Raw genomic sequence first — 56277 nt, 5'->3', positions numbered from 1 at the left:
TATTACTAGATGGGTTTGAATGAAAACTTCTTCACTGTCAATTATTTTTTATGAATGTCGCCACTCTACCATTTGCTGTACTTGCTGCTGTTCGGCCTTTTCGAAGGTGTGTATTAGAATATAAATATCATAGATTAATTACGAGTAATGTCTATGTAAACAATTTAATACATAATATTAATTGGAAATAGAAAATATAAGCAGAACTTAAGCTATAAGCCATAAAGATACTTAAATATAGATTCTTAGGCTATATTTAAATCTTATATTCATATCCAAGATTAAAATATCATTATAAATATTTTTATTTTATACTAATGCTGATTTACACACAAAAATCAAATGGTCACTAAAATTTAATAAACCAACCATGAGCTACTAAATAATGTTCAAAGGACATAAATCACTATTGATTCATAAATTGCTTAGGGAGTGTTAATGTAACCTAGCATAAGGTTTTTAATGCATTTTAAACATGCCTATATAATTATGTAGTATGCGTGTTGCTTTGTTTAGAATAAAAATCAGTTTATTCATATTTATCACAATCTTCAGAGTCCATAAGTGTAACTAATCATTTAAGTTAGGAGGGCTAAATTCCTGAAAATGTTTTATAGCAATTTCGTTTAATTTGATTATTATTGGTGTTTACAACTGATTTGAACCACGAATGATTATTCGATTATATGAAACATTATATTTTGTTATATTGTAGGCAAAAATAAAATTGATACTAATAATATATTTATATGCATATGTATTACACACAAATTTACCCAAAAATGCTGATGGGGCTGAAGCCCACCTTCTAGTCACGTCTAAGAGAAAGTCAATGGTTTTAAAGTTTTTAATGAAACATATTAATAATACATACAGAGTGATTCTTTTACCATAAAACACTTAGTATTTCAAAAAGTATTCATGTTGTTGAAAATATTATTTTACATAGTTTCAAGTTGTTAATAAAACGTTTTTATTAAAAAATTATATTTTTTTAAAGTTTTTTACTTTATTGAATGACAACAGAGTTTTAATTTCATATTCCAAAGCCGAATAATTTCCTGAGTATTTTGATAATAAAATTCGAATTTAGGGCGAGTAGTATTTGAGTTATATTTATTTAAAGTATAGATAAGCGGAGTGGAAAAAACATTTTGCGGGAAAACTCCATACCACTCCACTCCGCACATCTAAACTTTAAATATTTATCTCATAAACTATTCGCTCTAAATTTGATTTTTAAGTATCAAAATAATCAGAAAATTATTCTGCTTTGGAATATGAAATTAAAACTCTATGCTGTCATTCAATAAAGTAAAAAACTTTAAAAAAATATTTAAAAATATAATTTTTTAATAAAAACGTTTTATTAACAACTTGAAACTATGTAAAAAAATATTTTCAAAAACATGAATGCATTTTGAAATAATGAATGTTTTATGATAAAAAAATCATCTTGTATAATACATTTAAAAATTAATAATTAAATGCCAATATAATTATTGCCATGCTATGAATCAATTTATTATTAGTTATATTAATTGGGTAAAGTGTAGGCTGATTTAATTTTGTAATATTGAATAGAACTTTACAGCAGAATTTAACATGTTATTTCATTATCAGTTTAAATAAATACTGGCTTTGGCAACCAATATTGTTGATCACTTACTACCAAATGGTTTACAGTATAAAACAGTGCAGAGTAAAAGGGCATATAGATCAATATATTATTATAATATATTAATATGTATATAGATGAACAATACACTTTAGAAAAATGACTCAACATAATTGCTTTATGTACATTATTAACATTATACATTAGTACAATAAATTTGTAAATGTGTTGAAAAAAAATAAATATTTATTTTAGAGTCATTAATATTTAGTATTATGTGAAAGTTACAATCGAATTGTGTACAATGAATCATTCAATTTAATTGGCTGCCATTAGAAAGATTACTGAATATTTGTGAACAATATGCCTTGATTATTAATTTAAGTATTTTCTTAATTATAAATAAATTACCAAAATGACAGAAAGGCTATACCGTACTATAAAAATCCAGTAAAGTTGAATGCTTCATAAAACACAACCGCTCAACAATATAATCTAAAACATTAATGAATACAATATATAAATAATCAACTTAACCTTTTTCAGAATGGTATTTAGATAACTATTTTTTTTCCTGCAAATTATGATGTAGATATAATTGTATTCGCATACAATATACATGAGTGTGTGCAGTGATAATATTTCTATAGAAATAAGTGCACTACTGTAATTAATTTCTTTTAAGCAACATTTGATATTATAAATATGTAGGGAATATATACAGATTAATGAAAATTGTTAAAGATGATTTTACAGACAATTGTGGATTTGTATGACAAAAAATGTAATCGTTGTCTATTTTATACCAGAATAATACAACAATAATTATAAAAATACTAATAATAAATAAATTTAGATCAATGTTTAATTTGCAATTTTTTTTTTTTTTTTTGTGTAAAATACTTTCCTAAAAACGTTTTGAACACATTATAATAGTATAATATTTTACTATATATATATATATAATAATATATACAAACATATATATGTAATTCATTTTAACATTTATACTAAATCTTAAAATAATATTTATACACTTTACACTAAAGAAATAGAGAATATTTTTTGATTTTATACGCTTGAAGTCATCAAAATGCTAGATTATTAAGTATACAAGTACAGATAAATGCAACAATACAATTTGTTCATATGGACACGTAATTGAATAGACATAAGTTAGTGAGATCTAAGAGATTTTAATATAACTAAGACAAGTAGATGTACAATATTTTAACAGTTTGGGTTTACTGCAACAGTTAGTTTATGAAAGTATTAAAATGTGAAAAAAAAATTCAATGCTAAAAATAATTTTAACATTATGTCATAAATCGATGCAAGAAATGTACATTATTTTTCTATCACTAAAATATAATTAGTGTGCAACTGTTAAAATATTGTACATACATTATTGATTACTAATCGACAGCAATGTGTGGGATATATAAAATGATACCATTAGTGTACAATAATCAGACCATAAATACATTAAATAGATTAAATAGTTATCTAAAATAAATATTATACAAGTATAAATGCAATGTAAAATTATTGGGAAACAATTATAAAAAAAGCCAGATCATGTCAACATACATGGATTGAAGCTATACAAGCAGAATAATATGAGTTAAATGGGAACTGAACTTATTTAACACAATCATCTAAACATAAAAATAATTTAAAAAAAAAATAATAATAATATTTATGTATACTTAACTCGAACAAATTTTAATAAAAAATGAGTAACTTAAAAATTATATATAATATTTAAAAATTCACTTACAGACGGAGCAAAGACAAAATGTTCATTATGATTTGATGTGTTTGATAACACAATTTTTTTAGAATATAATCTTTTAGTTAATGTTTTTGCACTGTTTTCACATACTTTTAACATGTTTATCAGGACGGAATCAGAAAAAAAAACTTATTACAATGTCATGTAAATTCTATTTGACCACGCAAAGCATATTTTAACTTAATTATGAAATATTATTTAGTTTATATTAGTAGTACAAAAAGTAAGAACAAAAAATTATTTCAGTGTTTAATTAATGAATTAAAAATAAAATAGTAGTAGTATAGTAACAATATTATGTTTACCAATTTGTACTTCCCTTATTTACAATTTGTTTTCAATTAAATAAATAAAATTTATTAAGATTATTCACAGAGAAATTTTAGTGGATAAAAAAAATTAAATTGATTGAACTGTTATATTTTATAAAGCATTTATTAGAAATATTGAAAAAAAAATAATAATAAAATAAATGCATTTATTGTAGTTGTAGTGTTTCTAAAAATAGTATTAAAAAAATAAGGGAATATTATTAAAAAGAAATTGTGTTATTTAATTAATTCTTCATTATAAAAATTCAAAAATGTACATAAGCCAAGGCCTGTCTTTAGTGTTTTAGTGAAATAAAATTGTTTTGATCAGCTCAACGATAAAATAACTACAATATTTAATTTAACAACCTAACAAGTATTAAGTCGTATAGATTTTGGTGGTCAATCGTAAACTTCGGTTTGCCTAAAATAGCAAGTAATATTAAAAACATTATGTCTATATATATATATATATATATGTATATATATATATGTATATATATATATGTATAATGTATATAAATATTATTAAAAAAGTCAATATAATTTCTACGTAATCTGTACACATTAAAACATCTTTATCACAGGATAGAGTCGCAAGTATATAATCAGTCTACTGTCAGCATATGGCCGCTTCATCACCTTCAAGTGTCCCAGCCACCTTATTTAACTTATGACTGAGGTTAATCTTTTGACAATACGGATCCAATTCTAATGAATCCAAAATCTAGAAAATAATAAAATTAATTAATAATATATAATTATAGTTTAAACAGTTAATTATACTTTTTTATAAAAATAAAATAAGTAATTAATTTATACATATAATTGAGTGTACAATCAATATTTTCTTTTTTTGATATATTACTTTAGTGATGAAAAAACGAATATATTTTAATTTTGAATATATTAAGTTGAATTGGTATTAGATATTTAAAAGTGTAATTAATTTAACTTATGACTTGCATTTTTTTCCTTTGATTCAGATTAATTGAATTTTATTTTGCATTTTTTAGTTTTAAATGTCATTTTTTCATATTTTGGGTCATTTTTAGTAGTTATTGTACAACATGGGGGCATATTTCTCAAATTTTATATTATATAGAAAATTTGTATAATATTTAAAAAAATAATTTTAATATTATTATTGTAGGGTTTTTATTGTGATTAAATTTATCGCGTATCAATAAGATTTACTGTTTGAGTGTTATACGTTGATAAAACAAGTGCTCTTTCAGACACTGATCATACACGCTTATCGAGTATTATATTTATAAATTGTATGAAATAAATATATATTATTGTTAATTAATATTATAATTCATATTTTAAATAACCTAACTTAATCAATTAGATTTTATAGATTATTTTTTGAAGTTTTTAGGACATTTTTGTGTGTTTTTAGGTTCAACATCCTAACTTGACTTATGACCCTAGCTAGTTACTAAATAAAAATCTGATAGTAAAATTATTAAGCCTGAAAAAGCACATATATTTCATGATTATAACAGTTTTAAAAAAATAATTTCTTATTTATTTTGAATGAAAACTTACGGCATCATTATATTTAGAAGCATAAATATACAATTCTTTCAAAGCAGAAACTATGTGGAATTGGCCAAAATGAGAAACAGATAACTGTTGCATAGTTGTGCTTAGTTCTTGATCAGTTATTTGAGGTAATTTTTGAATGTCACTATAAAATCTGAATAAAAAAAAAAAAATTAAAATATGTTTAATATTAATTTTAAGTATTAAATATTATGTTAATATTATAAGTAATAACATCTAACTAATAACATAATAAATAATATAAATCATATTTTTACATTAAAAATAATTATTACCTTAATACAGTCTCTCTATACTGGGGTATATCTTTTGCAAAAAGAAGTTTATTTGATGGTGAATCTTTTCCTAATCTATGATCAGAAGTTGAACATGAATCCATAAATGTTTGAGCAATAACTGATAAACAAGAGTCTACAGTAGGAGTTTTGTCAATATCAAATATGAAATCTGGATTTTTAATGAAGTTCACCCAAAACCTCAATGGAAGACTATAAATTAAACATATAACTAATTTAGTAAGAATAAAAATTAAATTTCAAATATTCTTATTTTTTTGAAATAAAAATTATTAATTGTTTGAAAAACTCTTAAATAGTTTATAAAATTATTAGTACCTATTGGACTTCCAAGAATGAACGACTTCTGGATCAATTATATTGTACTTTTTAGCAGCATCATCAAATAAATCAAATAACCATTTTACAGCTGGCGGAAGAGTTTCATTAGCTGCTAAAATTGTTGAGAAAAAGTCATCGACAAATTTCTGAATTGTTCCTTTTGTTGATAATAATCTAGTCAAAAATATCTCTGGAATCGCCTTATGAGTTCTTTCTGGCATTTTATTTGTATGATATTGTTGCTGTGTATCAGTAGATCTAATTAAATGATATACAGTACCAGTGGAACTAGAACCAGTCTCAATGCCTCCATTAGTTGTTGATATAATGGCACCAGAATAGTATCCAGATGTACCTTAATGTTTAAAATAATTATTTACATGAGTTTTAAAATAATAATTAAACACTATTTCTAAGTAATTACAATTATGGCATGATTGCATACAAGATTTATTGTATGTGTCATGTTGGCGTGGAATAAGGGTCATTACAGCAGATTCTTTTACGCCATAATGTGCCAGGGTATTTAACTTCTTCCATCCACACAAATTTTTGGTAGTAACATCATAATCTTGTAGTGTAAGATGACCTCCCCGTCCATGACGCCATTCTTTATAAATAATAAATATGGTATTATTAGATCCATAAATAAACTTTTTTAAATTTAATTATACTCACCTAAATCAACATCATAAACCGATGGTCTAAGAGAGAAAGCTGTATTTTTATATACAGCATCAAGAATTTTTGATTTAACTTGACTAATTGTATCACAGTCTAAGACTTTACATTGCACTTTATCATCTAATTCGTCTTGCATAACATATAAATTCTGAAATACAAATGAAAGTAGGTTTATTCAATATTAATAAAATAATTAAATGAATATTTTAAACAAATAATATTATATTGTTATACTCACAACAACTCGATGATCTATTTGTTCTCGAAGTAAACGATCTTCGGATAAACTATACCTAGCATCATATGTCAATGCATCAACTGGGCCTTTTTCTACTTGATGTTTAATGGCTTTATAAAGTAAAAACAGTGATGACCCTGCATAATCTTTAAGATACTTATACATGTTGAGTGCCATCCAATTGGTTAACATTTTTTCAACAACAGATTCAGTTCTTCGAAGCATTAAATGTGGATGTTTAGACATAACTGATTTATCAATTAGTCTAAGTAACAAACTTCTTAATACATCAGTTGCATATTCCATTTTATTCATTAAAACAACCATAAGTAATGAAGCAACATTGACTCTAAAAATTCAAAATCAAAATTATATAAAATATAAAAATTCATAATTAAAATCAGCTAAATTATAAATACTCACTTATCACGGATGCTAAAAGTTTTTTGAGATTCAAGAGTATCAATGAATGATAATACAAAATGTTTATTGTTTATAAGCTGCTCAAATTGCATCATAGCAGCATCATAATTTGTGGTTGATCCGGCAATAACAACCTATAATTATAACACATAGATTAATAAATAATAGAACAATTTTTTGATTGTTAAATATTTTTATTTCTCACTTTTGATTCATTCAAAATAGGATGGTCTCGAACACCAGGAAAAAATACTTTTAAAATGTATTCATTGTGATCTAATGTAGGTATACCAGAAGATTCTAAATCTGCAGTCAAGTCAGTCATATCAGTTTGTAATTCAGCAAAAGCTAAAATTCAGAAAACACAATAATTATACAATATTAATCATAGTTTTTTAAAAGAAAAATTATTTAAATTATTGATATTAATAGTTATAATTAATCAAAATTAATCATTATATAAACTTAAAACAAAATAAAGAAATGTGATAGAACCTTGTTTACACTCAGAGCGGACATTGCTTTCTAATGTATCCATTTGAATTTGAATACGTTTATACTCTCTTTCAGCTTGAGTGGATTTTCTTCGGTATAAAAATAATATAATGAAAAAAATTATAATTATACATAAGGCGCTTGTGACAGCACCAGCAATTGCCTCAGGTGAAAATGAATATGTCGATAACACATCATATTGCAAGTATCCCACATTGAATCTTAATTTTTTACCCACACGGACCTAAATATATTAATATCATAAAAATAAATTAATATCAGTTTTAGTATAATAAATATGAGTAACTAAGACTACACAACTTCATATAAATAATTTTACCTTTATTTATACAACATTATTGCATTATATAAATTATAAAAGTTTTAAAAGATTACAATCAGAATTAAGATATAATTATTTTATATGTATGCTGTATGCTGTATGCATTCCAATTTTGAAATAATATACTAAATTAATTTTTTTTTTGATTTAATATGTATGACAATATGATTGTTTCAAAAATAAATAATAAGTTACCTCATTAACATGATATTCTTCTAATACATGAGAATTTTGAGCTCTAACTATTATATTTTACTAAAAAAAATTCAAAATGATACTGACCACAACCAAAGGTAATCCTGTTTTAGTAGGTGAACCAAAATCATCAATAGGTTGTGGTTGATATTGAGGTGGAATACAAACTAGTTGAGTATTGGCCAATGAAGTAACATTGCATACTTCCATTCCAATAGTTACATTAACATCAGATTCATCACAAGCCAAATTTAAGTTTTCACCCTAATTAATAATTATAACAAGTTATAAATATACTTACATAAAATATGATGGATTAAAATATTGTAATAAAGATAAGAAAAAAAAATAGTTCATTGCATAAAAATAGTTTGGTATAGATGCTGAAATATTTAGAAAAGAATAATTTAAAGGAATTAAAGTAAGAATATATATATTATACTTTATTATGAATAATATTGCTTCTGTAATATGTTTACTAACCTCTATAACTAATGTATCGCCTTTGTATGACTTAATAGTATTTGAAAATTGGAAATATTTTGGATCTTGCACATACACGATTTGTGACTGTAAGACTTTCAAATGTTTTTCTAAATCTTTGACAGCAGCAACATTGTCCATGATAAAACCAATTTTCAAAGTCAAATAAGAATCTAAGTATTTTCCATTGGCAGTGTGTCTTCTTCGCTTCCGGTAACTTTTAATACTTTTTAAGAATTGACTGTTAGCAGAAGGGGATGGACATTCCATTTGAGCTGAATTAAGAACTATACATTCCTAAAAAAAAAAACATATTAACCTTACTAAGTATATTCACTTTTTTGTTTATATAATTATTAAAAATAAACTTACAGTCTTATTAATGGGATGGATGAAGTCAGAATCAACATAGATAACCATTTCTGGCTTTTGGATAATATCAAAATTTGTACCGTGAACTGTTATCATTCTCCCTCCAGACAAAAAGCTAATTAATGGTTTAATTTCAGCAACAGTTGGATCACTTCGATATGTAAAAGGTTTAGCCAATGTTCTATTGGAACCATCAATGATTAAATGCATTGAATTTACAGTCAGTGGTCTATTAGCTGCCGATGTCACACAAGTAAGTCTGGTGCTTGAAGCATGAGTTGTATTGACTGTACATGGAAAATTATCAAGGAATGCAGTCACCGAACTTCCAATGTTTAAATTATGTCCACTAATGGCCAAAAGAGTACCACCACTTTGGGGTCCCATGCTAGGAGTTACTTTATCAAGCTTAACACTCTGTAAAATATATGCAATAAGTATTGAACAAATTTAAAATATTAGATTTAATAAATATTATACCTTGTAGTTGAAATGTACGGATGATTCAGTCAGGCCAGCATTATTTCCAACAACAATAGAAGCAATCTTTTCAGTATTTGATGGCCCAGTTCTACATACTATTTTTACAGAAACTTCATAATCAACTAAATGACACAAAATACCACCTATATGGATTTTTCCCCAAACATCTTCTCTGTTTAGACCTAAATTACTTCCTTCAATAGTGACCATAGTACCACCTTCAATTGGTCCACTGAGAGGTTTTATCTAAAAAATAATTTAACATTATTACTCAAATTAAAAAATAATTTGTACAATTTTTAATACCATATCTATTCTTGGTTTTGGACATTCATTGCTAGATTTTTCTAAGCAGGTTTCTGAATACACACAAGTACTTAAGCACCAAGTACATTGATATTTGCGATTCCGTGTAACACATAATGAACAGTCAGGGTGTTCTCTATGAGATCCAAGAATATCACATTTATATAATGTCACATTTATTGTATCAACATGATGGTTTCTGTTCCAAACCATACTGACCATAGCATCATATTCTCCAGAATTAGTTTCATATGAGTACTAAAATATATAACATTAATATATATGATTAAAATGTTTTCTATCAAAATCGTATCTTAGATTATAAAAATATATAAATTTACAGTAGTCTTATCGCAGACGATATATTTTTCTTCTACCCTCGCAGGAACCATTAGTTTAGCTCCTTCAATGTTAATTATACATTGAAAACCTGTATGTCCAACTTGAGGATTAGGTAAATTTTCTACTTGTAAAACTATTTCTTTAGGAACACCGTTAGGTAGTAATATTTTTTGAGCTGGTTGTACAAACCGTGGACAATACATTGCACCATGGCTTTTGAGACGAGTAGGATTCTAAAATAAAAAATGCAATTAATACATATAGTTACATATTATTACATATATATAAATATATACATTTCTGATTTTAACTTACATTTTCACCACTGATAATAATACGCTGACAACTGGATACATTATTTGTACATTTATTCTCATAGACACACCAATTACATGCCCATTGAGATTTAACACACTCCATACATCTTGTATGAGCTGAACAATCGTAGTAAGCAAAATTTCTGCTTACAAAGTCCTTATTTGTTTCAGAAGATCTTACTGACAAAGATACATAAATATGATCTTGGTTTTTTGGAATTTTTGGACGTGATTGAATTGAAGGAGTTGAGCACTGTAATCCAAACTGTGTAACAACTGCATCTAATGGATCACTTTTGCCAAAAACACAACGATATTTTGCTCCAGCTGGTAATTCTGGTAAGGTTTTAATTACAAGTTGCAACTGAAACAATAATATGAAATAAAATAAAATCAATAATACACACCGTTTCACATATTACTAATTAATCATATTATTATTAAAATATTTAATTATGAAATACAATACAGTTTGTTTTATTTTTAACAGCCATTACCTTTGACATTTGGTGAATTGGAATCCGGTCCGGACTTATTTGTTCAAAATCAATACATTGTTGACCAGTACCAAGAGATAACCATCGTGGTGAGCTATGGCTTGCTTTTTGACAAGTACTTCTAACAGTACACCTAATATATGGTATTATTAATAAAAATTAATTAATAAGAATAATATTATTAAATATTTTTTAGAGTTAAGAATACAATAGTAAATATAAATTTATACAGTTATTTTTTGTTCAAGATAATATAATATATTATAATTGACTTATTTTTTTCAAAAGTAAATACTACATATCGATTAAAAATAGAATATGCCTAAAAATAATGCATGATGATTGTATTAGGTACATTTAATTTTTTGAATTTTCCATAGTATATAAATAATGAAAATTTAAGTTTTGTAATTTTAACTGTTAATTTCTTATTAACTAATAAACATTATTCGTGCATTTATTTTTTTTAAATTTTTACAGAGCATACATTTGTAAACACAATACAACTATACCTTCTTTCAAGAGAACACCAACCACAGTAAGGATCATTTGCTTCCAAACATGAAGAACAATTAGTAAAACTGTAACAATGCTCTACTCTTACTTTCAACACCTTAAAATAAACAATAAGAATTATACTTCTATTCAACTAATTAAAATCATGTAAATAAAAACTTACATTGCTTCGAGTTAATACATATAAATGTTCTCCATTAGTAGTAAGTGATGTATCTGGTAATATAGCATTTCCATTGTCCAAGACCAATTCTTCATAATTTACAGCATGTGTTGCAGATGATAATAATACCTTTTAATTATAAATAATAAAAAATAACTTAATGTTCTTGATTTATACCTAGTTAACAATTTAATAAAAATAATTTGACTATACTTTTTTAAGAATTCCTGTCGAAGTTCCCAAAAAAATAATAGTATTTCTTTCTGTTGTTGCTAATGTTATTGAGGAAATAAGATGATCTGGAAAATTGATTGCAGCTTGTGTAGTAATTGGCTCTGTTCCTGATATTTTTAAGCCAATTTCACAAAAGTTTAAAATATTTCCAGTCGACTAAAAAAAACAGAAACAAAAATTATAAAAATATAATTTAATATCAAGTTAAATTAATTTTTATTTCAGGAGTACTCACCCCTGCAGGGGGACAATTTCCTTGCAATATTAATCCGGAAACATATGGCATATTACGATATTTGATTGTACCATTAAAACACATATGAATGTTTTCATTAAACTTAGATTCAATGTATTGCATACTAAAAGCACATATTGCTGATTTAGGCATTGGTTCATTAGTAATACCTTGACTTGGTGAAAAAGATCCAACTAAAACCTGGTCATTGGTTTCAATACCAAGACTAGCTGCTAAGTCTTCACCGGCATTACTTAGCTTTAAGTCTTGAGCAAGCTTATAATTCACCAAATCATCAGAGTTGGATGATTCTTTTACCATACATTGCAATGTCACTTCAGTGTAACTATCATAATTGGCATCATCTATACAAACTCTAGCTAATCTAGTAACATATCCTAATTCTTCTTGTCCTGGTAATGGTGAATGTTTTTGAACAACAACAAAATATGCATAATCACTCGAATTGAATCCATAAATATATTTAACAAGGAAACGGTCACGATAATTAACATTGATGTTAAGTGAAGATTGTTTTAAAAACGAGGTTTCTGCTAAATTTAATGTGTAAAGACTACGACTTGAAATTGCTGGTACAGCATGTCTATAATCTCCATTGTTAGTAAAAGTGGTTCCAACATACAATACATTTGAGAATCCCCAATTATTATAGTGTTCTGGTCCAATGAAGGCATATGTAGAAGCTTGTTCTGTATTAGCAGCAATACTCATAGGAATAAATTGTGCTGGTAATGACACATTTGACATTTTATACTTATTACAAGCCCCTTGGAAAATAGAACCACATACTATTAACATTCGAGATTCTAAATCGATGATTAAAATTTTATTATAGTTGTCAGTAAGTGATGTTTCAACGGGTGGAGATGTTGGACAACCACTTGCTGGACATTGTGGACTATCTGATAGTGGACCAGTATTGGCACATGTTTCCACAGTTAAATTGGACCCTTCTAGTTGTATTAATTTGTTTACTGCACCAATGTAAACTCGGCCCCCTAAACTCTTGTCTACAGCCATATGAAGTAGATGGTTTGAAAAACATTCTGATTGTGTATTCTGTGGGTATTTAGCTATAACTGACATTGCTAAACTGCATTTTAATGTTGTAGTTATTAGCAATAACACCAACACAAAACATAGTTTGGAATTCGGCATCACCAATTTTCCTAAGATAATAAAATTATAATACATATTAAGTTAATTAATATAAGTATTTACAATAATAAAATTGTTTTCAACTAATTTATGTGTAACTTACCCACAGTAATAAATTTCCAATCCATTTAAATGATATCGGCATTTTCAAGAAATCAACAACATTAATTTTATGTTTGTAAACATGATCCTAAATGGAAAGCACTCATTTATCTATTAGTAGACGATCCATATTGTTTGTATCTATACATTCTAAAACAAAACAAAAAGTATTTTCAATAAATAATAGTATAATACCAATGTAAATATTAAGTTAAAAAAATTATGTACAATACTAATAAATGTTGACAATGCTATCATGAATAATATATTACTGTTATATTTAAATTAATATTTTCCTAAATTTTAACATTATCAATTCTTTATTTTAAGTAATACAAATAGCAAAAAAACACTACCTGAAAAATGGCCTAATATAATGGATCCAAAGAATGATAAACATACGGTCATTTAAGAAAAAGTTGGCACATACAAATTTAATTACCTAATAATTTATTTCTCACAATAAAAACAAAAATCATAAGAAATACAAAAGTCTTTAATTAATCTTTTGAATATAATTGAAGAATAAATATGGGGGAATGAGTAAAACAATTCAATATTATATTTAATTAATATTCAAGTGATAGAAAGAATAAATACAGGATGCTAAGTAATCACTCAGTCATCATAATTGAACTATTAAAAAGTTCATGCAATCATTGTATGAATACTACCTAAGAAAATTAATTATATCCTTACATTATACATTATAGTATAGATAAAGTAAAATAATAGCATAATACGTGAATTTCAAATTAATAAATTAGAATAGAAACTTACATATAAAAATAATAAAAATCCACACTATATGTTTTTAGAACTGAAATTTCATTAAAATAAATTAAAAAATATAATTTAGTAAAAATAAAAATAACTCATTAAAAAACATTTAAAACTTTTATAACAAAAAACATGGCCAAAATAAGTTGTAATAAGGGTTTAGTCATAATATGTAACAAGATATGTAAATAAGTATTGTTTATTTTTAATTTTCTAAAACAATTTCATTAATGTCTAATGGTTGAAATATCAAGGAAATGATAGAGTTGTTTTAAATTGAAACATGTTTTTGGATGTACCTATTTTATTTTGTATTCTTTTGCTGTTTTAATTTTTAGAGCATCATTAAAAGTTTTAAAATTTAATTGAAATTTATACTTGGATTGTTGACAGCATCTGTAGTTAAGTATCAACTTTTATCTGCCTATAATTTGGGATCCATAATATATTATTGGCTGAAAATAAATAATGTCTATAATATTAAGTAACTAAATATAACTTTTGTTAATATACAGTATATTGCTGACAATTATACATAGCTTTCATAAATAATAATTTTTATCAAATTTCAGAATAATTGAAATTTAATCAAAAAATTAAATTAAAAAAATTATTTATAAATATATTCTAAAGAAAAAAATTATGTGTAAGTACCTGAATATTTAAAAAAAACATAATGTACCTAATTAAATATTATAAAAATTAAATTAATTTTTAAATATTTATATATATATATATATATATATATTACTTATAAACAATAAATTTAAGTAAAATGTATTATTACATTTTAAATTAAATTAATTAAAGAATTAAAAAAAATATATAATTAATGTTTATAAGTAAGTATTATTTGTATTATTATTAAATCAGTAAAGCATATCCTGTTTTTATATTGATATCCATTTATTATTGGTAGAGAGTATATAACAAATTTATAATAAAATTAGTAAAGTACTATTTTTTACATTATACAAGTTTTTAATGTAAAATCAATATTATTATTATCCAAATAAATTTTGTTTTTATGCTATTTGCTTTTACAGAGTTTAGGTATTCTTTATCTGTAATAATTGTCGATCTTTCTTTTTGTGAACATGATATCTGCAGAATAAGCGTGCGCACAAGGCTGCAGGGTGTGTTCAAGCATGCCCTATGATTTTTCAAGGGCTAAAATTAAAATTGTTAACAATAATTTACCCATCCAACCAATTATCTTTCTATACTCCCTTGAAAAATCTTCAAGTTATTTAAGAAGTTAAGTATGTATTTTTAGTTTATGAGTAAGTTTTTATTTTTTTCTAAATTACAAATACAATACATATTATATAAATATAAATATAATAATTATATTATTAAATAACATCATATATTACAAAACTATTTTTTTTTGTTTTTATTATAGTACCTATATTAATATTATCTAAAAGTAATTGATTTTTAGGTTTTTGTTAATTGTAATATCTAGTTAAATATTTTAAATAGATAAATCCTCGGATAAATTAATGTAGGTACATAGCACAAATGTCCATATTTGTAACTATTTAACAAAGCAGCTTTTTTTTTTTTTTATAGTTTTTACAAAATTTAAGCCCTAATAAAAAACTAAAATTACTTATAGAAAATATTATGATATTAATACAATTAAGTTACATTTAAATTTTGAAATATCTATACTACATTAATCAATAGTAGATAGGGATGATATTTAATGTAGATATACTTAATTTGTTAGGAAAATATGAAGTCAAATTAGTAGATATCAACAAAAATAATCTTTAAAAATATTCTCAAGTTTAATCCATATAACATAACACATTCATATCATTAAGTATAACTATACATTAATAAGTCTTTTCTAATTTATTATAGAGTTAAATCAAAAATATGTTTAAAATGTTAATTTAAGACTGTAATATTTATTTTAGTTGTCTCAATGACTTGCTTACAATAGCTGTTCATCACAAGGTTTGAAAACATAACCCTAAGTGAAGTATTAAATAAACTGATAAAAACAATATAAATTAATACATAAACATAACAAATTTATCTATGATTCTTAATTTACTTATGTTTTTAATGATCATATTGTATGTTAAAAATTCAACCTCATCTTTTTCCATGACAAAATAATTTGACAGCCACGGGTAGGTATAATATGTTATACCTATAGAAAATATTATTAAGGGTATTATTCAAACGTTATTATACTATTATTACTATTATTATATAAGTAAAATTAAAGTGTTTATAATTTTATTCAATATCCAAAAAATAATGTCTTTTAAAATGTTAATAAGTACCACACTTTTGGATAGGAAAATTATGGTCACATTATACATTATCATAAATTCATTATTTACTTGAGTATTTTTAATAAATACAACTTATTTTATAGTGAAAGCCTCAAATAAGCAAGATAAAATGATAAGTTTGATAAATAAATAAACTTACAATAATTTCAGTGTGCCTGTATCATATCTATATCTACTAAATATTTTATTACATAGGTATAAATAAATATCAGGTTTGGTTTATTTTATAATTTTGGAAATATTGTTAACAAGAAAAAACACATAATAAGTATAAAAATAATGTAAAATAGTATATAAGACGGCAAAATATAATTATGAAATTAAATTAAAATTGTTTAATGAGAAAAGAAAAATGTTATTGTAACCACAGATTAATACAGTATTGAATAGGTTTGTACTGTGTAACAGACCTATTGAATATTATATATATGTTTTATTTATTTTAGTAAGTAGATATTTATTTAAGTACCGATACAAAGAATGTTAAAGTAACAACAAAATGTGTACCTACCAATTAGGTTAATTAATTATCAAATAAACGAGTCACTAGTTTTTTAAAAAAAAGGTTTATTTTTCAAGTTATAACCACAACAATAGCAAAACCGATTTTTATTCCTTACAATCGCTGATTCTGAATTCTGCGCCGATCAAAACGTACGCAAAACTAACCATTGCAGTTGTCTGCACGATTTACTGAATACTTGAATAATAAATGCTGTTTAGGTGTTATGATAGAAACTCTATAGCAACAATACGCGATAAAAGGCAGATCATCATAACTGTGGTTACGGATAACAAACAGGTAGTCCCTACAGTAATACTTCTCTGCCGTTCATGTGACGACGACAGAGATCTGAACATGAGTTCACGGACAGGCGACGCGGTGGAACGCGCAGAGCTGTGAAACGGACGACGAATTTAAGACGTGCAAAAACCTACTCGTGGGAAGACTGCGCGTCGACTGAGCAACTGTTACTGGTTACAACAGAGCTACTGGTCGACGGCACCTTGCTCTGGACGTGTGCGCCACTCGGTGGTTGTTCTACAATAACGACAACAACACACACGGCGGTACCACGGGCCGGGAGACGCGACGCAATCGCCGCGACATGCAAACCAACAGCAATAATATTTGTAATCTGTGCACCTACCTGGTACACGGGGTGGTGGCGGTGGCGGTCATAACGATGTCGCTCGTGTCCAGCGACGACGACGAGGTGTGCGAACGATACGGCGAGCGGGCTTCGGCGCGTCGCAAACGTGCAAAATCGGCGGCGGGCGAACGGGTCGGCGTCGCTTTTCGGTCGTGTGCCGGCGGGGTCGCCACAACAAGAACGCGGTCGCGCGTACGGCCCAACTGCCCAGTGCGGCGCCTGCCGTGTGTTCACCGAATATCGTCGTCCGTCTGTCGGCGGCAAGGCGGCTTTTACGCGGCTGCGGACGTTATGTAACTGGCGGGCGGCGACGGCGGACGGCGTTCCGTGTGTCGAACGGCAAATCAAACACAAAAACAATACATTTTCCAGGCCATTATGTTGTGTGCGAGTGAAATATTGTTAAGAATTTATGTTATTATCAATTGTATCAAACAAATTTCGATTTTGTTAGACACGGAGGGTATCGTTTGGCTTCCATCTTGGAACCTCCGACGCGGTTAGTTTTGCGCCGTGACCGTACCGCGGCTCCCACTGCCCGACCGGACGGTAGACGACTACAGGCAAGCCAGCGCAACTCGCCATCATGCATTCCTGCTTTACGGGCATATATTATTTGGTTTTCAGATTTCAACTCGCTTTTCTTACTTTCATTAATTTACATTTTAGTAGAAGTGCTACAATTTAAGTGAGTTAATTTTGATAAACTCGATGAGTTCCTTTCTCACCTCCATAGGAAAAAAACATATTTTTAACGTATTTATACATGACGGATTGAAGAGTCATATTTTTAATTATCTTAACGAATTAATAAAACTGGAAAGTTGGAAGTTTAAAAAAGTTTTTGTCATTGGTACATATAGTACATATCAATAATATACATCTATAAATAATAAATATACATATTACCTCCATACATACATATCAGGTATAGTGGTATTATACGTATAATGTTGTTCATGTTCTGATGTTCATAATATCATAGTTAATCTTTTACGCATCAGCCATTAGCGAGTTTGTAAACCTTTTAGCATGCCAACAGTGGCGTCATTTGTGGGATGCTAGGATGTGCAAATGCATCCCACGAACAAAATTATTGTTATTTGTTTTATACTATAATCTCTATAAAACGATCTACATTTATACAAAAAGTGTGTTGAAAAAATTCATGGGATGACTCGACCATGCGAGTAACTGGTATTACTTTAGATTTTCAATATTGGTATTGCATCCCACGAAAAAATGTAGAATGACGCCCCTGCATGCCAATAAGACGCAGAATAAAATAGAGGTATTCTAAAGCTAACTATAGTGAAAGGCGATCCCTATTTTTGTGTGCAGTAGTAAATGACAAATAGACGAAAAAAGTTTATGTTTACTAGTTATAACCCTTAAAAGATGTTTGTTTGGATAAATAAAAAAAAATGGTAAAGTATGTAACTGGTTATACGTTCTAGCCTCCTAGGTACATCTTACCATCCTCGTCCATTTCAATATCACTACCAACAATGGCGCATCTGCAAATAAATACAAGATTTAGTTATACATAAAACATAATATAATATATATCATCATCGATGGATTAAGAGGATTTTATGGGTTCCTACTCCCTCTTAATTGAATGATTTCTTATATAGGACAAGCGAACTTTTAAAATGTATACAGACTATATAGGTGCATAACAAATAAATAATATTTTGGATAATACATTACAAAACTATTTTTTTTTTTACATAAGTAAGTCAAAATTAAACCATAAGAATCTGAGAAATGACAACATTTTGCGCTAATTTATAAAAAAAAACCCTTTAATATGTATTGTAATATATTAATATAATAATCAGTACTTAATAATAGTTTAAGTAAGTAACGGGGTAATAATAAATATTTTAGTATCGAAATATTATTTATTTTATAGATCTCCAACCTATAGATATTATAAATACAGATTGTTTCGTAAAGTACTAAAATCTGCATACATTTATGTACTTACCATAGCTTGGTTAAACACTGTAGGTACATACTACATTTACAAATTTAATAAATAAAAATGTGGGCAAGAAGGTATAACCACTCTACTGTATAGTAGGTATCGACTGTGTAGAATGTATACTTCTACTTCACTGTCTTCACTATAGGTATCTAGTATTTTTACTTAATGTTTAACTGTTTAAGGCAATTGATTTGTAAGCCAAGCTATTAAATCAGGAAATTATGAAACAATTATACCGTATAATATCGTGCCCACTGTACTCAATTGGTAAATGCTCAATAAAAATTTTAATCATTTAGTTAAATACCTACATTTAATAAGAATAATTAGAAATAACTATAATAGGCACCTAACTAATAAAACCACATAATTGTTTATTATAGAAACGTGTGTTTAACCGCATGGACAACTGCTTATTAATAAATTAGTGTCTTGGGTCTATCGTCTTCCGATCACCACGGATGTAGATGGAACATGTATAGGTATCTAAAGCTGTATAATTTTTTCAACCAAACGTATATTTTTAAGAATAGTTATTAAATATTTACCAATTGGGTATCAATTCATGAATCATGATAACTGCTTAATATTCTAAAATTATTTTCTCAGAAATAATTATAAGTACCCAAAGAGCCAAAAGCGTAACCAGGATTTTAAAATGGGAGCTAAACTCAAAATAATAAAAAAAAAAAAACATAATAATCAACAATTAACAATTACAGTTTATTTTTATATTTTTACATACGCGGGCCATATTTTTTCAAACCAAACATTTTCTGAAAATACGCGTGATCTTAAATTGTTTTACAACGTAATATCTTTATTTTTCCTAAAATGTCTTGAGAATATACTTATATTATATGTTGGTTAAACGTATTAAAATCGAATATCCAATAGGTATATTAATTAATTTTTTTCTTCTCCGTAAATATTACTTAATTATTTACTATATTTATTATACACTTAATAATGTATAGTGTGTCTATTGTCCGACTGAAAGTTTAGTATCATTAATTCCAATATATTCGTAACTAAACAATATATTTATAAATGTAGTTTTTTTACAATAATTAGTAAGAATTTTAAATAATGTTCAAAACCATATTTTCTAAGACGGTCAAAAAAATATCAAAATTGATTTCGTAAAAATAATATAAGGGACCTATGTGTGATCTACCGATAAGTGGCTGGTCCAATAAGTGATCTATCGACTAAATAAAGTTGTTCTATAATTTACACCTGTGTCACACTGTTGAAATTTGTTTTGTATAATATAATATGCTTAGGTACTCCAGCCTCCGTGATGTATCAAATAATATCAATGATGAGTACCTATTACAGATAATTTTGGAGCTGAAACTACATTTCCAAGAACATTAATGGTATATTGGTGTGATAAATAACGTAATGCTGTTTGATGTAAGTGACCTATATTTTGTTCATTACCTATACGAGAGTAAAAATGAAATCAATATTATTTTGTTAAATCATACCAGACATAGGTACGCTACCAACTATATCTACACAATTTAGTCAACTTCATTGGATTGTATAATTTCTTTTTCAGTTTTAATAAATCAAATTCATAATTTAATTTGTTGTATACGTCACTAAAAGTGTAATAATAACAAATAACGGATACAAATTAAAGAAAAGGAAAAGAAAAAAATATTTTATACATCAAAAATTATCTGAATTGTTCACAACAAAAGTGTAGCTACAAGTTCGGACTATATAATATTACTTTATACATATTTGTACGTTAATTGCTTACGCTTATTATATAAAAAAAAAACTGTTTTATGGATTGTAATAGAAAATATTAAACCAAAAAAAAAAATAAAAATATTTATTCACTTAACATTTAAATAACGATAAAATATTTATTGTAGGTATTATAAATTATAATACGTAAGTCGTAAATACATCGTTTAGGTACCTATACTGCAAATAGAAAAATTCGGCAATCTGAACATCGGAGAATAGCGGTCGGAAATCACAGCTTACAATAGAAAAAGGACATGTGTAATGTCCATACTTCGTTTTTTGACACTCCTAAAAAAATATAAAAAGACTACATAATTTATACCCCTTCTGTAGTTACCGCCGATTCATTATCTCGTTAATTTAAGATCTGTTATAATTTAAGTGCGTATACTGAAAATATCTATTTTGTGCTGAAAAAAAAACAAAAATTAAAATACATGTATTAATTTGATATTGACCTAATATTATTGTATGATCACAGTTATGTAATATATCTGTGTGTATGACCAATTTTTCTCAAAAACAGCATCCATATTAATCTGCAGGATCGTATTTTTTACTCGGCTAAATAAATAATATACACTAATATACTTAAGGCCTCTATGTATTGGCCATCGATGTACATTAATACAATCATCTACCTATTTTGTTATTATCGACCGTTCTCGTTTATAATTAATTATTATTAATGGCGACAAACGGATTAATTAACTAGGTATTGTAGTATTTTAATAGGCGATGCCGAATTGGCGGAGGCCCTTCGCGACCACCGGCCAACAGCTGTGGACGGACGGCAGACGGTGCACTGCAGCCAACACGTCTACAAATTACAATAACATGATACAATAGTGATATATAGGTGGGCCGGTGGGCGGATTTATCGGGAACGGTTAAGAACGTTAAGATCAAGGGGAACAGTGAGAAGTTGGCGGCGCGGACCACCGCCAGCGAAACGGTCGAGTGGTCTACTATAGGATTGTACACAGACGAGTGAGGGCGAAGGTCGCGTAAAAGCGGAAGCACTGCACGTGCACACATGACCGCCGCGCCGCCGTATCCGTTCAATGTTCGTGTTACACAATATGGACGACGGTCGGTGGTCTCGGAACACAAAAGACCGAACGGTGAACACGGTCACAAGGATCGCTTGCCCGCCGCCGACCGCGACACCGCGACTCAGCCAGCCGTCCTAGGAAATCGTCCGTTATCATCGTGTCGCCGCCGCCCTTATCAGCCTCGCACGCAGTCGTTTTTATCAACTGTGGGACTATCAGTAGTTCCCGTCGAACACAAAATGGGTAGTGAAAAAATATTATGTATATTATTATTTTAATGTATACCTACACTACATCGTATGGCCGTATGGGTACCACCTACGTTTAACATTATTCTAGTGCCGTTCAACAGTCGGTAGTCATCGCAATTAATAGTATTATAATAATAATGCATAATATTGCAATCGTCTTCGATTAGAATATCGAACATGTTATTGTTTTGAATTGCGTATTTGCGTGTACTCCAATCTCAACGCATACTGCGCCCGTCACCGTTTTGATATTTAATATTGTTAAAATCTTTTTCTTCTCAATTTATCAGGTGTTATTGTTTTATTATTTTATTTACCGTTTTCACATATTGATTTTAACATGACGGTTTTATCGAAAAAAAAACCTCAGGCCCTATTAGAAGAATGTGAACCTTCATCGAGCACACACGGTCATGCTTTACCTCATCCAACGACCCAAGCTCATTCTCAGGTAAACAATTATCTGCTGTGTTATTGTATTCAGTTATTTGTCACCAACCTATGTGGCTGTGTATCAAAATTAATTGGTTTGTTTATTATTGCTATATTACATTTATATTTCAATTTATGTCCACTACATAAATATAATTAGTCGTCATGGGTAGTCAGATTTAAGAAGGTACATTGTATATAAACCAGGGCCGAATTTAGACTTTCAGATGCTCAAGGTAAATTTTTTTTTCGAGCTCCCTGGCAGTAAAACAATTTAAAATACCCAATATCTAAGTAGTTTAGTAATAATAATAATAATATGAGTAATTAATAATTGTACGAAGAGTAGTAAAAATTGCTCATCTTAAGAGTAAACATGGAGTGAAATTGTTTCGTTTTCATTGACATAATAGTATTACACACCTTGCACATGATTTGTCTCGAATGGGTTAAAACCCAAATATTAAATTACATTATTTAATATATTATTTACCTTTAAAGTTGCAAACAAATTAGGTAGTAGGTGCATTTTAAAAATATCGTTTCTTAAGCTTTTTGGTTTACATGCAATGCAAATTTAAAATTTTATATCCACGGGTATGTATGTGCGTATTGCTTTTTTTTTAAATCAGTTAAATCATTGGTAATTATTTTATAGCCCAAAATCAATTTAAATTAATTTTAAATCAAATTTAAGAACTATTTAAAGAATAATTCTGTGTTATATCAGTGTTAAGTTATATCTAGATACAAATTAAGAAATTAAGTACCTACATCTTATTTAGATAAATAAATATTATATATGTACAATATATGGGTATAATAAGTGGGTACAATTGAATTTGAAATTCAAAAGTTAATAACAAAATTATGTTTTGTTAACATTTTTATACTAAATACTTATTAGAAAATTATATTAAAAATATTTTAAACAATTTATAATATGTAAAATTAATATAGATCATAAAATTAAAATTAAAAAACTACATACATTTTAATATAGATATCATAGGAAAAAATAGGCAGTGTCTGTGGCCCCAGAGCTCAGGGGACCTCATTGTTCTTGGTCAATTATTATTCTGTAACTACTTCCTTAAAATAATTGAAAATGTTGATGTGTCTAATAGTGAATTTTTCAAATACATACAATATACAAAGAATGGTGTTTGCACTAATAGTTATTGCATTATGACCACTGGTCCATGATTAAAGATTAACAAAACAATTATTACTATGTGTATAGTATTGTAAATAGTTAAATTTATAAAATAGTTTCTTAAAAATATTATCATTGTATTGTCGAGTTAAATATTATCAAACACTTATTATATTTTTGTTTAAGTAACATTAGTGTAATGTTACAATATTCATAGCGCACATAAAAAAATATTCATTTAATAATAGTCTTAACATTTTTATATTGAGTAATTTAAATTAAAATCATAGACAAAAAAATAAAATCCGTTTTAGATTGAGACAAATGTAACAACAGCATAGAGTAGAAATGAAACAGAAGTTGTCAAAAATGGATTTTAGTTAAATGAAAATACAAATACTGTAATTACCATAATAGAAAATAATAACTCATATGATTATTGATTATAGTATGGTCGTTACTATGGTATCGATGTCATGGCAAAAGAACCATTGATCTCTACCCCATTTATGGTATTTCTCAACAATATTACGTCATGTATTTCTTTTTAATATTAATAAAGATATAATACTAGTAAAAGAGCCTAGTTTATTTATTACCTGAGGCACTTTCACATCTAGCTACGCCACTCTGTACTTATAATTTTCAACTTGTTTAGGTAGGCACTCTTCTATATTTTTATTTATTTACTTAGTTCTGCTTTACCTTATAAGTATCTAATTATTTGATATTATTTGATATCTTTTGAATTATTTAATTGTTCTATTACTTAATAGTTAATATATTGCAAAATAAAATGTGTTTTCATTATTTTATTCATATACAAATTTAAAATATAAAGAATGGTACAACTAAATTTATTTTAAGCAGAAAAAAAATATGAAACTATAATGTTTATGGACTTATAATAATAATTTAAGATTATATTAATAGGTATATTGTATTGGCTATAGTCATTACTCATTAGCCTTGTATAACTTTAACTTTGATAAATAAAATTATAGATAAATTGTAAACTAATTTAAACTGTTATTAATATTTCAGATAAACGCATTAGATGAACGAATTAAGTCTCCTCAAAGATGGTCTGTAGAAAATATTGAGAATGTCTTAGGTTCAAAACAAGCAAAACGTAGGATTCACCGTAGTCCGCATAGGTACTTTTATTTCAGTAATATGCATTAAATAATCCAAAAAAAATTGACACAGTTAGATTTGTATATGTTGTTCATTTTCAGCATATTTTTTGTCTATGTTATTTTATCTGATTATAATATATACTCATAATTATTTATTCTTAGAGTTTTGAAGTGTCTTGAAATTTTTTATATTTTTTGTCTAATAAGTTTTTAATAATTTTAAGAAATACAAGAAATAGTAAAGGGCGTGATAGAGACAATAGATTATCTCAAAGTTCTTGTACTTGTCAGTGTGGAGCCACTGACTTGAATGGTCACTGCAGTTCAGATAAGTGTGGATATAATAGTGAGGATGAATATGGTGAAATTCCAAAACAATTCAATGACATGGAATGGGCTGAGGTAATCATGGGTTTATTTTTGTACTTTATAATATGAAACTTATTTACAAACATGAAATACTTATTATTTACTGTATGATGTATTTAGTTATAATTTATTTATATCATATAAAAATTATGAATACTCAAAATAAAACAAAATGATTTATTATCTTTTATAATACTTGGGCATAAATTAATTATATTTAGTATAGTCTTATTTAATAAGGTTTCTGTGTAAATGTGCTCACAAAGTATTTAATCAATTGTTTAGTGGTAGTTTAATTTGTAGTTAAATATAATTCATAATTCTTTTTAATTAAATATTTTATGTTAAGAGGGTATAAAATGATATTCTTATTAGACTTTTTTCTGTATTTCAATTTTTAAATGAATTATAAGTAAAAAATAATATTCTTACCTTTAAGTTTCATTATAGATATTATTATTATTCACTCTAATATTAAAGTTAATAAACTAAAATCAGTTCTACTGAATGTAAATTTACTATGTTGTACATTTATGAGATGAAGACTACACATGCATATTGTTATCTGAAATTTTAAACTATAAACACTTAAAAACATAATATTATAACATTTTATACATTTCAGCAAGACCGTATCTTTGAAAAAAAGTTGAAAAAATGTGATCTAGTTTTGAAACAAATGAAAGATGATGGTGCGTGTCTTTTTAGAGCTGTATCAGATCAATTATTTGGGGACCAAGATATGCATGATATAGTTCGTAAACAGTGCATGGATTATGTTGTGAGTAATTTTAATATAGTGGAATAAAACAAATATTCTATTCGTCAAACTAAATTTCTTAAACTGAAGTCAATATTTTTCAAAAAAAATTTTAAATCTTAATGACAATATTTTTATTTATAGAAGGTATAATTTCTTTTCCCTTTAAAAATTCTAATTCTGTTGGATTTTGTTTACCATTAATATTCTACTCGATTAGAAAATTAAATTAGTCGATTTCATCATTATATTAGCAAAAACTTACTTCTTCTTTTAAGTTTAATGATTTGTTTTTAGAAATAAAATTAAATTTATACCTCTTAATTGTACATTATATATTACATTTTATATAAAAACTGTCATGTTAATGTTTAATACTTTTTAGTCAAGCAATAAAGATTATTATATGCAGTATGTTACTGAAGATTTCAATACATACATTGCTCGTAAAAGATTAGACCGAACTCATGGAAACCACGTAGAAATACATGCTATGTCTGAGTTATATAATCGTCCAATTGAGGTTTATTGTTATGAAATTGGTAAGTTAATTAATTTAATTTTGAAATTCTGGAAAAAGTAGGTCTTAAATATCATTATTTTTTTTTGTTTAAGAACCAATAAACATATTCAATAGAGCTAATACATCAGAATCTTCTAATCCACCAATAAGATTATCTTATCAAAGAGGAAGTCATTATAATAGTATCGTAGATCCACATAAAGCGACAATTGGTATAGGATTAGGATTACCAAGCTTTTCACCTGGTTCAGCCGATAAAAAATTATTAACTGATGCTGTTCGTCAAAGCGAAGATTACTTGTTAGAACAGGTATGTTATCCATTACAGATTAAAGTTTGTTAAATACATTCTATTGATATGGTACTTGAGTTGGTATATCTAATTTTTTTTATTATTGGCTTAACATAACAGGTCATTTAGACCCTTTGCCGCGATCACCTATCCTCTTCATGCTTCTCTGTCAATAGCTAGTTCTTTGCCGTTGATAACTTCTAGCATTTACAGGTTACTCTTAACTCTGTCTGCTCATCTTTGTCTTGGCCACCCTGGTGGCTTCTTTCCACCCGGGATCCATTATGTATTTTTTTTTTTAATTTGTTATTATATCTTTTATACAATTCACTTTCTACTATCCTTTTTCAGGTTTCAACCTCAACCTAGCTGCATTTTTCTTTGCTATTGTTAGCTTTTATCTGTCACTGAACCATTTTTTACTATTATCTTTTGGTTTATAACCTAATGTTTTACAGCTCGCTGTCTGTGTTTTTAGATTTCCTTTTCCAGGCCATCTAGTCTCTTGAACCACTAATAAAGCTAGCCCATATCTGTCAAGGTCATTGTTGTCAGTGTTCCAGTCCTGTTTAGTGATCTTACATTTTATGTACCGGTCTTAAAATCCTGAAGATTCCCATTCATCTGAGGTTTTTTTTGTGGTTGTTTCTAACTATTGAGTTTAACCCCAATGACAATCCCTATTAATGGAGGGCTCAATATGGAGGTGGTGGTGTTTTAGTGCTACAGTATATGTAGGCACTTACTTATATGTAAGTATATGATGATGCCTGTATTTTTCGGGTACACGTCTACCTAGCAGACTGAGAAGTCCGCGGAGATGTCACACCCGTTACCAAAATAAAAGGGTACCCCAAGCGGGTATATCCAATTATTATGTAAAAACTATCTTTTTTTTTTGATTTTTGTGATTACCTATTATTAGTTATTGTTACTATTATTTTAGACTGCATAAAAAATTGATTAATTTAGTGGACCAATCATGGGCCAATAAATCATGTTTAAGAAATCATAAACCATTATTAATTCATTAAATGTTTAGTGATTGCTCATGCAATCCTGCATTACTGTCTAGTATTTTGTACACAAAAATTTGTAATAATAATTATGCATATTTTTCAGTTTGTTTTACAATAATTTCTTTTAGGAGGATGCTGCACCTGCATGTGTTGTTTCTATCTTACTGACGTACAGTATACCAAATTTGTGTATAATATATTAATAGCTATATAAAATATTACAACTCTAAAATGCTCATACTTAATTTAAAATTATAATATCAATAAAAGCATATGAGATGCCCTAGATAATATTCTTACCTTTAAGTTTGATAATAGATAATTGTATTCCATTATTAAAGCCAATACCATAAAATGTGTCCTGTTGAACACAAATTTTTTATGATGTACGTTAGTAACACTGAGACAACATATGCGGGTGTAGCGTCCTCTTAATCTCAGATTTGAATTTTAGCTAAATAATAAATTCAGTTAATTACTGTTATAGTATCAACACTATTAAATAATATTAATTAATTACAGTTTTTCAAAAATGTTTATTAATATCTACCTTATTTGTTATGTAGAAGCCTTATGTTTTTTCATTATTGTATGATAAATCTATGTAAAATAATAAAATAATTGTAATATTTACAGACAATGCTAGAAGATAAGCTTAGAGCTACAGATTGGGAAGCTACAAATGATACAATTGAAGAACAAATAGCACGTGAAAGTTATTTACAATTTTTAAAAGACAATGAAAAAAGAAATAAAGTAAATTTTCAAATTTATTAATAGATTATAGTTAAAATTATTAAGATTATAAATAATTACAGAAAGATAAAGAGACATCTGCCACATCAACAGCAACTTCTGCATCTATTGTCAAATCATATCAATCTCGAACTTCGCCGCCAAGATATTCAGTTGGACCCAAAACCCCACCTGATTTATCTCCCTGCAGAGATTGTTCAGAAATAGAAAATCAGACATTTGTCACATTACCTCCACATCTTTTTGGTAAATATTTTTTTCTTACATAAATTATTACTTAAGCTTATATTTTACTTTAATCATTAAGGCATGTCTAAATGGGAAGATATTGGTATCTTAACAAAAGTTTTGGCCACTTCACAACAAGAGTACCTTGACAGTTTAAAAAGACAACGTGATGAACATAAAGAAGAAGGAGATAAGAAATACTTATATGATACAGACAAACCATCTACTTCTCAATGATCTTTTAAATAATGATGATTTTGATAAGATATACATTATGCATTATTATTAAGATCAACAATTTTGTTTTTAATTATTTTTTTAATCCACCATGAGCCACTATTATCTAGCTTGGATAGCTTCAAAAAGTATTTCACTGTTCACATACTTTTCATTCTAACTAATTTCATTTTAATAAATATAAATAATTCTTTATTAATTTTAATCGTTTATTATACAATTTAAATTTTAAATATAATTTTGATTAAACAATTTTTTTCAAAAAGTACAAATTTGAAAAAGAAAAATGAAATTTTATAATATAATATTATATTATATATTTTAATTAAATGCTTGAATTAACAAATATTACAAAAAGGCAGTGAAGCTACTCATGGTGGACTAAAGTAAGTAGTCTTACTTAATTTAATTGATTTTTATCTATCTTAGTAATAAGTTATACATTTTTTAATATTCTGTATTATTCAAACATTTGCTGTGCTTGTTAACGAATAGCACAACTAAGATAAAATAATGGGGGGGGGGGTTATACTTACTTCATTTTAACAAAGCTAAGAATACATTTAAATTTCTGAATCCATTAATTTAAAATATACCCTATTTTAAAAGAGAATAGTCAGTCAGTTAACAGATTTTTGTCCATTTCCACGCACTTCCCACCAACTACTATGTACTATTGGACGGTCCCTAAATTAAACATAATAATATTACTAATTAGGAATATTATTCGTAAATGTCTGTATGTTATCTTCAGAAAACATCGGCTAACATGGTGGGGGAAATTTGGGCTCCCCACTGCTGGAGCTGTTAATCGGTATTCGCAAAAAGTGATACTCTATTGACATTGTCATAAAATCAAATTTAAGGCTTGAAATCGAAATAAAAAAATATTTTGCTTTTACTACTCAGCAGGCATATGGATTGTAGAATTCAGTAGAGTAATGGTCAAGCATTGCCAATAAAATTTGGTTCCTGTGCAAATCAATGCTAGGCATTAATTAATTAGAAAATTATTCTAACTTAATTGGATGCTTTTAATTCATATGAACTTTATTTTTAAGAAACCTTAATCAAATTTTAACGTGTTAAAAATAAAAAATAACTAGTTTTTTTAAAAATTCCTTTTTTATTGCATAAAACTCAATGTTCCATAAAATGTAAAACTACTGAATGCCAACTGGATAATAATTAATAATTTACAATTTATTAGAATTGTTTAATAATAGATTGGTACATTTTCGATAATATAATCTCCTATTAATCTTTTATGTTTCTTGTATTGTACTGTTTCAGGCCCAGATTACCTGCTTTTTATTTTTTTTTAAAGGTTCTCTTTTAAAATTTTTTTTTTAAATTAAAATGTTTCCAAAAATCTATTATTTTTAAACTTAAATAACTTTTTTTTTAGTTACGGTATCTAAATAATAAAAACGATATTTCACAGCCAAAGTTCTCTTTTTTACGTAGTTAAATTTTCGTTTCTTAGTTATTACTGTAGCCTTCTCAGTTCTTTCCCGCTCAATACAGATTTTGCTATGATTTACATTTGTAAGACGGAGACAACACATGCGGGTGTAGCATCCTCTCAATAAAATTATTCACAAATGATTAAATTCAAATTTTTATAGTTAGATTATGTAACATATTTTTTTTTTAATTTTTAAAAGTTGTCTTATTAATAGGCAAAGTATAAGATTATATTATTTTTGTTTGTAGCCCCCTATTTCTCGTGGGCATGGGGGCCATACTCCCGTTCCTTAATCCGGGCCTGCACGGTTTAAACCATAGCTATATAATATATAAATATAGTTAATACCTTGTTATTTATTTAATGAAATACTGTACATTTGAACAAACAGATTATTAAATTTAAACCTTCTATTTTCTATTCTAACCTAAGTTATTATTTTCATCAACTAACTACTATCTTACTTAGAAATTTGGGAATTCAAGAATCAACTTTGTTAGTTTTTTTTTTTAACTTTGTTTACATAACTAAGCTTTAACTTGTTCAGCTTAAGCGCAAATACATTCTAATTTTGAATGAAGTGTAGTTAATATTTTATTAAGGTATATTGATTTTATCTGTTTTTTTTTTCATAAGCACCTTCATCATTACCTCTATCTTAATTTTGTTGTCTTTGTATTTAGGTTATAAGTTTATAAAATAAAAACACATAAAAAAAATAATATAACAATGCTTTTCAAAATGGTCAAATATGTTGTATGAATTGTTTATTATGCTTTAAAAAAAAAACTCAGATTCATAGACATTTCCCTATAAAATATATTTCCTGTATGAGATTTTTCTATCCAATACACTACCTTAAATCAGTTTTAAGATTTCTACAACAACACATTTGCTATACATTTTTTATTAAAAATACTGAAAGTTGTTGTCGATGCAAAAACCAAATAATACACTGTTAAACTTATAGTTAAGAGGAACTATAACACACTTTAAAATGATAATATCAATAAAAGTATATGACATTATCTAGATAGTATTATTACTTTTAAATTTGATAATAGGTATATTTATTCTAATATTAAAGCTGACATCACAAAATGTGTTCTGTTGAATGCAAATTTGCTATGATGTACGTTAATAAGACAGAAAAAACACATACGAGTGTAGCGTCCTCTTATTACATATTTTGTTATAATGTGTTATTTTATTTTAAATACAGTTTAAGAAAATTATTTATAAATATTATATATTATCTATGTCTTCATATTACATGAAAAGTTCCAAAGAAACAGTTCTACTTGCGTTTGATATATGCAAGACATATTTTTATATTTTTATTTTCATATTTTATTTATATTTATGCGATCTATTGATTTCATTTTTATTTTATATTTTTTAAATTAATTATATAATTCTTACAAACCAAGTCAATTCAATATAGTGTATTGGATTGGAAACATTATGAATGAAGAAATACCTTATGGGGAAATGTCCCAATACCAAACTAAAAAACACTTAAATATGTATACAATTATGCTCCTAAAAACGCTCAAATATGCAGTAAAAATATTTTATCATGCTATGAAAATTTTTATATCTATAACTCATTATTTTCAAACATCTTGAAAACATCAAAAAATTGATAGATACTTATATTAAAATTTTCACAATTTTTTAACTATAAATTAAACAAATTTAAAATGCGCGATTATACCAAAATATACCAAATATCAAAAACTTATAAATATGCAATAATATATAAAATAGCATTTTGTATACTGAATACTATCAACTTGAAATTAATTTTTATTTTTACCTAGCATTTGATTTGACTTAAAATATTTTATGTAAGTGGCGGCTATCCTATAGTAGAGGTGTAGCACCTGCTACACTTTTTATTAGAGGAGGGTGTGGTGGGTTGTCTATGTAATTTTTCATATGCTAATAATACAGAATAATACTTTGGAATATTCTAACATTATAATAGTAACTATTTTTTTTTAACATGCTTAATAAACTATTCAGTAGATGGAATAATATGTGAATGATTATTATTGAGAGTGGGTGGTTACTTCTTATATTTCGCTACACCAATATTTTTATGGATAGCTGCCATTGTTTTATGGTGTAAGCTCTTAAAAAAGCGCTTTTAAAATTAAATACTTAGCATTGGTTATAATTTTATATATTTTCAGTAGATAATTTTACATATTGCTTTGTGCTCTCAAAATGATTGTTCTACAGAGAGTTTATAGAAATAATTTATTTTAATTGTCGTTTGTAAATAACTTTTTTATGTACTTGTTTATATGAGATTAAATAACAAAAATTGAGTTATGACTTATGTATATGTATTATAACATTAGTATGTAGTGAATGTAAGATTGTAGTATTTATTATAGTATTAGTATTACTCACATTGTGTTAATATACACGATATTCATTTAATAATCATGTTACTATCAAGAAAGTTTAATCTTATATGCTTAGTTGCATAAACAATCACTTAATCATTCAATGAATCAATAAGCTGATGATAATTAAAACATGAAATCATTATTAAAGGGTCCATAATTTGTCCATTAAATGTAGTGAACTATTAGATTAATCAAGTTTTTGTGCAACTCTGTGTAAATTGTTTAAACAGAGACGTAGTGGCATACTCTTTGGTGAGGGGTGAGAGGGAATTTTAGGTGTTCAACTTTCCTCTGGTGCAATAACTATGTACGTAAGGATGGGACAGATTAAATCTATGTTCTCAGATCTCAGTATACCTTGGTATGCCTACATCCCTTAAGGACATTGACAAGTTAGGAAGAAAACCCACAAAATAAAATATTGTTCTATAGAAAACAATCTCTGTATACATTATAAACATCATATTTTGAAATATATATTATTAAATGTAACCCCCAAATATCTATATTTGCCACTACAAGAATGTAAAATTTTGTGTATGATATGTATAAATGTTGAGGTATAAATGACACTAGAATATAATTATGGTATTGGAAGTATTTTTATGTTAGATGGTGTCTTATTTATCTGATATATATGAAACATTGTTAGGTTTCTATAATATTAAATAAGGATAATACTATAATATTGTGATAATAATATAAGTTAGTATAAACTATACTTCATATGCCGCGTTGCATAAAAAATTTATTAATATAATGATTTAACAAAATTGAATGGACTAATTATGGGCTACTAAATCATGTTTAAGGGATCATTAGCTCACTATTGATTTGATACATTTTAAGTGATTGTTCATATGACCTGGCTGGCAATAGTGTAATTTATCACTTTTATAGAAATATATGTATTTTTGATAAATGTAATCTTATGTTTGTTTTATCTTGCAATTATTGAAATATTTGTAATATATTAATAGCTATGTATAGTTCCAAACATCACAATATTAATATTAATCTTACATAGAAATATACAATAGTATTTATAACAAATTAAATTTCATACATTTGCCTATATTTTATGTGACATGTATTTAATATTTAAGTTCATATAGTAAAAGAGTCCTGCAAGGACCCTTATTATAATCTGCCTGAATAATGACACAATATCTCTGATGATTGCTAAGTTAATTGCGCTGTATTAAGGAAGATACATCTTATTAACAATTATGATTTATTTTTCTGAATAAATTTCAAATGTTTAAATATTTTACATTATCGTAATTAAAATAATTAATTCATATATACCTATTGTAAATTACATTAAGTCACTGGCAGTATTTTATAAATTCTTACATTTTCCTTTTGGTATGTACAAAATATATAAATAAAGTAAACATTTTAAAAAATAATTTAAAAATGGAGTCTTATGTTTTTTTTATATAATTCATTGAGACAAGTGTATTTACAACATTAATTATTACATTGTCAATACACTTTTTTCATCAATTTTTTACCCCTCTACAGAGATTTGAAATTTAATACAATGCATATTTTCAAGTATGCCTACCAGTATCTACTTCTACAGAACACCAATTCAGTTAGTTATTTTTTGCAAATTTTAACAAATCTATTATATACAAGGCTTTAAACTTTTATTACTGTATTTGATAATAAAAATTGATTGTAAATCCACTATTTTTTTAAAAAAGTCATTTGAAATTCAAGTTGAACAACATCACAAATGTTTGAAAATTAAATTCAAGGTATTCCTCTTAGGTAATTCTTTTATTGAAACCCAAAGATTTATTTATAAGCACTGCAACTTATTTATAAACATCTTAATTTTAAATCTAGGTAAAATTGAATGTTTAAATTTAGTTATTGTAGTCATAGTTGTTTGGTACCTATTCAAAAACATTATTCCCTTCTTGAAACTTTTAAAATATATTGATATATTTTATACAATATACACACAATGGTCAATGACATTTTTAAATACAATATTATTTGTAAAAATTAATTTAACCTAACTGCATATTACTATGATTGTAAAATATATTATTATAATAGTAATATTTATGTATCAATTGATATTTAATGCATACTTATACTTAGTAACATGCCTATATTGACATGCCGATTTTGTTTAGAATAGTAGGCATCTTGTATGATTAAACATTGAATCCAAATTTAACACATCAATTATAGTGGTCTACTGCAGTACAGCTAGTGACCTACTCAATGAGGTACTTATACTGATTACGACTCAAACTGTAGAGAAGACGGTTACTTTCTTGCATTTTTTTTTTTTTAATAGCACATCATTTCTTACATTACTTATGAAAAAAAAAAAAATATTTTTAAATAATTAACCTAAATAAAAGAAACCGGCAATTTATTACCTATTTTTAGCCTGTAAAACATTCAACTTTTGAATTCATAAAGTTGTGAGTATATGACTATTAACTATAGGTAGGATGTAACCATGTAGGCATCTTTATGTTCAAAGGTGATTGATATTAAACAAATAGAAAAATACAAACAACATTTTAAAAAATTGATAATAATATTATTAAATTATAGCAGGTATTTTTTTTCAAAATAATTTTAGTATTTATAATCATACATTGTTGCTTAACATATAAATATAATGAGTAAATAAATAGGTATTATAAGTACGTTACTTAATATTTACTCAATTAAATAAATAAACGGAGAATTGAATAAAACGTTGAATTGAAACTACAATACTAGCACTTACAAATATTTATAGTTTCCTTTAATTATATTATGCATACACGTACCAACATTTTGTTGAACAAATTGTATGAGGCCTATATAATTACATTTTATATACATAATATAACATATATTTAAATTTTTAAGATATTCAATTCAATAATTTATGTTTAAATATATAAAGCAATTAAGCTTTATTGATTTTTGAACTAAATGCGTCTCGCCAATAATCAGCTGATTTCTGTGGCACAATCCTGGAAAAAAAAAATTAGTATTAACATACTATATTATAGTAAAGAAAAAAATAATAAATTTTTAATTTTGTTTAAATCATATACAGCTTAACGTATGAGTTAAATTTTATCAAATACTATTAATGACAATTTATAAAATTAATATTATTTCGCCAATATTTTTATATTAACATTGATACATTTTTGATTAAAGTGTGCCGATGAACTTAAAGTTTTTACATTATTTTATTTTATACCTAATAATATTATTGTCCAGGTCCCTTTAGTCTGTAGTCGCTTTTTCCCTTACTTAACTATTTCGTAATAATACTAAACGTATTATTAATTTATTTCTAATTGTCTAAATGCTTACCATAGTATTTGCATAATCAGTCTCAATATTTCTGGTACGGTTACAACGACGTCTTCTCTTTTAATTCCTTGAATTGCTGCTTGGGCAACTTGTGGAATTGAAACAATTGGTAATGCTGACCTTTTTGGACAATAAAAGTTAACTTCGATTAATGTTATTTAATTATTATTAATAATATTACACTACGTTTCTAATGAAATCTCAAGTAAATTGTAGGTATTATTACAAGAATTTAAAAAACTAAAATTTAGAAATTATATTATTTATTAATCAATAAATATTCTGAAATAGTCAATGTTATAATACATCGCAGGTTAATAACCTTAATTCGGGTATTAAAAAATATTTAAATACCTAATACATATTTCAGGCATTTTCTTTGGTTATAATCAGTATTTTTACCAGGTGTCTGGTGCAAATAATTTTCTATAATTAAAAAAGTATAGGTACTTTAATCACATTATTAATAAATTACAATTATTATTATTATTATTTTTATTTTTCAAGTTCATTTTAAATTTTATCTGTTTTTGAGTATAATAATTTGATTCTTTTGAATACCGATATTCAATAAAAATAATTTTATTCGCTGTTATATTTCTATATGCGTAGATTCGGGCATGACGTATAAGGTTAGGTAGGTTTAAAGTCCTAAAAAATTGCCATTAGATTTACAGGCACAGGACAAGTCATTGTGATGTCTTAATTAGTGCAGATTGAGTGATATTTACAGAGTTCACGCGAACAACTAAAAACATTGCAATTTTAGCACTTTGTCGGCTTGTTACAATCGTTTAATTGCGTACATATGATAAATAATATAATAATATTTACTCACTTTACTTCCCAGTGTTTGACGTTTATCGGGGCAGAGTCCAAAAAGAACGGATGAATAGTAGTGGTTTTTATGTTGTTTGACGGGTTGGCCCTGAGTTCTTCTCTGAGACTGGCCATCAGACCTGCAGAGACGGGAAACAGTTAAGCATAAATAATGTCTTACAACAAAATGTAATTAAATAAAGTAGTAGTTAGCCTTCTTGTTTTACATATATTATATTATAATGTCAACAAAAATCCCCTCAATCGATTCGATCAAAAATCCAAATTCTCATTGGTTATTATCGTATCACATGAAATGTATAAATGTACATGTAATATACATAAGTACGTAGGTGCTCAGGAGGACGTAGTACCCGCATATGTTGTCTCCGTCTTACACACGTGCGATACAGCAGATTTTCGTTCACAAGTTTTAATATTGTGCTGTTAGTTTTGATATTAGAGTGAACTGACCTATTATAAAATTCAAAGGTAAGATTATTATCCACGGCCCCACGTAGCCTTTTATTGATATTATTATTTTTAAATAAGTTATGATCTTTTTGAAATTGTACAGCATAATATTGAAACTTATGAACGAAAATTTGTTATATCGCACGTGTGTAAGACGGAGACAACACATGCGGACTCAACGTCCTCTTAAGAAATAAGTCTTACCCGTGACACCGTACTTGGTGGCAGCGTATGGCACGATGTTAGCCGCACACGTGAACGCCGCCACAGAGGACGTGGCCACGATGTGGCCTTCGTTGCGTTTCTTCATGGCTGGCAAAAAGGCGCGTAACATCTGAAAACGTGAAAGAAATCAAATTAAATATAACATTGCTTTGGTAAAACGATCGCGTATGGTAATGCACATCTAAACAGGACGAGGTGCATGAACAACGGAAGTAATTTGTATAATATTATACCTATATAGTTCGAACGTTGAACAATTGGAGCAAGAAAATATATAGGCATAGGTAGCGTATACATAAATATAGTGTATGCTATCGAATTCCAATAATTGCGTGTCCGATATAGGAAACGCATTAACAAACGTATAGACAAAAAAAAAAAAAAAACAAAAATGGACGACTGCAGGGTTAAAAGCCGGCCTTTGTTATTCTAAATTGCCATACAAACTTCGTATGCTAACTATATATACACAAAGAAAATAAGTATACTGTAGGTATACTATTTGTATTATAGCCGTGTAGGTACATTTTATTTTCCGTAAATAATCTAAGTATTTAATTTTATAGAACCCTGACCCGAGAGTTATGTACGGTTTTTATATCTTTTAGAGATTGGCCCAATCAATGACGGGGCGAGTCAAATGAACTTGAAACCTACTGCAGTATGGCTGAACGAGTTACCCGGTGTTTCTGTGATTTGATTATGACTCGGAAAAACGATTTATTGTTTTTCTCGGGTTAATTATTGTTAGTTATTTATTTTGTTAATAACAAACACGATATCATCCGCCATCCCAAATCTCAATTCAAGCCCGAAAATCTATCTGTCTATAAGTAATTGCACTTGCACCGCTCGACTATATCGGTGTATAATATACACTGCTGTATATTGTATATTATTTAGGTTGTTGTACGTAAGTGCGTGTGCCAAATATTATACTAACTCTCTAGACCCTACCAATATTATTTGCATACGCACTATGACATAATACGAATAAAATTCTTCACACACCATCACCGTTAAAAACGTCTAGAACGTACCCGTTTTGGAAACGTTCGAGTACCTACACTTTTGTCGTAATTATTTTTTGGTTTACGACGCATTTGTGCGCAGTACAGCGACTTATGGTGCGGGCGAGTTTAAATTCGCGTTGTCGAGATTACATTATAGTTCACTCGTACCTATCGCAAACGTATGGTAAAATCATCGTCGGCGGCGCAGTCGTCTGTAGCGGGTACCGATATAATATTTTCGCACGCACAGGACCGAGTCGAATCGTTTCGCGTTCATAATATAATATTATCGGTATTTTAACGACAGTTGTAAACGCGCGTTTTAATAAAATAGGATTATGATAATATAATAGGCGTATACTATACGTATATACGTTTCGTTCCGAAAGTCGTGTCCGAAAGTTATCGCACCGGAGACGCGCGGTTTCATTTTATGACCCCATATTCAAAATTACGGGAAACCGTATACTTTTATGAGCAATGTCGAGACTTATTTTCCGAGTGTGTTTCGAATGCGACCATTGGGATTTAAATACATCCGGATGATACCTGTACATTATATATATATATATAATATATAGTGGTTTTGTTTCTACGGCAATGAGCTCGTAAGCGTTTCCGTTTCGCGAGCTTTTATCATATTCCTATGGGTACGTTTTTACTACAGTTGCGGGAGTTTTACATATTATTATTATGTTTTGGACGTCACGTGTTACATTCGAAATGTAAATTTAATGGAACGCCCCATGTATATTTATCGCGTTCCACGTAATGTGCCGAGATAATATAATGTCATTTTTTTTTTTTTTTTTAATATATACGTCAATTTTCTTTTCTATACATGTTTCTATTCGTTCGCGTTACATCCCGCGTATATTATATAAATAAATATATTTATAAATAGATATTGCAGTTAAGGTTGCAAGGGTATATAATATATATATATATATATATATATTTACGTATAAATATAGATTATACACGATGGACACTCTTCCTCAAGTGTGCTGTTAAACTTCAAAAACGAGCCCCCGTTAGGATTAAACATAATACAAGTATTATTATTACTGTTACAGTGAAACCTCTCTATAGTGGACACAATAAGGAAATTATTAAATATGTCCGCTATAAGGAGGGATATTTTTCTACGGTTATTTACTCTTGAAAGTGTGTTCGCTATTAAGGCGGTGTGTTAGTACCTATATTATACAGAGGTTACGTATATACCGTAACATTATTATTATTATTTTACATTAACAGATACACACGTTTCGTGTACAGTATAGTGTTCTGTAGGCGCGTTTGACTTTTGTGTAATATATATTTAATTGGATTTGTGAACCAATAATGACCGTGACTCTTTTAATGACTTGCCGCGTTTAGAGGCCAAAAATACAAGTTTCTAAATTATATATAGTTATAGCTGTCGTGTGTGCGGTACACCTATGGCTATGGGCGATGAGATTTTAGATATCTACCTATATCATCTGCTATAAACTTACACGTGTTCAAGTAATCAATTCGAAACTCAAATCTCATTGAATGTGGGCAATAAACATCGCAAATAATTACGATATTATCACAGTAGACAGTATAATGCTGTAAGTATACGTTAGCAGTTTTCAATTTAAAAAAATGTGTCCGTCATCGTATAAAAACCAAGTGCGAGTATTACATTACCATCTACAATGATTAAATGATTGGAAAAGCACATTGTAATGCGTATTTCAATAATATTATATATTATTATTAGAGTACGGATTTTATAGGCTCTAAAACGAAGCAATATCAGTTATATAAATTCGATTTATAGGTACTACTTAGAAGCAAATTCGCGAAACTGTATTTTGCTTTTTTTGTGTTTCAATGCTTTTTCAATGGGTTTCTAGGTACTTTTTTTGTTTTAAAATAACATTTTTTTTTCAAAATTTGTTCTAAATAAACGTATTTGAAAGGTTAATATTTATTTTTACATTACCAACTTACTTCCAAGTTAAACGCATGTCTCAATCGATTTTATCGCGTTATGTTTGATCTAATTTATAGATTTATCAATAATATTAGTGTTGTAACATATTGTAGTGTTGAAAACCTAAACGGACGAAAATCACCGAGCCTATTAGAGATTTATTATACGCACTTAACACATCATTGTTATTGAGCTTTTAAAATTCTATTTTTTTAAACTATCTAATACTGTATATATATATATATATATTATTCGTATTTCGTTAAATATTCGCGTTTCAAATAAAAAAAATGTATATAGTTTGGTACTTCAACATTGTGTTAGCTTTTTGAGTGTATAGCAAAAAATGAACAGGATCATCACGATTGTCGGTGATATAGAATAATTAGCCTTTGAATTTGGCTCATCGCATATGATATCACGTATAGGTACTCTAATATAAGTAATGGCTCATAAAACTATTATAGTTGTACGCGAACCTATAACCGCACAGTCTGACGTATCATACACACACACACATACACATATATATCTATATATTTACTCTGCCATTTGTGAAACGGGTCGAGTTAAAACGATTTAATTTAACAGTTTCGTGCGACTTGGCAATAATAATAGTTAAATAATAATAAAAATGTCTTTGCACTAATGACAAATATAATTACCGAGATAGGTATACCTACCTATATACCCACTTTCTCGTGTCTACCTAGTTTTTGACAACGAGTTCCACAACAATATTGCATTTAATGTAATTGCCGCGTATTCAACACAATTAATTGTGAATTATAATTTTTCATTTCGTTTTTCACATTATACTTATATATTAAATTATGCAAACTCGTTGTGTCGTAGTACGTCTTTTTTTTTAACGAAAGGTTACAGAATATATTATTTTCTGTCAAATGGACATTTGATTATATTATAGTATTATACCTACATAAACATAAAATAGGTAGTTTCATTAATATAATTGATTATTTGCAGTAAAGGTATCGAAAACGATATAAAAATCAATTATGGTCGTATTTACTTTTTAAATAGAAATCCATTTCGTTAACGAACATTTAGAAACGATTCTATTTTATGTTTCAAACTTAAATAGTTTAAGTTGTACATTAGATTACTGAGTAAGCTTAAAATCCTATAATTATCAATATCAAAATCAAATCTACATGGCAGCGGGGTCACATTCTACACTTTTCACTATTTCAATATTTTACCAAGTCATAAACTATAGAATGTTAGAATCTATATTTTCACCTACAAACACACACACACATACATATTATGTATATGTGTTATGATAAAAATACGAACACCTGTGAAACCTAAGATACATAAAACAGTTTGGTCAAACTAACAAAATCATTTTTGTAGTTCGGACTTTTACAAATGAGATTTGGTAAATCATATTTGTTACCAATATATTATTTGATATTTTTACCTTTGCTTAATTACAATATTATACGTTAACTTAAAAACGATAATTATTATTATTTAAGTATATTAGGTACTATATTAACTACAACTAGTATAACATAATTATTATGCAGTAGGTACCTCTATAATACAACCTATTAAAACAGGAAGGGTAAATTTGTTTTTGTGGAGAGTATCACTATTATTTTACATTAGGTATATACTATATTGTCGTGACACTCACCCAAAAGTGCGAAACCAGGTTGACGTCGATCATGCGCTTGATTTGATCGTCGGTGGTGTCCATCAAAGGCGCGCTGGCTACAATACCCGCGTTGTTGATCAGCACATCCACTTTACCCCATTTTTCTTCCACCGCCTTTGCCAGTTCGTTCACTTGGCTCGGCTCAGCCACGTTGGTCGTGTAAAAGTCGGCTCCAGCGTCCGCGCCAGTCCGGCCGCCGTTGATCACGTCCGCCGTTTCTTTGACGCCCTCCGCGTTTATGTCCACACACACCACTTTTGCACCCTCTTTGGCCAACTGGTAGCTCATTTCCCGGCCAAGTCCTCTGCCGGCACCAGTCACCTGGTGGAGAAAATTTTAATACGTTTGTCAGTAAATTAAGTTATACATAATATTTGTTTCTGTTGTGATTTTTTAATGTATAAAAAAACAATTTAAATTTTTATTAGAATTATTAGTTATTACACTAATTAGTCATTTATTTTTTTTAAAGTATACTCAAATAAAACTATTATTATTGCTTATGAAAAATACGAATTTAGGAACGAATTGTTAGTTAACATTAAATTGTTTAAACAATTTAAACAATCTAAAGTAATTGAAGTAAAACGTTAGAGTCTGATTCTATGAACTATTAAAGTCATAGACTACCTAGCTAATAATGAATTGTATACACTTACGACTACGACTTTATCTTTTAAAGATTTTTCAACTGGAAATATGGTGACATATGCTAGGTTGATGAATGCGTATATCGAATGAAGAACTCCTACTACAACTTTCGTGACGATTGGTAAATAATCTAATACAATGTTTGATGTCTGTACTCCTGAAAAAAAAACAACAATATTAATAATCTCATAGCTTAAATAAAGTAATATAAGACTGAAATGTATTTGTTGAATTTAGCTTTGTTGATCTTTTAAATCTTAACTCGTTTTATAATATGAAATTTTTTAAAAATTTGGTTGTTTTTATAGAAAAATAATTAATAGATACAAGCATACAACTAGTTATCTTTTAGGTACTTTTTTGATTGTAAGTACTATTAATTATATTTTATAAAATATGCTCAAAAATGTTTACAACTAAGTGCATTTTGACAGACCAGTCTAAATATATTCTGTTGAAATGCTTTTATTAGTGCTTGAAACATATTTATTTATGAGTTGCAAACCAACATTCTTTAGTTAAATGTGAAAAACAAAATAATATACATGATAGATTATACTATAATTGTAGGTCGAACCTTCAAAAAATAAAATAGATAAATAAAATTGGTAATTTTAAACCAAGAAAAAATATTTACTATCTCATTACTTATTTTTTTTATGAATTTATAAATATTTTTAAGATTTGAATTTCGTCAAAATTCTAATTTTAAACGCTAATAAAATAATGTTGTAATTGCATTTTTATTCAGCGAAATGTTTTCTATTGACATTTTAAAGAAAAAAAATGGAAACTAAAAATGTCTATAAATAGTTTAAAAAGAGTCAAAATATTTAGAAAATATTAATTTATACAGGAAAACCTAACTTAAACTTTTGGTAAGATAATAATATTATGTTTTTGAATTACACCAGTTTTAACAAGATCCATTTGTCTACACCAGTTGAAAATCGAAGTATTTTTATGGTTTCAAAAGACACGCATTATTCATCTGTCTGTCCAGAATCTAAAAATATTTATATTACTGTTTTTGTATTATATTATTGAACAGGTACATTAAATTACAAATACGTATAATTAGTGAAGAAATTGTATAGAATTAAACAATAATGTATAATAAAATATACTACACAAATCAATATCTAAGTAGGTAATGAGTATAATGAATGATGAGTATAATAACACAAGTTTAATGTCATTAAACATGTTACAAGGTAATACCTCGATAGTATTTTAAAAATTTAAAATGTAGCGTAAACTTAAAATTTACGTTGTAAGGTTTTCACTGAAGACAAGTGGTTATCGCCGTTATCGGTACTTGAATTGGATGAAAATATATTTTGTCAGTAGAAAAGTGAGGGACGTGGTATGGAGAAGATGCATACACAGCATCAAGCCATCGTATTAAATATATGTATATTTGTGTGTGTATTTACGTTTTACATGTATCAGAAATGACATATTTAACATGGGGTTGAGTCGGGGGAAAAGTTTTAGACCTTATATACACGGAGGAAATCTGAATAGAGGGTTTGCTGCGATACGACTGGGGATAAAAAGATGTCCGTCTCTCATTAGAATTCGCAGAACTACACCGGGTGTGTGGGCATCCGTGCCAAACAACAATACATGAATATATATTTCTCGATAACCCCGAGGGAATGGTTTTTTTATTCGTTTCAATGATATTGTGAAAAGAAAAATTAGAATAGTGTATTTTGAACATTTACTGGTTACTGTTGCCATGCTATAATATATATAGTTCCAGCCAGGGCCGGTTACTGTTTGAAAATTAAAAGTTAGTCTCTCGGGATATGCCTCGAGGGGGACATACTGATGGCCTTAAATGTGTATATATACTTCTTCCTTATACGATTGGCGATCTATCTAACGGCATTGGACCCAATCCTCCGGGGTCTAACCTTTCGCGAAAAAACACCACATAATACGTACCTAACATTTTAAAAATAAATGAAAACTAAATTTACTTTTTTTTTGTCGAATAGTCGAATTGCTTAAACTTAATGACTTTTATAATGTTTATATATTTATAACTTATCTATACATGTTTTCAATAGGTACTAAATGTAGTAACATCGACATTACGCAGTGCTTTTATACATTCAGGTTACCTACCTATCTATTCTTTCACTGTGCTAACTTTGAATGGTTATTAAAAATACCAATTTAAAACGATTACTATATTGGCAATAAAAACACATTCGATATATTCATCTGAAAAATATTAAAAAGTGTGACTTATAAAACCTGTGAACTACAGTATAGTTTATTTATTGAAAATTAATAATGGTTCTTAAAATTATAATAATATAATGTATAATAACTTTATCTTTTATAGTTAATTCACTACAAAGCTTAAAAAAAAAAAAAATTAAAACACATTTTATTGGGCGTTTTTCAGCTTTATAGCTTTGTAGTGAGTTAACGATTGAAGATAAAGTTCTGAAAATCTTCACTGCATTTCTTCTAGCTAATGCGAATCTAACAAGACCCCAAATAACAAAATCCGTTCTCCAGTTTCGGTAATCTACCACGCTAAATGAAAATCTAGCAAAAAATAACTATTTTTTCTAACTGTGATAAATTAAATAATTTTTTAATCACACATTTTGTATCTAATTAATAATCTCTTTTTATTGAGGTATCAACCAACTTTTTTAGCTATAATAGTTTTGGAGAAAAGTTTAAGAATAGAAATTTTGGGACTGTTCATGCCGACGTTTTTGTGAATTCAAATCGTTATACCGCTTGGGTGTGATATCGGATCTCTCTCATTAATATTTTATGTTAAAGCTTGCCTAATTATCCACCTACTCGTTATGACTGAGTTACATTTTTATCATTTTTCTATTTAACACAAATTCTTGAAGTTTTAAAAATTCAGACATTTTTATTTCAATTACCATACTTGCTTGATTAAAATTAAGAAAGTAAAATTAAAATTGCACTGATATACTATTTACTATTGTCTTGTATTTATATTTCTGTTTCAAATATTTTAAAATTATTTTTTAGCTATTTTTCTTTAGAAATGTGTATACGATATATATAGGTTTAAATGCACAAAATAAATGAGCATGCCGCAAGACATCATCTATTATAGTTATAGTGTAAGACCAATAACCATATTATACATATTGTTTGCATTATTTTCATTTGGGATTTCTTTTAATTAAAATAAAAGCTATTACACACTGAAGTATTCATTCTTAAGTTTACTATACTACTCTAACCTAATCTAACCTGTTTAGTATTTATGCTGAGTATAACATATTATATCATACATAAAATATACTATTGTCTTATTCAATTTTTATTAAACATACAGATAAGATAAATTTATAATTTTTATATTTAAAAATAAAATTTTATTTACTACAATTGGTAAAATCTAATATACCTACATCCGTGTTCATTAAAAATGTTTATCGGTTGATAAGTAATGGTTTTATAAACGACTTTTTTACTTATGTTTTAGAATTTGAGTGATGCATAACTTTCTGGTACTATATGTGCGCACTACGTACTATAGAAACTTTTCAGATGTAAGAAATGTCAACTAGTTGGAAACTTAAACAAATATTTTTTCACTTTTTCAGAAGTTTTCTGAACTCTTAAGCCTCAAAACCATACAAAAAATAAAAAAATAAAAATAAACATGAACTTTATAGCACAATATTTTTAATAAATTTAATTAATTTAATTAATTATTTTTTTGTTGATAATTTAGAAAATAATTAATATTTTCATAATTTATTGCCATTTAAAAAGTAAGTATACCTATATTTATATATACGATATTACGATATAATTAATTGTATAATATAGCATTATAATTACGTATATATTTATACACACAATTTTATAATTATATTAATATTACATCCTTATATATTATATAAATTACTATATTTACAATATTATATTTATAGAAGCAAATGGTATAGTGTTATTATGATGTATAACAAATAATAATATTGTAGTTTTTATTATAATTATTTGATTGGAGATGGATTGTAAAGTACTATAGTTATTATGTTTGTGTTAATAGCAAAATATTTCTAGTTCGTATTTCCATGGTAAACAAGACAACCAGAGCCAATAACTGGTTCAAAATCCAACGTACAACAACTTTCAATATACCTATTTTAATGTAGCGTGTAGTGCGTATTGCGTACAAGCCTATTATTGCGTAGTTTTTAAGTTGGTTCGTATTATAATCTGCAAATGTTTTTAATTTAATAAAGTAATTGTACATTGAACAAAATTATTATGACTTAGGTATGGGGCCGGGATACAGCTACACGTTTTTCACATTTCATTTAGGTATAGATGAGGTATATCTGTTTGAGTTAATTAAGTAAATAGTTACCTACCGACTTTTCTTGAAGTACGGTACACAATTATAAGCTTAAACGTTCAGTATATAATTAATTTAATTACAATTCGTAAGCAGTTTGTTACTTTAAATATAAGTTTATAGTATATGTTAACTATTATCTACTCCATATATTTACAAAATATTTGTATTTGATTTAATGCACACGTATTAATTATAAGCTCTATATTAAAATTCATCAATATCAAAGAAATTATTTATCAATTCGATTTTGATTAGTGATTACATCTTGTAAATATTTAAAAATATGATATTTAACTTTAATGTTATTATGCAATATTGTATATCATTTTTCACTATTATAATGTAGTAAGTATTACAATCTCTCCATTTATTAGTTATTCTATTATCTATTTAGTATATCTTAGTAATATGAAATATTGGATTTTTCCGGTTTCTCAAGACGAAGGTTAAATAACGAGAGGTAGAGTAAATCACATCATATTAAATTTCCTCGTGAAAATCAGATGTATTAAATACGTCCGTGAACAACATTTGTTGTAAGTAAAGGTAATAGCAATACCATGTGAGATTGATGTTTTTTTAAAAATATTACGATTAACTATTAAGGTAAACGACATTGTTATTAAAAATATAAATAAATAAATAAGTAAGCGCACATTATTGATGTATGACACGATTTAAATTCTATAACAAACGTACCAATAATTAATGTATTATAAATATTATGAGACATCGATAATGTTTCTTCTGTAATAAGTACGATTATATGGTCGGTTTGAAAAAAATAAAACGATTCTGCGCGGACCGAATTTGACGGCGAGCTAAAATTGTATTCAAATATTACGGTCAACAGCAGTATATTATTGTTATCTATCGTCGGTATCGCGGTGAGACGTTACCGAAATAATATGTCCGCGAGTGGCGTGAGTACAAAAATTGTCACACTAATATTGTAATTCAAACGATTAACCTATACCTGTATCACGGCGTTATGACATAATGGCATGAAAACAATATAAAAATAATATCGGAAAAAGAGAAAGAAAAAATGATATCGTGCGCGTACCGTTTGACGAGGATCTGTTACCGGGCTGTTGTGCTGCTTCCATTTCGACAGCTTGTTGTATCCAATCGGCTGAGACGTGTATAGTAATATGATGTATTGCTGTTGTTGTTCGTCGGTTTTTCGTGCAGCCGCGTGACAATGTTGACGACGGTGTTTCGATGACTGCGATACGACGGCCGCGTGCCTACGCTTACGGCGAAAATGACACGATGAGGGGCCGTTCAAGAACGCCGAGAATGATATCTACGTGCCGCGAGTAGTTGAACAAACCTCTATGCTCGCACGGAAGATCACCTTGGTGTGCATTCAGGTCTCAAAACGACATACGCTATCGGCGCGTTTTCGCTAAAATATAGTTTATATATTATATTACACTACCCCGTCGACCGTAGATCCGGTTTTTCGGGTGTATGCCGTGTAGGTGTAAATATCGCGCACCCATTCGAAACGAGTAGACACGAAAAATATAATATATCTACGATAATAATGTAGATACACTGCTGCAGTCGATTATGTTTTGATACAGTTCGCGTTGTATGAAATACTTCCAAGGCTTGGCCTTGAATTTTTCCGGGTTTATTATATTTATTGCAATAAATGTAATTCCTTATAGGTTCGTCTATATATTGCACTTATTTTTTTTTACATATTTGTAGTAGAACAAAATTATTTTAGTTTTTGATTGGAGCACAAACATATTGGTTTTATGATGATATGTGTTATTATTTTTGTGTTCGAAAACGTTTTTTCTAGTAGAAATAATTTTCTGATCGTCAACTTTGGTGGAGGTTTTTGAATCTTTTGGAAAGTAAAAATTGAAAATTTTAAGTATCTACTATTTAAAATAACCAGTATATCTATAATTAGTTAGTTAAAATAGTATTTAAAGTTTAGACGATCAGATTTGTGGACTAACCTTTTTTTGTGTTCTCCTGTGTCACTCTAATCTGCACATCTAATCTTAAATACTTATACTTAACAGTTATAACTAATCGTTCGAAAATCGAATTTGTATATTATATTTTCGGTTTATGAGATTCACTGAATAATTTTATTAATGACTGAATATTGTCATTCAAACACCAGACAGTTGTATATAATTATCATGTAAACACTAAACACACTATTAACATATGCGTATACTTATACTGCGTCGAATACTAATTTATTGATGTATTTATGTATAATGCAAAATGTACTTACCTATTACTTTTTATCGTGTTATCGGATGACTTTTGGTTGTAAGATGTGAGACTTTAAATGATCAACTGATTTATGACCTTGTCACAACTATAATCTATAAGTGAATTAAATTGTTTTTATTCACATAATAATTAATTAAATTTATATAATATTCATTCATCATTAACATCTTATAAATAAAAATATTCATGTTGTGTAGTTGATAAAAATTGTTTAGTATAAAACTTAATATATTTTTTTTATGAGTGATTGAAGTTCAACTTTAGACAACATTAAATAATCATAATATTATGTAAAATAAAAATTGATACATAATTGAAATTTGTTGTTTGATTGAAATTAAAAATACATTTATCGTAGAAACTAAAAATATTCTAATTTAACTTAAATTATCATTTTTATACACATTGAAATGTTCAAAATATTTGAATTCATTTAACATAACTATCATAGTTATCTTATCGATGATGTGTGGTACATTTAATACCTATAAGGCTATAACAGTCGATAGGGCTAGTTTTTTTTATACTCAATTAAAAATTTATACTTACTTATACTTGCAAATGTACTTTTACGGTGGTTGTGACTTTATTATTACAATAAAATTAACAGTTTTAAAGTATTAAAAATATTGCTTAAATAATATTTATTACATAGAAAATTATATATAACGACGCTGTTCATAATTTTAATCTGATATTAAATTGATGTCTCATTAGGTATTGAATTTACTGAGTAATAGTTATTTATATGTGAAATTGAGGATAACTATAGTTCGCATAGTTTTATACGAAAGTAGAAAATATAGTAATAGGTACGGATATTTAGGTATACAAATCGTTTTATTAACATCAACAACTTGAATTGGAAAATGTATTTTGTTTATTATTTTTCTATTTTTTGATAACAAATGTGTTTGTTTTTTTATAATTTTTTAAATATATATATATTATAATATAATATATTTTTTTAATAATTCATTATTTTACATATTATATGCCATGGCCTATGAGTATCAATATTCAATAATACATATTTATTTTTGGAATGAGAAAAAAAATTTTTAAACTGTATGGCTCATGTAGTACCTTTATTGACCATTGTATCTCAATAATATAACATTTTGTTCAATTCAAATAGTTTGCAAAATATTTGAATGATTTTTCCAAATGTCAGTTTCACCGTTCCGTATATCGTCTCGCATAATAAAAAACAAAAATAAATAAATCAACAAAAAAATAACGTGGAATTGGAAGATGAATGTATAGTGACTTTAACTTACAATTTAGATATCTTTAAACTAGTTAAAAGTTTATTTTATTTATTTAGTTTTTTAACATAACTAGTTTAATGTCAGACTATTGAAATAACTAAATAATAATCAGTTAAAATTAAAATCATTTTTGAAATTTTTGATTTTATTGGTTTACATTAATATTTAATATAATGAACGGTTTTAAAGTTTTAAATGAAAATAATCTTATAAAATAGTATAGTTTATGTTAAGTTTCTTGATAAAATAATATATTACATATATACGTATATATAAATAAACATAAATCAGTACTATATGATCTACGTACGTAAAAAAAGTAAAAGATAATTTTTTTTTTTTTTTTGAATAAGTTAATAGTTTATCCCATATTAACTTTAAACTTGGTGAGGTAAATTGTTTATTTGTTAACTATTGACAATATTTTGTTTACTTAACTTAAGTTAATTTTGCAAATTGTTCTCATGTTTTGAAGGCAATAATGTTCAATAAAAATATTATAAATAGTTTTTTAAACGTAGCAAAAATATACTCCTTGACAAAGTAAACGTTCTTCAAAATAAAAATATGCAGACCCAAACAATATGTATTACGGCCTTGATGTCTTAGCAGCACCTATATGGTCATTGATTAAAATAAATACCTACATTTATAATCGAAATATATTTAATCAAAACCATAGCCTATACAAATATACTCATTTAGTAGTGTTATGGAAACTTAATTTAAGTTAACATTTATTTAAACTTCAAATATGAAGTTATTTTAAAGTGCTTGTGTTATTATAAAAGTAAGAAAAAATATACAAATAAAATATCCGTTCACTGAAACATGACGTCAATTATAAATACCTATAGGTATATTACTATATTACTATATATCTATATTGTTATATACTAACCTTCAAATTTATTTTTTCACATAGGTAAACAAATTTTAAATATTGTATTACTTAAGACACGAATGTACTATACGTAAAAAACCTGTATGTTTTTAGATTTTGATTAATAGAATATGTTGGATAAATAATGATAGTCTTTCTATAATCCAAAAATTAAATAATATTGAACAGGTAATTTTTTAAAATTCAAATAATTTTTTTCCATCTATAAAGTATTCCGTTGACTATTAAAAATAGGTTATTTAATCGAAAAATATATGGTTAGTTTATTAGAGTTCATTAGATACCTTTATTATTTTTCTGTTCCACTAACTTATCTTATCTGTCACTATTTCTATGACATTCTCTTCTTCTTCTTTTTTTTTGCAGCGCCACTAAAATATTATTACAACGTTTATTTTTTAATAATATTACAATAAACAAGTCATAACTATAATGTTAGATAAATAAGCGTGTAGTTTTCTGACATTTTTTTTATTGTAATTATAAAATACCAGTGGGAAAAAATTACCAAGTAGTAACACCCGATATTTTAATAATTATTTCGAATTTATGTTGACCACAGTTACGGTAGATGGTACTAGAATAGAACATCTTTGATATGCAATAATTATAATATATTTAATAAATTCTGTGATATAACATAATAATAAAATATCTAACGTTCATATCAATTTTCTCATTTTGTTATAATTTTTGAATAGTTTATACTTTTAACGTTATGAGTAGTCCCCTCAAATTATCTATGACCATTAGAACGCGTGTTCTACACAATCAACACACTCAGTTATTTTAACAGTGAACAAATATATAAAATGTGATAACTCATAAAATGTCCAATCATATAATATTGGTTTGTTTTTTTTATAAATAAATCTTATACGCCTGATTTATTAAAACAATTTATTTTACTGTAAAATGTGGTATACATGCTACGGTCCTTGTGGATATATTATAAACAGCTTTTTCCCTAAATCTCAACATTTTACGTTATACAAATTCAAATTCATATACCTATGTTAACATGGTATATTATAAATCAGGTATTATTTTAAAACCTCCAACATCATTTTTTCGTAATAGTAGCTATACAAATACACAACAAAACCGGTCCATCATTTCCTTTATAAACTAGACATTTCTTCAATGTTGCAATAATCATTAATATATTATTTGAACACGACGACCTCCCGTTTCCGCCGACTCGGTGCATCATGACACGATTTAAACAGTACGGTAAGGAAACAAACTTCATATGTAGGTATATACATTTCTATAAAATATATTTATGTTTTATCTATGTGAAATATCTCATAAATACAACACCAAAATATTTATGTTCACCAATTGTAAATAAAACGTATTGACATTTTTTAATTAAAAAAAACAAACACATAATTCTCTATTAATTTTATTTACCTTAAAGTGTATAATGTACAAAGTATATCCCAATATAAAAATATACATGTAATTCTTTTTTCATTCAGTTTTGAAACCTTCTGAAAATTATCTCTCTATTGTTTACCTATTTATTTGTTGAAGTAATACTACTGCTGAAAACAAAATAATAAAATAAAACAACGAATTAAAAAAAAAAGTATCAAAATTAAAAGCTTCATTCTTATAAAGCTTTCAATTTTGATAATTTTGAGTAGCTCAAAAAGAGTAAAAATACTTTGAAAATGTTATTATAAATGTTTGGTAAAAAATGCAAGTACCTACCTATTTAATAAATAAGTTATTTTTCTGAAAAAAAAAATAAATAAAAAACTGATGTTACTTATTAAATATTTCCTAGTTTTTTTCCGACTATTAAAGAACTATTAAATATTTTCTACATTTGATCACTCAAATACCAAAGTATCAACTAGGACACATTCGATACCGAGTCCATATTGAAACCTCTGTGTTAAATATTGATCAAAGTATTTTTCCCGCCCCAAAAAGTGTCATTAGACATATAAATAAATAAAAATAAATACATAACACATATTATTATTCACTATTATTGTATAACTAATACCAATAAAATCACACTGCTTACAATCTAAAATAACAACAAATTAAATACAATTATTATTTATTATTTTTAATCGACTTTTAATGTTACATTTATAAATTTATAATGTTTAATGTTATGGTTTTTATCTCGTGTTTTTTTCTAAATGATGAATAATTGTTAAGCTTTTTAGTACTTCATACTAATATACATTTATTTAAATTCTCAGAATAATAAAATTTAAATTAAGATCTTTATCAATCTTGATAAAGTGAAAATAGTAAGAACATATTATTACGATATATTTCAATAGTCTGTATAGTTACAAAGTGCAACAAAATCTCAATTCGATTAAATTTATTAGGTAACAAATTTTTTTCTTATAGCACTCTATGTTTATGGTCTTTTTTTATTATTAAGGAGTTTTTAAAGAGTTTTTTGAGATTTATTATCATTGGATTGGATTTTATTACTACGTGTTTATTGATAATAGCAGGTATAAAAGTTTTCTTAGATAGTATTTTTGCTAAGAATATACGTCATTTTTAGTGGAACATTTAAAAATTGTTTTCGACAATATTATTCGAAGTGATGAAAAAAATTAGCTCCATAGCAAACGAGACAATAATCTCCCCAACATACAAAACCACATTTTCGTACCAAATTATTATAAAGAAAATTAATAAATATACACACAGCTGATGTGGCAAACATCTCAAAATGAAATACTAATACAACCTAAATGAATTAAATAAAACACAAATAATAGTGGCATAGGTTCTCCTCCAAATATATACATCTCCCTATTCAAACATAATTATACACTAACTTCACTCATGTGTATAATACATTACCGTTATAATGATGTAAATCAGGTATTAATGTAAATGCCTATAGCCAATAATCAATATTATTAATGTATGTACTATAAATATGTATATATTTTCAAACTATATAGGAGATGTTCTATAAATTAAATATTTAGTAAATATATTTATAACTATGATATTATGTAGAGCCGTATTTAATAATTTTGTGCCCCGGGGTATAAAATGCAAGGTGTCCGTTTTAAACGATTTTTTTTAATAAAGCAAAAGATATAGTGATGTCCATTTTTTTTTCACCAGAGGTCATAAAATAAATATTAATTTTAGATTCAGAGCGATGTGATGAATATATTTATTTTACCATGATTTTGGTAATTTGGTATGTGTATTTTTATTTGTCTATATATATGACAAGTAAACGAAGATTTTTTGAGTGTAGTTTTGGAAAGAAAATTCGATCTTGTTTACATTTTAAAGAGGTCAAAATTAAAAATCATTATTACTTTTCAAAATAATTGGAAAAAACGAACAAAAATTGAAGGAAAACGGGAAGTTTCAATTTTTGACAAAATCTTAATTACAAATATTTGTAATATTTGTAATTCAATTTTGTTTTAGGAAAAAATTTAATCTCAAGTAACATTTTCTATTTTATAACTGGTAATTATGAATTTATAATGTTAATAAGTTATTATTATTTAAGGTAACAGGCGGAACCCCTCGAGTTAATAACTACAGGATAAATTTATATCCCCTCCCCTTAGACCTAAATACGGTACTACGATAAACAATCCTACTAAAGTT

The 56277-nt window shown here is 27.0% G+C and overlaps 3 protein-coding genes across 4 annotated transcripts; 1 reads left to right on the top strand and 2 right to left on the bottom strand.

Annotated features, from left to right (window-relative positions):
- Positions 1–3895: 3895 nt before the first annotated feature.
- Positions 3896–18154, bottom strand: LOC113556521 (plexin-B). Of its 2 annotated transcripts, none has more exons than XM_026961518.1 (24): positions 17767–18154; positions 13522–13670; positions 12240–13429; positions 11984–12160; positions 11771–11899; positions 11604–11704; positions 11092–11224; positions 10593–10958; positions 10277–10510; positions 9936–10193; positions 9627–9875; positions 9147–9563; positions 8775–9071; positions 8379–8555; positions 7754–7997; positions 7464–7606; positions 7259–7392; positions 6836–7184; positions 6592–6745; positions 6338–6523; positions 5911–6268; positions 5572–5784; positions 5279–5429; positions 3896–4451 (listed from the first exon to the last, which is right to left on the bottom strand). In XM_026961518.1, the coding sequence occupies exons 2-24, from the start codon at positions 13544–13546 to the stop codon at positions 4344–4346; spliced, it is 5793 nt and encodes a 1930-aa protein (XP_026817319.1). In that variant the 5' UTR covers positions 13547–13670; positions 17767–18154; the 3' UTR covers positions 3896–4343. The 2 variants fall into 2 exon arrangements, with proteins under 2 accessions (XP_026817319.1, XP_026817320.1); XM_026961519.1 differs by having other exon boundaries at positions 6359–6523.
- Positions 18155–22874: 4720 nt separating this feature from the next.
- Positions 22875–29901, top strand: LOC113556894 (OTU domain-containing protein 5-A-like). The gene is made up of 9 exons (XM_026962112.1): positions 22875–23286; positions 25468–25580; positions 25787–25964; positions 26557–26712; positions 27077–27233; positions 27307–27524; positions 29162–29281; positions 29344–29527; positions 29589–29901. Exons 1-9 carry the CDS (start codon positions 23176–23178, stop codon positions 29744–29746), a joined length of 1395 nt encoding a protein of 464 aa, XP_026817913.1. The 5' UTR covers positions 22875–23175; the 3' UTR covers positions 29747–29901.
- A 6343-nt stretch (positions 29902–36244) lies between these two features.
- LOC113556329 (estradiol 17-beta-dehydrogenase 11-like) lies at positions 36245–49572 on the bottom strand. The gene is made up of 7 exons (XM_026961199.1): positions 49271–49572; positions 43829–43977; positions 43149–43490; positions 38480–38609; positions 37821–37941; positions 36983–37102; positions 36245–36630 (listed from the first exon to the last, which is right to left on the bottom strand). Exons 1-7 carry the CDS (start codon positions 49311–49313, stop codon positions 36564–36566), a joined length of 972 nt encoding a protein of 323 aa, XP_026817000.1. The 5' UTR covers positions 49314–49572; the 3' UTR covers positions 36245–36563.
- Between the last annotated feature and the right edge of the window lie 6705 nt (positions 49573–56277).

The sequence above is a fragment of the Rhopalosiphum maidis genome, chromosome 3 (genome assembly GCF_003676215.2).
Source record: "Rhopalosiphum maidis isolate BTI-1 chromosome 3, ASM367621v3, whole genome shotgun sequence".
Classification (NCBI taxonomy): domain Eukaryota; kingdom Metazoa; phylum Arthropoda; class Insecta; order Hemiptera; family Aphididae; genus Rhopalosiphum; species Rhopalosiphum maidis.
The sequence above is the reverse complement of the archived record's forward strand: the minus strand, read 5'-3'. Positions and strand labels throughout refer to the sequence as shown.

Bases quoted from the DNA above. Each gene is read 5' to 3' on its own strand.
- LOC113556521 (XM_026961518.1), bottom strand. From the start codon at position 13,546: ATGGATTGGAAATTTATTACTGTGG. The intron at 12,161-12,239 runs GTGAGTACTCCT...TGTTTTTTTTAG, and splicing joins GAAATTGTCCCCCTGCAGGG to TCGACTGGAAATATTTTAAA. The intron at 6,746-6,835 runs GTGAGTATAACA...TTTGTATTTCAG, and splicing joins AAATAGATCATCGAGTTGTT to AATTTATATGTTATGCAAGA.
- LOC113556894 (XM_026962112.1), top strand. From the start codon at position 23,176: ATGACGGTTTTATCGAAAAAAAAACCTCAGGCCCTATTAGAAGAATGT. The intron at 26,713-27,076 runs GTGAGTAATTTT...AATACTTTTTAG, and splicing joins AACAGTGCATGGATTATGTT to TCAAGCAATAAAGATTATTA. The intron at 29,528-29,588 runs GTAAATATTTTT...TTAATCATTAAG, and splicing joins ATTACCTCCACATCTTTTTG to GCATGTCTAAATGGGAAGAT.
- LOC113556329 (XM_026961199.1), bottom strand. From the start codon at position 49,313: ATGGAAGCAGCACAACAGCCCGGTAACAGATCCTCGTCAAACG. The intron at 38,610-43,148 runs GTGAGTGTCACG...TCACGTTTTCAG, and splicing joins ACCTGGTTTCGCACTTTTGG to ATGTTACGCGCCTTTTTGCC. The intron at 37,942-38,479 runs GTAAGACTTATT...CCGTCTCTGCAG, and splicing joins CACCAAGTACGGTGTCACGG to GTCTGATGGCCAGTCTCAGA.